General features: G+C 40.5%; 2 protein-coding genes across 4 annotated transcripts in view; one reads left to right on the top strand and one right to left on the bottom strand.

The window, feature by feature from the left end:
• Positions 1 to 13784: 13784 nt before the first annotated feature.
• On the bottom strand, positions 13785 to 62737 carry Atad2 (ATPase family AAA domain containing 2). Of its 3 annotated transcripts, XM_059247178.1 has the most exons (28): positions 62478 to 62736; positions 56381 to 56529; positions 53594 to 53640; positions 52007 to 52172; positions 51460 to 51562; positions 51148 to 51235; positions 49481 to 49645; positions 48533 to 48650; positions 43732 to 43836; positions 41625 to 41733; positions 41149 to 41264; positions 39886 to 40060; positions 38128 to 38216; positions 34545 to 34704; positions 33416 to 33506; positions 31747 to 32061; positions 31509 to 31641; positions 30381 to 30567; positions 29549 to 29734; positions 25595 to 25730; positions 23729 to 23925; positions 22930 to 23089; positions 20768 to 20890; positions 20517 to 20660; positions 19028 to 19414; positions 17265 to 17398; positions 16545 to 16673; positions 13785 to 15180 (listed from the first exon to the last, which is right to left on the bottom strand). In XM_059247178.1, the coding sequence occupies exons 1-28, from the start codon at positions 62640 to 62642 to the stop codon at positions 15136 to 15138; spliced, it is 4122 nt and encodes a 1373-aa protein (XP_059103161.1). In that variant the 5' UTR covers positions 62643 to 62736; the 3' UTR covers positions 13785 to 15135. The 3 variants fall into 3 exon arrangements, with proteins under 3 accessions (XP_059103161.1, XP_059103162.1, XP_059103163.1); XM_059247179.1 differs by lacking the exon at positions 29549 to 29734 and having other exon boundaries at positions 62478 to 62737; XM_059247180.1 differs by lacking the exons at positions 48533 to 48650; positions 49481 to 49645; positions 51148 to 51235; ... (3 more) ...; positions 56381 to 56529; positions 62478 to 62736 and adding an exon at positions 48324 to 48428.
• Positions 62738 to 68189: 5452 nt separating this feature from the next.
• Ntaq1 (N-terminal glutamine amidase 1) overlaps positions 68190 to 69073 on the top strand; it is a 19681-nt gene continuing 18797 nt past the window's right edge. The window contains exon 1 of the mRNA XM_059247825.1: positions 68190 to 68406. Within this exon, the coding sequence (XP_059103808.1) occupies positions 68303 to 68406 (104 nt within the window). The 5' untranslated portion in view covers positions 68190 to 68302. The remainder of the gene's footprint in view (positions 68407 to 69073) is intronic.

Here is a 69073-nt window from a genome sequence, read left to right as displayed (position 1 = left end):
GGGTCCCACTATTTAGCATCAGCTGGTCTAGAGCTCACCATGTAGACCTTGAACTCATAGAGGTCTGCCTGCCTCTACCTCCCAAGTACTGAGATCACAGGTGTATGACATCATGCCCAGCTTGATACATCAATTTCTGACAACTTTTTTTGTTTTTGTTGTTTAGGGTTTTTTCTGTTTTGTTTTTTATTTGTTTGTTTATTTTTTCAAGATAGAGTCTCACTATGTAGCTCTGGCTGTCCTAGAACTCACTCTGTAGACCAAGCTTTTCTCAGACCCACAGAGATCCACCTGACTCTGCCTCATCAGTGCTGAGATTAAAGGCGTGCACCATATATATATATATATATATATATATATATATATATATATATATATATATATATATATCCGGCTACAAAATATGTAGCCCAGGCTGGCCTCAAACTTGTTTTCCTCCTGCTTCTGCCTCCTTCAGCAAATCCTACTGGCGCGCTCCACCGCAACCAGCTTTCGACAACTTTTAAAAATAAATCTTACGTATGCCTATCATGTCTACATGCAAAATTTCTGTCTTCCGGTCAATGAAAATGATGTGACTGTGTTACCTCCTTGGTTACAACAGTGAGGACCACTCTTCAGCAACAAGCCCCGAATCCACAAGCCTTAGCAGATCAGCCACTTCTTATCTGTCAAGGATTCGTAGAGCAGCAAGGGACTCCAGTTCAGCGTCCTTCCAAGCATAACTCAGGCATATGGGCTGCTGCTCCTTTTTGTCCATATACAGACAACATGGTGTGGTGACGTGAATGACAAATGGCCCCCGTGGTCCGACAGTGGATACTTAGTCCCCATGTGGTTGGTGCTGTTTGGGTAGGTTGAGGAGGCGTGGCCTTGCTGGGTGAAGTATGTCAAAGCCTGGCCTACTGCCCATTGGCTCTCTCAGCTTGGTGCTTTCCGTTCAAGATGTGAAGCTCTCAGCTTCTGCTCCAGCTGCCCTGCCTCCTGCTTGCTGCCAGCTTCCCCGTCATGATGGACTCTTAGCCCTCTGGAACTGTAAGCCAAATAAACACTTAACTTCTGTAAGTTGCCTTGGATGTGGTGTTTTATCATGGCAACAGAAAAGTCATAATACGGGTAGGGGACAGATGGGCATCTGGATGAGGACTGAATGTCTGTCTGCTACCTTTCCAAAAGGAGTCTTTTTTGGAGACTGTGTCCAAGAAGAATGAAACTTGTGTTTAACACCATAGGCCTCCCCATCCAAACCACCATAGAGTAACTAACAGGCTTCATTAGACAGTCTTGAAAGACAAAGAAAGCAAAGGCAACCGAAACTCTAGTGAGGTGCAAAACAATCGGGTAGGTAAACATTTGTTTAAACTTAGATTTGGATGCAATTTGATTTATTTTCCTGTATTACAAACTTCACGGTGGTGTGATGGCTGTTCTTGGTTGTCAACTTGACTATGTCTGGAATTAATTAAAATCCAAAAATGGAGAGCACACCTGTGAGGAATTTTTGCTTAATTTGAAGTAGGTAGATCCATTTCTAATCAGATCTTTGAGGTAGGAAGACAGATGCCTTTAATCCAGATCTTGAGGCAGGAAGACACACTTTTAATTGGGGCCATGCCTTCTGCTGGAAGCCTATATAAGGACATGGAAGAAGGAAGCTTTTGCTCTTTGCTGGCACATTCATTCCTTCACCGATATTAGAGCCTACTTCTTTGGGTTTTCAGTGTCTACTGAAGACCAGCTGAGATATCCAGCCTCATGGACTGGGCAACTAGTAGATTCCTGAATTTTCCGTCCATAGCCAGCCATTGTTGGATTAGCTGGACCACAGCATGTAAATCTTTCTAATAAATCCCATTTATTCATTCTATAAGTTGTTACTCTAGAGAACCCTCATTAATCAGGGAGGTAGAGACACATCTCATTTCCCTTTATAATCCTTAAAATTATTTAAAACACCTAAAAAAGTCAGGCTGTGGTGGTGCACACCTTTAATCCCAGCACTTGGGAGGCAGAGGCAGGCTGATCTCTGTGAGCTCAAGGCCAGCCTGGTCTACAGAGTGAGAGATCCAGGACAGGCACCAAAACTACACAGAGAAACTCTGTCTTGAAAAACAACAGCAACAACAAACAAAAAACAAACAAACAAAACCCTAAAAAATAACTATGTTAATGCCTTGTCTTGTCATTTGTAAATTGATGTAGCTACCATGATCTCATCTTTCATATGAATATTACAGATTGAAAATATTAGCTTGGACCTCTCATTAACTAAAATTCTCAGTTTGTAATCTACTTATACATTACAGAGCTGGATAAGAAGTGAACTGTTTGTTAACAAGCAAGGTATTGTAAAACTATGCTATGGGACTAGAAGATGGCTTAGTGGGTAAAGGCACTTGCCACCAAGCCTGTCAACCTCTGGGACCCACGGGTGGAAGGAGAAAACCAACTCCCACAAGCTGTCTTCCAGATCAAGCGTGCTCAAGTGCTCAATTGCACACACACACACACACACACACACACACACACTGTTAAGCATTTGGTTAAACCTGTCCTGTTTGTTTTTTTGAGACAGGGTCTTCCTATGTATCTCAGATTGATCTTGAACTCATGATCCTCCAGCCCTAGCTTCCTGAATGCTGGGATTGCTAACATGCACTACCACACCAGGCTTTAATAACTTTCTTGGAAAATTCCTACCCAGAGATAGTTGAGGAAGAGGATAAAATATAAGAAATACCTAATTCTTCAATTTGGATATACAAGGATTATTTTATGATTTCTCTTTTACCATCCTTTAGATATTTCAAACTTTTTAACTGCTAAAGTCACTGAAAAATAACTTAAAATGTTATGTTTTTATTAACAAAAGCAAATAATCATAGAAACTTTAAAACACAGAGCAGGGCCTGAAGAGATGACTCAGGGGTTAAGAGCATTGGCTGTTCTTCCAGAGGTCCTGGGTTCAACTCCCAGCACCCATGTGGCAGCTCACAACTGCCTGTAACTCCAGTTTCAGGTGATCTGACACCCTCACAGATATACATGCAGGTAAATGAGCGCACATGAAATAAAAATAAATTAAAAAAAATAAAACACAGAGCAGAGGATTCGTTTGTTTTCCCTTTCTCTGAAACTACTGGTATTTCATTCTCTTTCCAGATTGACTCCTTTTCAATGAAAGAAAGTGCTAGGTTATCTGTTTCTTCTCCTGCAAGGCTATCTGGACTAAGAAGATAAGGAAAGTGTCTTTTTGGATAGAATAGCATCTTAGTGATTATATTTCATACCACAGCTGGGAGGTGAAAGTTCAGATGAAAGCAGAGAATTCATGTGAGAGCGGTAATTTACATTTTTCCTAGTGAGGTGGGAGACTGGAAAATTTGAAGGAAGAAACCGAAAAGACACATATGCTGTGGTCCTAAATATAAAGCATATTAAAGCATATTAAACTGAGTAAAAAAAAATTAATTACAGAACACGAGATTGAGGGGAACTTATTTTTCTTCCTAAATAATTAAAGCAAAAGCTTGTCTTTTTTCAAGACTCTGATTTTCCTAAATATTCACCCCAGTAAATAGCTATAATTAGGATTCATCACACGTAATCAGTTTCCAAATTATTTCATGAATACATTAGCTATTGCTACGGTCCTTTTTTTTCTCCCCCTCTTCCCACAATGGGCTTTTTAAGCCTGTCTTGTAGCTCACAATGTCCACATGTCCAGGGTATCCATATCTGGCTCCCTTTGATCCCTGGAGCATTTTCGTCCTATCTCTTTTAAATCATTTTGATTCGTCATGAGCTCTGAAGACAGAAGTCTTCCAAGGACCGTCTCGCTGCATGTTAAGTATTGTTCTCTGATTCCCAGCCAGACCTCTGATGTTGGCAAAGCCTGTTACTCAAATGTAAGCAGTTTCATTTCCAACCTTTGCACGCTAAAATTACATATCTTAAATACATTTCTTATATATATATAAGGCTACAATATATATATATATATATATATATATATATATATATATATATATCAGGCTACAAACACTGTGTAATTATAAAGTAAAACAAATTTTACAATGGGAAGAACTTTGAAAATAAAATCATGTCACCACAATGAAATATGGAAGAGATCAACGCTGTTTGGTGAAGCCCAACCGCTAAGTGTTATGGTTTGAATCTGGAGGTGCTGGCGGCTTTGGGAAATGGGGTCTAGCTGCAGGTAGTCACTAGAAGTAGGTTCTTGAGGCATGTTATCCCTGGCCACTTCCTGGATCCCTCTATCTGCTTGCCCTTTGCTGTGACATGAATAGCCACCCTCTTCCACTCTGATGCTCCACTCCAAGACACGGGACTCAGCCACCATGTACTGAACCCTTTGAAACCACGGGTCAAGATAAATCTTTTCCTAAGTTGTTTCTGTAAGGTATTTTGGTCATAGAGACACAAAAGTAGCTAATACACCAAAACCTAAAGTATATAAATAAAACAAAACAAAAACAAAAACAAAAAACAAAAAACAAAAAACAAAAAACTGTAGCTCTTATTAGGTACTTAGTAGCTTTCAACTTTTATAAATGGAGTGGCCTAGGTCAGACTCTTCCTAAAACAGCCCCTAAGCAAAGGATTGTAAAAGCAAGTGGTTTCTTTGGTAGGTGACACCATGCAGTCCTTCTAAGGGGACACAGGGAAAGGAAGTGAGGAATCAGGTAAGGGAACAGCTTCCAGTAGGGTCTGAACTGGGATGGAAAAGCTCCGGGAAAGAAGACACCTTGGACCTAGCCAAAGCTGGAGGAGAGGCTTCTCTTCCTCTGTGGTGCCAGCTCCTGTCACCCAGCCTACCTCAGGTGGCAGGGTCCCAGTGTGTGAGGAGGTTGCTACTGACCCACCCTGGGATGCTGAATGCCGAAGGGCGATGGTGTGGGTGGAGGGGAGCAATCTACAGTGTCTATTTAAGAGGTGTGATTAAAAAGGTGGGTTTTGCTGAGGATGATGTGGCTCAGTGGTAGAGCACTTACTTGGAATGTTCGAACACCAGCATGGCTGCAAAGCAAAACACTTTTTTTTAAAGGGCTGGAGCTAGGACTCAGCAGTTAACAGCACTAGCTACTCTTTCAGAGGACCTGGGTTCCATCCTCAGCACCCACAGGGTGGCTCTCAGCCATCAGTAACTCCAGTGCCAGGGAGTCTGACACCCTCTTCTGGCCTCTGGGGAGCATTGTGCACATGTGGTGTGCAGATATATGTGCAGGCGAAACATCCAAACACACGCAATAATTTAAAAAGAAAAGAGGAGGAGGAGAAGAGGAAGAGGAAGGTGGGTTCCAAGTCACACAGGCCTAGCTGGGAGTCCTTCCTCTTCCTCTTTTGTGTGACTACGCCTAAATGGCTTCAGCTAAGCCTGTTTCCTTATCTGTAACGTGAAAATGGTGTTAGAGCCTACCCACTGGTCCTTGTGAGGCCTTTTGTGAGCATCAGGCGATGGGGTGTAGGCCACAGAAGTGAGACTTCACTGTGTGTATCACGGAATGACACAATTGCACAGCAGAAATTGTGTTCGTTAACGGTGGTTTTGTTATCTGTGGCAGAAAGCCTGGGTTGGTTTCTGGGCTCACACTTTCTTATAATCTGGGCTTCACACAGAACAGACTGAATTATGCAACACTGGCCTCTCCAGAGGTTAAGTGAACATGGGCGTTTTTGGGGGGGTTGGAGGGGGGGAGCTATTGATTGATTGATTGAGACAGGATCTCATGAATCCCAGCTGACCTCAGGATTCAGAGGATGACCTTGAAATCCTATTCCTGTTTCTACCTCCCAAATGCTGGAATTACAGGTGTGTGCCAACAAGTTTCGTAGAAGCAGTTTCTGGAAGTGTAGTAAAAATGATTTGGTATCAGGGCTGGAGAAACGGCTCAGTGGTGAAGAGCACTGACTGCTCTTGCAGAGGACCAAGATTCAATTCCCAGTACCCACATGGCAGCTCACAACTGTCTGTGACTCCAGTTCCAGGGGACCTGACACCCTCAAACAGACAAATGTACACCTAAAATAAATATTTTAAAAAATGATTTGGTATCTTTTTGAAAAACTGTTAACTAGATCCCACTTGGCTTAAAAAATACAATTTAAAATTTTTTATTTTATGTGTATGAGTGTTTTGCCTTGCATGTATGAACGTGTACCACATGTTCACCTGGTACTCTTGGAGGTCAGTGAGGGAGACAGATAGATTCCCTGGAACTAGAATTATGGTTGGCTGTGAGGCACTATGTGGGTTCTGGGAACTGAACCCAGGTCCTCTGGAAGAGCAACAAATTGCTCTTAACCACTGAACCATCCCTTCAGCCTCTCTTACTCTGATCTTTAATTTTTTTCACATTTGTGTGTGTGTGTGTGGTATGTATGTGTGTGGTGTGTGTATATGTTTATGTATGTATATGTGCATGGTGTGTATATGTGCGTGGTGTGGTATGTATGTGTGTAGTGTGTGTGTATGTGTATGGTGTGTGTTTGTGTGTGGTGTGTGTGTGGTATGTATGTGTGTGGTGTGTATATGTGTGTGGTGTGTGTGTATATGTGTGTGGTGTATGTGTATATGTGTGTGGTGTGTATATGTGTGTGGTATGTATATGTGTAGTGTGTGTATGTGTATGTGTGTGGTGTGTGTGTCTGTGCGCACATGCACATGTGCATGCTAAGGTGTGCATGGGGAGGTCAGAAGATAACTTCCAGGAGTCACACCCACACATATACACACCACACACATACATACCACACACACACTACACACACCACACACAAACACACACACACATCATACACATACACACACACACTACACATACCACACACAAACACACACACACCATACACATACACACACACACACACACACACACACTTCTCGCCTTCCACTATGTGGGTTCAGGGACTTGAACTCAGGTCCTCAGGCTCAGCTCATTCAGCCTGATGGCAAGTCCCCTTACCTACCATCTTACTGGCCCCCTACTCTGATGTGTTTTGAATCAAAATCTTGTGTCACCTAGGCTGGCCTCAGGCTCATGATTCTCTTGTCCCTGACTCCTGTATGTTGGGATTGGCAGTGATCATGACCACCCGGCTCTCTTCCTCCTCCTCCAATGTCTGAGATCCCTCACGGAGCCCCCCATGCCCATGTGCTTTCATTTCCTACTAACCCCTACCTTCCTGTCCCTCATTTGTAATCCCCTCTCCTTATCTGATACTTCTTAGTGTCAGCTAAGGACCCATTGTGGTAGATGCTGGATCTATAATCAAAAACCAAAACAAAACAAACAGGGCTGCTGACCTTAAAGGACTCATGACATGAGCCAGCTCATGGTTCCCTATGCTTTCAGTCTCAACACTTGGGAGGCCGAGACCGGAGGATTGCAGGAAATTGCAGTGACTGTAGTATCAACAAGTGGGAGAGAGAACATGGTTTTCAAGCAATCCGTGGGCTGGGTGGTGTGCAGGGAAGCTAAATGACAGAGCAGAAAAAGTCAAGAGGCAGGAGGGTGGAGGAGAATGGAGAGATGGCTCAGTGGTTAAGAGCACTTGCTGCTCTTGTAGAGGACCCAGGTTCGGTTTCCAGTACCCATATGGAGGCTCACAACTGTCTGTCCATCCTGTTACAGGGAATCCAACCACCTCTCCCTGCCTCCAAGGGCATGGTGTGTACTTGCTTTACAGATATACAGGCAGGCAAAACACCTATGCACATAAAATAAAAATAACAAATCGGAGGAGATGAGAAGGAGGAGAAGCAGCAGCAGCAACAGCCTGAGACACCCTGGTCATCACCTACCCCCGTGGTAATACCAGCTTGCAGAAAGAACTTTGAAACCTGCCCTGTCCCACTCCAGTCCCGACGCTTTTCTTTCTGAAAGCCAACAGCCAACATCAAAATCGAAACCATCCTCTTGGGGCTGGGGAGATAGCTCAGCAGCTCAGAGCACCTGCTGCTCACCCAATAACGAAGATTGGAGTTTGAATCCAGCACTCACATTGGGTAGCTCACCAACACCTCCAGCTCCAAAGATTTGGTCTCTAGGGTCACTCAAACACACACACACACACACACACACACACACACACACACACACACACACACACTTTTAACTCTTCTCATTTTTCTTTGAAATGTGTAGCACTCCTATCCCAAAGCGGGCAATACTCCTTCAGAGAAACTAATGAAAAACCCATTTCATCTCGTTTCTCATCTTAAAGTCATAAGACATTCTTCCCATCTTGAGAAAGACCCACTTTAAGATGGGCTTAAAATGCTTGTCCTTTTACCATCGTTACTTCCAATCAAAACTCCTCCAGTATTCTGCTAGTACGATGCCAGTATTAATTCAGTTAACCAATATTTATTGTGCACTTTTGTTCAAGTTCTTGGGGGGGGGGGTGTATAACTTTGGAGGGAACTGTTACGATGCTCCGTGATGGGGCAAGGTACAGCCAGAAAATAAATAGGAACTACACCTCATAAGACAGGTAGAAAATTACTGATGACGACCAATGGAAATGCAGCCCACAATGAGAAGACACGTCACACCATTCCATGAACTGTTAAAAGTCTGACAAGACCTCATGGTGGAGGGCTGTGCATGCACACAGTCTGTTATTTATTACAGATGAAATGTTCTTTTTCTGGGTGAGCTACTGGGAGTCACCAAGAGGGCACAGAGAGTGAGGTCAGGGTGTTTATTTTCATTCTCTCCACGCTTTCGTGCACAGGCCGAACCCCTCATGTGAGGGGTACTGATTCTGTGACGGTAGCCAAATCACAGTGGCTGTTTTTGCTCTTTCAGTAATGACTCTCTGTTCTTGTTCTTCTGGGCTTAGGGGTAGTAGCTAGCAATTGGCACATACATTTTGAAGTGCTCACCACTGGTACTGTTCCATACCAATACAGTAATTAATATCACATATGACCCCAGGTTAAAGCAAAACAGAGCTTAAGACCAAAACTGAAATTGGGTTATTTGTGTTTTGGAATCATGTGCATCTTGAGAATGTAAAATGATATGCCCACTGAGAGAACAGCAAGGTGGTTCCTCAGGAAACAACTGGAGTACTATGTAATGCAGCAGTTCTACTACGTATATGTGCAAAACTGAAAGCAGGCTCTTAGATACTTATTCACCCCTGTTCATGTGACATGAATGTAGAGGTAACCCAGGTATTTATTGATGGATCAATTTTGGTTTTGTGTTGCTTTAATAAAACACCCGACACTTGGGCCAATGAGATGACTTAGAGGGTAAAGTCACTTGCTCCCAAACCTGACAGTCTGAATTCAATCCACAGGACTCACATGGCAGAATACCACTAACTCCCTCCCCGCACGCAAAGACAAGGTTTCTCTGCGTAGCCTTGGCTGTCCTGGAACTTGCTCTGTAGCCCAGGCTGGCTGTGATGAACTCACAGAGATCCACCTGCCTCTGCCTCCCAAGGGCTGGGATTAAAGGCATACAGCACTACCGCCCTTTTAAGTTGTCCCCTGATCTCCACTCCACACATGCGGTGGCAAAGTGTCCACACACACATAATAAATAAACACAAAATATCTGAAACTGGCATTTCATAGAGGAAATGTTTATTTTAGCTCATAGTTCTGGAGGCTACAAAATCCAAAGTTCAGGCAGCTGTGTCTACATGGCAGATGGCAGCATTTGGGAGGGGGGGGCATGTGAAATAAGAGCAGCTTGTGCCCAACAGATTAAACACATAATGTGGCTTCAATGACAACCTGCTCTTCTGAAACTCCTTAGTCTAGCAAGATTTAACCCACTCTTGAAACCCAAGTAGGCACTCCTGACCTGAAAGTTCTAATACCTCTCAATACCATTCCTGTCATTGGGGGCCAAGCTTCTAGCACGTGAACCCTTGGGGGACAGGATATCTAAATCATAATGAAAGGATCAGTAAACGTGCTGCCTAGTAGGATATTCTTCCTTTAAACGGAGGAAATTCTGATTTAGGCTATAAGAAGAATCAGCCCTTAGGATATTATTCTAAAGTGAAATATGCCATCACAAAAAGACAAATACTGTATGCTTTCAATTATAGTGGGTAGAGTAGTTAAAATCCACAGGCAGAAAGCAAGACAGCAGTGGTCAGGGACTGGGGCACCAAGAGGGGAGGTGCTCTGGTTTCATTCCTGTGGCTGTGACAGAATACCTTGATAAAAATCAACTGACGTTAGATCAAACCCAGGTCCTCAGTCATGCTTTCTTGCCAAGCACTTCTATGTTCTGAGTTATCAGTCTAGCCCTCCATGTTCTTAGCAGGCCTTTGTTGGGGAAAGAAATTTGGCATGCTGATCTTAAAATTCCTATAGAAATCTAAAGGCTATTAGAACGATCAAAATACCACACACACACACACACACACACACACACACACACACACACACACACACACATCACCAGTAGAACTAATGCTATAGCTTTCATATAGAGAGCTATGGCAATCAATACAGTGATACAGCAGCCAAGTAGATCAACAGAATACAACAGAGTCCAGAAACAGAATCTAAACTAGTTTCTGCCAAGGTCCAAGGCAGCTCAGTGGAAGAACTGTTCTCAGCACATGGGTATTCTTCAAAACACACTTCCTAGTGACCCACTGCTTGCCGGACTTCCCCTGGTGCTCAGGTCATAAGGGTTTTCTTTTGGACAAAGAATGCAGCACTCAAGGTCCTAGGGATTAGGATAAAGGTGGTGGGGAGGGGGCATTTTGAGATGACTGGAGATAAGTGTGAACTGGGAACCACGAGACTATTCACTGATGCCCCGTTAATGGAAAGTTCAAATGCTCCCAGTATTCACTTGAGACCTGAAACTGGCGGCCCTTCTGTCACTGTTAACATACCTACCGATCCTTAGGTACCTACCTACCTACCTTTACAACTCTGGAACAATCTTCACCGTGCACTGTTCCCAAAGTGGGTCTTACCAAACTTTCCTTTAGAGAAAAAGATTGCTTGCTTCCATGCAGCTCATGTGGTACAGCCTGTTACTCTGCCAGGACAGCTTTTGTCCAGTCCATCTGACCATGCTTCATCCTTCACACTCAAGGACTCAGTGACTCTGAACCTTTCCACCTTTTACTTCCTAAAAGCAGCAGATGATGAGTCATGCTTTCAGAGACTGAGCATCCAAATTATGGTCTCCAGGCTGTGTGCTCAGTTCGGTGGTAGAGTGCTCACTTAGAATGTGAGACCTTGACTTAAAAATCATAGAACACAAAGTCTTCAATTTAGTTCCTTATATGCCTTTATAGGTTGAGAATTACATTTCCCTACTGATCCAGACCCACTGGAGAATTATAAAGTAAGTCCAGTCTTTGAAGAAGTCTAGATGAAGTTAAGAATTTGAACAGTGAGATCAAGTCATTATGAGTGAGGGGCCAGTTTGACTTTCATAAATGAGAACCCAAGTTCCATTCTTAAAATCTTCTCATAATCCAGGCCAGCTTTTGGGAGCTCTGGCCATTATTCCATATGCATTCGCACTAATACCCACACCCAGAAAAGAGCTTTCCTAGAAATTGAGCACTTCCCTGTGTATTTCACTGGCTGCAATTTTGTCACTTAACATTTTGCTGCAATGGAAGAAAGAAATAGTTGTGCTTACAGCTATTAGGATCAAGATAAGGGAAGGCAGGGTTTCAGGGCACTGGCAATCTTTTCCTAATGATTAATCTAAGCGAGCTTTCACTTCCGTAAAGTATCCAGCATGTTGCTATCTTCCAGTTGTATCCAGTTGAGCGACAAAGTGTTCTGTCAGTGTGTGCTGTATTGAACAGGAATATGAGATGAGATCAATTAATCTTGAGCTACAGTGTGTTTACTGGGAATCTTGACAGAATTAACTAGAAGCAAGCATCCTCAAGATAACCCTCCCACAGAATAGCAAGAAGGAGAAAAGAATAATTTCTCAGTAAAAGTCTTGAGAAACACCCTATCAGTTAGTGATCAAGATCAGTCAACTCAGATTTGATGTAAGAACTGTCATCACGGAATTGTAGTTTTAGCTCTCTAACTCTGGCTTCCATTTCTTTTCTGCTGGTTTCTGTATGGCATGAGGCAAGGATTCAGTTTCATTCTTTTGTATTTGGACATCTTCTTTCAATCTCATAAACTTGGCCATTCTGTTAAAATCATTTTACTGGCTATTTTGACATCTGGACTTACATCACTATCTGAGGTTCTTTTGTTTCACCTCACGACTAACTAGGGTGAGCAGCTTTCCTAGAGGCCTTAAAGCAATAAAGCCAACTAAGCATTGTTTATAACCTTCAAAATGGTGAGCCAAAATAAATCTTTCCTTTTTATTCTCAGGTATTTTGTCATGAAAAATGACCAAACTGAATTACTTTCTAACTTCCTTTTTGGATTACATATTAGCAATGTATAGAAACAGCTGACTTTTACCTTTTTTTTTAGAGCGATTAATTCACTTAATGGCTCTACCAGTTTCTTTTCATTTATGATTTCCTAAATGAGATTATGTAAGTTGTAGGGTTTTTTTTCTTCCTTTCAAATTTGAATGAATTATCTTTCTTTTCCTTAATTGCTCTAAATATAGCTGGTACCTTTTTAGCAGGAAAAAAGTTAATCTACCTGGGATTTTTAACAAGTTTTTGAAACGTACTTAGGAATGTAGACTTACCACTTTCAAAATCTAATGTCACAGAAAGTGTATTCTAGTCTCTAAAGAATGAATGTAACCACATAAACATCCCCATGTCAATGGTAATTACGCTGGTCTTAAACTACAGTTTAAGTGAACCTCCTGCCTCAACCTCCTGAGTGCCCAAGCCCAGGCACTTGCCACTGCATCTGGCAGGCCAACAGCATTTTAATGTATACACTAGTATAGGAAAGAACACCTGTATTTGTTTTACATTGAGTTCTTCCATCCATCCATCCATCCATCCATCCATCCATCCATCCATCCATCCATCCATCCGTTTGATGCCTATGCAGCCTTTGTTGTCTCAAAATACTGAAGACCAGGTTGGCCTTGAACATGAGGCAATCTTCCTGCTTTAAGAGCTGGGACTGAACATGAGGCAATCTTCCTGCCTTAAGAGCTGGAATTATATAAGGAAGAACCACGATGCTTTGCTGTCCTATCTTTATTCAGTTTTTAAAAACTGAAGGAGCAGTAAGACAGCCCAGTAGATAGATGCTGTGGGATGTTCTGTATGGCAAATGTGTTGCTCTGATTGGTCAATAAATAAAACACTGATTGGCCAGTAGTCAGGCAGGAGGAAGTATAGGCGGGACAATGAGGAGAATAAAGCTGGGAAGTGGAAGGCTGAGTCAGAGACACTGCCAGCCGCCACGATGACAAACAGTATGTGAAGATGCCGGTAAGCCACGAGCCACATGGCAAGGTATAGATTTATAGAAATGGATTAATTTAAGCTGTAAGAACAGTTAGCAAGAAGCCTGCCACGGCCATACAGTTTGTAAGCAATATAAGTCTCTGTGTTTACTTGGTCGGGTCTGAGCATCTGTGGGACTGGCAGGTGAGAGAGATTTGTCCTGACTGTGGGTCAGGCAGGAAAACTCTAGCTACAGATAGAGGCACTTACCATAAAGTCAAATAACCTAGTTTGATCCCTAGAATTCATGTAAAGGTGGAAGGAAAGAAAGACTCCACAGAATTGTCTTCTGACCTCCACATATGTGTTATGATGAATACACACTCACACAATGTTTTTCTAAAGTAAGAACTAAAAACAAATTAAGTTTTCAACTTTAAAATTTATTATACAAGATGCACAATGAAAGGATACATCTGAAATAAATTATAATAAACTTCAATAAAAACTGTTAAGCATAACCCTTTTTGTTTATTTATTTATTTACTTGTTTTCAGATAGTCTCAAGTAGCCAGGCTGGCCTCAAACTTACTATGTAGCTAATGATGACCCTGAACTCCTGATCTTCCTGTCTGCCTCCAGGGCTGAGATCACAGATGTACACAATCACGCTCAACTTGTACAATATTATCTTTAGCAATATGGACATGTTCAAATGTTATTGGTGTTTGGCATTTTTAATAGGTATATAAGGCAGCATCTACTAATTAAAGTATCCAAATTACTGAATCTTAGAAATCTTTTAAATATCCACATAATACAACTATACTAAAACCTAAACTTTTGAGCTAGGCGTGTGCTTAGTGTACACTGGGCCTGGGATCTGGGCCCGGGGTTCCTTCCTTACCATTACCTCACCAACAACCATAGCCTCTCTCTCACTTTAGTTACCATTTTCTATTCCTCTCAAACAAGCTTTCCAACAGATGCTGTTCTGCAAGCAAAGGTTTTCATGTCCTACCGAATAGTGAGTGAATAGAAGCAAATGGTTTCAACTTTAAGAAAGAAATGTATTTTTGGTATCAGTAATACAAAATTTACATTTATAGTCATATATGCATATAAAAGTATTTATAGAATATAACCTAAATACAATGGTAGAAAGATCAAGAGTTGTCAAATACAAAAACTAGTCACTAATCCATTTGTTTTGTATGTAATTACAAAGCAAACGGTAAGTTTTAAACCTTTATTAACCCAAACTAGAATTATAAAAATCTGAAAACATTAATTTTTATACTCAGTACAGAATTGTATTTGAGGCCCCCTTGCAGATCACAATTTGAATTTTGGCAGATGAGAGAATGGCATTAAAGGGAAACAAAGACAGAGATGGCAAAACTACAACAGATATAATTCTGGTCTGACATAGTAATCTACTAGGAATGGTCAAGTTAAAAGTGCTTCAGCTAACAACAAATCCAATGCTGCTAAATTATTACTAAATGCGACAAAACATTAATTACCAAAATAGCTTAAGATCTGGCCAAACTTGAAATATTACTATTGTTACAGTGTTTTGCTCAAACAAACATCCAAGACTTATCAGTTATCTTACCACATGTACATAAATATCAGGAAATTTAAAATACTTTTACTATTTTAATCTTTTCTTGAAGATGCAAGATTTCATCTTATCTTGCATTAGTTATGTAGACATATCTGAAGACAATTAAATAGGAACTGAATATAAAAATACTTGAAGCAATGGCATCATGATCTGGAACAACTGAAGTTTTCTACTGCTTGCTCCATTTTCTATATAAAAGGCAGGAAAGAAAAATAGCTAAGTTTCAATATTGAAAAAAGCTAAAAACATAATTTCATTTTTTAAAAAATACCCTTAAGAATATTAATTATTCATGTAAATATCTCGTAAGTTATTGGTACACATAGACAATGTAAACAAAAGTATTCTATACATAGCATGTACATATCCTAGTATACTAAATACACACACCCCCTCCCCATATACTAGGTGGGTATATCACAGGTTAACATTTTATATTTTATAGAAATATAAAATGACTGGTAACATAAGTAGCCTCCAACATTTATTTTTAAAAATTAATATTCCTATACCTTCTATAAAGATCAAGTAAAGACAAGTTGGCTATCTTTATTTTTGAGAAAGGGTCTTACTATGTCACCAGATTGAACTAAACTTGTGATTCCAGGTGTACATCACCATACCCGCCTTAAAAATTTATCTTAGGAGTAAAAGTCTATTTTAAAAGAAGTTACTGCCAGGCAGCAGTGGTGCACGCCTTTAATCTCAGCACTTGGGAGGCAGAGCTAGGTGGATCTGTGAGTTCGAAGCCAGCCTGGTCTACAGAGCGAGATCCTGGACAGGCACCAAAACTACATGGAGAAGCTCCATCTCAAAAAAAAAAAAAAAAGTTACATATCTACATTAAAATACACAAAACATTTTTCAGTTTTATTGATACTATGGAGCTATTTGTTATTATAAAGCCAACCTAGTGAAGTTCTAGACTTATGATACACCAAGCTTGTGAATCCATAATCTTCACATAAAAATGGTCTTTGAGCCAGGCGGTGGTGGCGCATGCCTTTAATCCCAGCACTCGGGAGGCAGAGGCAGGCGGATCTCTGTGAGTTCGAGGCCAGCCTGGGCTACAGAGTGAGTTCCAGGAAAGGCGTAAAGCTACACAGAGAAACCCTGTCTTGAAAAACCAAAAAAAAAAAAAAAAAAAAAAAAAAAGAAAAAAAAGTCTTTGAGACAGTTTTTTTGTTTGTTTTTTTTTTGTTTTTTTTTGTAGCCAAGCTGGCCTTGAACATGCTATATAGCAAAAGACGATCCTTCTGTTTACACTCTAGATATTGGGATTACAAGTGTGTGTCACTGCACCTTGGTTGGTCTTTAAATTTTTATAAGTTAAAGGCTTCAGTCATTATATGGCAAAAGGAACATAAAATGTTTCAGGTTAGCCAAGCATGGGGGTACACACCTTTAATCCCACACTGGGGAGTCAGAAGTAGGTGGATCTCTGAGTTTGAGGTCAGCCTGGTCTACATAATGAGTTCCAGACAATTAGTGCTACATGGAGAGATCCTGTCTCAAAATAAACAACAAAAACAGTTTTAAGTCAAAACTTTACCTGGACAAGTGCCGTTTTGTCATAGTCCCTGCGATGCTCATAGATACACTGGCTGATTACTGCATACAAGTTTTCCAGTTGGACTATATTATACTCCTGACTTTTTTTAACAACAGTCTTCAAAAGATTCTAAAAGAAAACAAGGATTTATATGTGCCAGATTAATTCCTTGCAACAAGATTTTTAATTCTGAATGCTTAGCGAACTGTTATAAAGGCAGCATATGGGCAGACTAAGCCACTGCTGAGACATGGCAGCTTCTAGCAATGACTCTTTCACATTTCCTTCATTCTGTGACACCAGCCTTGGCCCTGGGGAACTCGTATTATCCCCAAACTACAGCATAAGTTGCTCATTTCAACTGTATACACAAACTCCTCCAGACAAAAAAACAAAACAAAACAAAAAACCCTATTTACTTAAATATTTAAGGTATGCTATGTGCATGCCTACTGCCCAGAGGCAAGGGCGCTGGATCCCAGCGGACTGAAGTTAAAGGCATTCGTTAAGCCACCATATGGGTGCAAGGATTAAAACTAGGTCCCGAAGAGCAGCCAGAGCTCTTAACCTCTGAGCCAGCTCTACAGTTCAGAAGAGCTTTTTCTGAAGGACAAGGAAGCTAAGAGGAATCTGTATGTAGCTAATCTATTAGCCTACAATCCAGTGTGTAAGGAAGAGAAAAATGCCTAGTGAAAGCATTATGATTTCAGCTTAACATACTTTTAACCGCTTATGGTCGACAACAAGTGAGGGTGTAGGCTGAGAGAGAATCGCCAGAGCCTTCTCCACGCTGATGAGCTGCTGCTGTTCCACCTGGGAACGCCTAGCTCGAGTCATTCGCAGAATACACATTTCTAAAGCGAAAAATCAAACAATTATTTGGTTCACAACCATAACGCCTAAGGCAAATAATAACTACAATAATAACAGAATATGTACTTGTGGAGGCTCACAAAGGTTTCCTAGTGAGATCTGAGCTTGCTTTACCAGCAAGGCTGCATTAGAAGACTGCTCAACCAAGTGCTTGGTTTCCAGGTGATTGAAGGGTCTACACTAGGCTGAGCTAGGGGGAGGTCTTTTGCTCCACCCTTGGCATTCCTATAAATAGTCCTTTAGAAGAGACAGAGGGGCTGGTGGATAAGGATCCGGGCCCTCCTGAGGCTATCCTGTGTTCCAGCTGTTTCTCTCCCCTCTATCCTTATATCTAAATCTCTTATCCCTCACTCCTCAAGAGTATCCTGGGGTAAAATGTGGGAGTCAGTCTCCCAGCTGGCCTCCCACATGTACTTAGGATATAAGCACTGATTCTGGGTTAATCTTTTTGTTGTAAGATTATGACATGCCGAACTGTGAATCAATAGCTGTGGAGCCCCCATGGTACTGGATTAGGCCCTCTGGATAGGCAAGACAGTTGTTTAGCTTGACCTGTTTAAGGGATCCCCAGGCAGTGGGATCAGGACCCGTCCCTGGTGCATGAGTGGGCTTTTTGGAGCCCAGTGCTTACGGTGGGGCACCTTGCACAGCCTTGGTACAGAGGGCGGGGCTTGGATCTGCCTCAATTGAATGTACCAGGCTCTGCTGACTCCCCATGGGAGACCTTGCCTTGGAGGAGGTGGGAATGGGTGGGGTTGGGGGTTGGGGGTGGGGGAGGGAGGTGAGGGGAATCTGTGGTTGGTATGTAAAATGAACAGAAAATCTCTTAATAATAATAAAAAAAATAAGATTATGACATGCCATTTACACTAAAAAAAACAAAACAAAACAAACAAAACAGCATACGGTATAAGAAATATTTAGCTGGGTGTGGTAGTGCCTGCCTTTAATCCCAGTACTCAGGAGGCAGAAGCAGATGATCTTTGAAACCATTCTGGTCTACAAAATAAGTTCTAGGCCAGTTGCAGCTACTTAGTAAAACTTTGTCTTAAAGCAAACAAACAAACCCTGCCAGAACCAAAACAATATAAGAAGTATTCTTCAAATTGAATATTCAGGGTATTCTGCAACAAGTACCTTGAAACGCATTGGATGGCATCACTCTCTCTCAACAATTAACAGGATACTGATTACTAAAAAAGTTAATAAGCTGGGCGCTGGTGGTATAATCTCTTATTTGAACAATGTCTTTTTAGGACCTTGAGCACTGAGTTTACTCATTTAGTATTCCTTTTGTAGCATAAAGCTGGGAAGAAACAGTGTATGCATCTTTGGTTCCCTCTTTCCTCATCCCCTCCCCTTTACGCACGGCTTCTCTTCTCTTTTGTGCAGTAGTTTGTTCTAACACTGTGGTTGCACTCAATTTCATAAAATTTGAGATTTTATTTGTATTATATGTATACATGGGTGTTTTGGTCTACTAGCTGAAAGGGTAAGTAAAGATAATGCTATTTTTCCACTTAGGTAACATGTTTCCTCTGAAAGACATCAAAAAACAATGAATTGGTATGTATGACTTGCTTAGGAATTTAGTTTTAAGTGAGACTTACCTTTTGATTCATTTTCATCAGCAATGTCTACAACCTGAAAACTAGAATCATCTCCATTGCAACCAACTCTTTCTTTTCTCAATTCTGTACACTCTGTAGTGTGATTAGATTCTTCATGTTCATTCTCAGTATTAGAGGTACTTGAGTTATTTTTCAAGTCCATGTTGCTTTCAGAGGCATGTTGCTTCTCCTTTTCTTCCATGGAAGACTCTCCTGCATTGCCAAGCTCAGTGGGTTCTGCACTTGTATGTTGACTTTCCTCTGTATCACTGATCTGATTATTCATAGCAGTTTGGCTATTGTCTTTCATTTGTGAAAGTTTCCTTCGCTTTATTCTGTTACCTACATGCCACTTCGACTTATTACGAACTTTCCTCTTCAACTGAGCTTTAAGGAATGTAACAAAAGAAAAAAAAGATAAAGAATATCTAACAATTTTCTAAATTTTAAGGAAGAGTTTAAAAAGAGAAAAAAAAAAAGATGAAAAGGTAAAGCAATCAAGAACCACAGTACTTTCATATGGTTGGAATACAGACAAAGTAAAGTACTGTGACAAGACAGAGAAGTGGCCTGGTGGCAGGGGCACATGCCTTTAATCCCAGCAGAGGCAGTGTGAGTTCAAAGCCAGCCAGGGACACACAGAGAAATCCTGTCTCGAAAAACAAAACAACAAAAAACTAAAACTAAAACCAAAACCAAACCAACAACATAACAGTTGAGCAGCAATATGTGATATAAACTGAATAACTAAGAGGCAACACTTAAAATAACCCACACTCACACTGCTAAGATATACTGCCCATATTTGTAAGCATGTTATGCATACTAATTCATTGGAATTTCACTTTTTTGTTTTGTTTTGTTTTTCCAAGACAGGGTTTCTCTGTGTAGCTTTGCGCCTATCCTGGAACTCACTTTGTAGAACAGGCTGGCCTTGAACTCACAGAGATCCGCCTGCCTCTGCCGCCCAAGTGCTGGGATTAAAGGTGTGCGCCACCACCGCCCAGCAGAATTTCACTTGTAAACTGATGAGGTTTGCTACCATTAGCACCTTCACTTTACAGTGAAAGAAACTAAAGTACAAAGAATTTCACTATTCTGTCTAGGTGATACAGTAAAATCATGCTTCATTTGTCTTGGGAAGAAACTCAGCAGAAGTTACAACGGGAGAATACAGGGTAAACTGTATACAGAAAATACAGGAAAGACTACTACAGAAATAGATTTAATAGGCCTTGGAAGATAGCTGAGTGTTTGGGTGGTTAAGAGCAGAACTTCAGCACGCCAAGACTTTGTAGTTGAGCAACTAACTAACTGTATTTGCCAAAATCTATATGGAAAAGAGAAAGACCTGGTTATTTTATAGTTTCATTGCTTGATATCAGCAAAATAGATGTAATTCACTGCATTAATAAAGCAAAGTGCAGACAAAGGACACGGGGAGAGGATGGAAGAACTTCACAAATGAAGATTACTTAAGAGTCCTTACCAGGGGTGCTGCAAGCCACAGGAGTACAAGGTGCCTTTAGCTTTTCATTCTGCTCTTGATCTGACCTTTTCTCACCAGCAGGAGTAGAGTTTTGCTTTGGCATGACGTGGTAATAAGATGGTGCATATTTGGAGGAGCTACAACCTTAGAAATAGACAGGATTTGGAAATTATTTCCAGAACTCAAAATCATGCAAAAAATGAAAGGATTTATCCAAAGCGTCATCTTCAGATGCTCAAGCATTTCCCTACCTCTTTTCTTCCTAGATTCCTGAATTTCTTCACAAAGCTGCTCAAAGTCTTCATCAAGCTCTTCTTTAATTATTGCATAGGCAGTGTCTCTTAAAGCACAGGCTCTATGCCTAATAAGACGATCTGAGAAATGAGGAAATATAATTCTTAGTATTTTTCCAAAAGTAAACTTGATACTTTGGGTAAAGATAGTAATCATTACAATTCCTTAACTTCTTACAATGAATAAATTTACTAGAACTTTTATATTCTGGTTTGGGTGATAACTTAAAGATTTGGCTATCTGATTCAATATAGCAGACAACACCCAAAACATTTTATTGCTGTGCTCTATTAAGATTCCCCCATAAACTGGGCGGTGGTGGTGCACCCCTTTAATCCCTGCACTCAGGAGGCAGAGGCAGGTTGATTTCTGTGAGTTCGAGACCAGCCTGGGCTACAGAGTGAGTTCCAGGAAAGGCTCCAAAGCTACAGAGAAACCCTGTCTCAAAAAACCAAAACCAACTAAACCAAACCAAACCAAACCAAACCAAACCAAACCAAACCAAAAAAAAAAAAAAAGATTCCCCCACAAGATATCAGAAAAAGGCCGGGCGGTGGTGGCGCACGCCTTTAATCCCAGCACTCGGGAGGCAGAGCCAGGTGGATCTCCGTGAGTTCGAGGCCAGCCTGGGCTACCAAGTGAGTTCCAGGAAAGGCGCAAAGCTACACAGAGAAACCCTGTCTCGAAAAAAAAAAACCAAAAAAAAAAAAAAAAAAAAGATATCAGAAAAAAAGGGAGAGGGATATATAGTTCAGTGTGCTTTCAATTATTTTAAGGAACTCTTCAAATATACCTTTAATGCCAGCATAGGAGACTGAAAAGGGGAAGCAGGTCATTCTTAACTGAAGCCAGGTCAAGGTCAACCTGAGCTACACCATATTAATATTAACATGGGGCTAGCATTCTTTAATCCCAACCCTGGGAAAGCAGAGGTAGGCAGATCTCTGAGTTTTAGGCCAACAAGGGCTACACTGTGAGACCCTGTTAGAAACAAACTACCCCCAAAAGAACAAAAGGAACTTTTAATAGTTACCTGCATAAATCACTCTAATTTGTAAGTACCACCTTTTAGAGGTCTAATGATAGTCCAATTAACTCAACACATATATATCTTTGGACACACACTTTTAATATTACTATTAATATTAGGTAAGCATTATACTCTATTATTTATGTAATATAAATGTATCCAAGCATAACAACACATGCCTGTAATCCCAGCACTTGAGAGGCAGAGACAGGATTACCCTAACTTTGAGGCCAGTCAGGGCTGTCCCAAAACAGCAAAAAGGTGTGTTTTAACTAAAAGAACATTTTGAGAGGCTTGAGATATGGCTCAGTTAAGAGCACTGGCTGCTCTTCTAAAGGACCCAGGTTCAATTCCCAGAACCTACATGGCAGTTCACAACTGTCTGTAACTCCAGTTCCAGGGGATTAGACACTCTCATACAGATATACATGCAGGCAAAATACCAATGCACATAAAATAAGGGTAAATAAACCATTAAAAAAATGCTTTTAAATCTTAAAAAGGGAATACTTTGAAATCCATTCTATTAGTGTTTATCTTTCCACTTTCAGAAAGCATAAACAAGCTATTTTGTCTCATTAGAGTAGTGGTTCTCAACTGGTGGGTCACAACCCCACAGGGGGCTGCATATCAGATATCCTGCATATCAAATATTTACATTACATTTCAATAGCAAAATTACAGTTATGAAGCAGCAACGAAATAATTTTATGGTTGGGGGGTCACAACATGAGGAACTGTATTAAAGGCTAACAACCACTACATTAAAGGATATATTATGTGGTTAATATTTGGGGACTTCAGTGAAAAAAACAAAACAAAACACAGGCATTCAAATTCTGCCCTTATCCTTTCCTGGCACTGTGACTCCAAGCAAAGTTTTAATCTTCCTAAACCATACCTTTCTCAGCTGTAGAATGGGATAAGGCTACTATGAGAATTACATGGTATTTTTTTAATGTAAAATATTAATACAACACCTAACTTGAAAAACCAACCAACCAACCAACCAACCAACCAACCATCAACCCTCATTAAATGTTGGTAGCCCCCACACCACCCCCTGAAAAGGAATTCACTAATGCTCACCTCCAGGATCTCTATCTGGATTGTATTCTAAAGCATTACTACAGATTAGATCAATATCCCTCAAATAGTCTTTCACAGTCAGATACTTATGTAAATCAATTTTACTGATTACAGATGAAAGGTCCATTGGTTGCTTTATTACAGTGACATAATCAGGCACCTAAAATTCAAGCAAATGACCAAATCACTTAGTACAGAGGAAATAGTATAAATATTTATATGAATACTTTCATTCTATTTTAACCTATTTCTGCATTATATTTACTCCTATTCTTGGTCAGTTATATTTTCCAGTAATATCCACCATTTCTTTCCTTATGTAACTGTCACCCATCCTTCAATGTTGACTTAGAACTCTGCAAACTACTGCGACACAAGCCTGTAATTCCAGCACTCAGGACACTAAAACAGGAGGATGTTGAGTTCCACAGTGGCCTAGACTACACAGCAAATTCCAGGCCAGCTTGGACTACAAAGCAAGTCCCTGTTTCAAAAACCAAAAAGCCTGACTCTAAGCTCAATTTTCATTCTATAAATAATGGTAATACCATGTGGAATTAAAACATTCTCAAATTCCTTTTGTCTAGCTGGGTATAAAAGCTAACTATTAATTCTCTGCAACAAAGGAAATATATTAGATAGTTCTTCAAGTCTATACATACTCAAGACACTAGTTCATGTGTCCATACAGAGAAAACAAGTTCAGGACAGCAGGACACCTACATGAACTACTATTCAAACTTTCTGCTTTTCTATCATTACGGCTTAAACATATCTCATCCAAAGAGGAGATCAGTACCTCATCAGGGTCAACAGGCTTGGTAAAGACTCGGAATCGCTTATCAATAGCAAGCCTATGTGTGACATTTCTTAAGAAAATCCTGAGTTCTCTAAACGTGTCTTCTTCTTGTTCCTCCAGCTGTTTAACTTCTTCTGCTGTCAGCGGTCTTGGTTCGGGTGGTGGTGCCACTGGGAGCACCTCTAAGGCCTGCAAAACTTCACAAGGACGGAAGAGTTTAGTTAACAGCCTCCCCAAAATGGAGGGAAACAAATGACTCAATGCAAATAGAACAAGGCTTTGAGGGGTTATTTTCCTTACAACTGATAGGAAACCAAAAATTTAGAAAAATACTCCCACAATCTCTATCCCTACATGCACTCCAGAAAAATTTGCAAACTTTGAAAATACATTATTCCTAAAACAAGAATATTGTAACTACAAAGTCTTTAGTTTATAGACTAATGAAAAAATATGTGATGCTCCAAATATATCAAATTTTAATTTCCTTTAAGAAAATAAGACAATGAATACACAGGATTAAAAGAAATGAGAGGGCCGGGCGGTGGTGGCGCACGCCTTTAATCCCAGCACTCAGGAGGCAGAGCCAGGCGAATCTCTGTGAGTTTGAGGCCAGCCTGGACTACCAAGTGAGTTCCAGGAAAGGCGCAAAGCTACACAGAGAAACCCTGTCTCAAAAAAAAAAAAAAAAAGAAAATGTGGGGCTGGATAGATGGCTCAGAGGTTAAAAGCAGTGGCTACTCTTCCAGAGGTCCTGAGTTCAAATCCCAGCAACCACATGGTGGCTCACAACCATCTGTAGTTAGATCTGGTGCCCTCTTCTGGCCTGCAGGCATACATGCAGACAGAACACTGTATACATAATAAATAAATCTAAAATATAAATAAATAAATAAATAAATAAATAAATAAATAAAGAAAGAAAGAAAGAAAGAAAGAAAGAAAGAAAGAAAGAAAGAAAGAAAGAAAGAAAGCCGGGTAGTGGTAGCCCATGCCTTTAATCCTAGCATGCAGGAGCAGAGGCAGGCAGATCTCCATTAGTGAGGCCAGCCTGGTCTACAGAATGAGTTCTAGGACAGTCAAGGCCACACAGATAAAGCTTGTCTTGAAAAACCAAAAGAGAAGAAAAGAAAAGAGGAGGAAGGGGAGGAGGAGGAGGAGAAATGAGGGGAGCCCTTTCTCAAGAGAGCTCAGGAGTTAAGAGCATCTGTCGATCCTGCAGAGGACCTGGATTCATTCCCAGCACCGATATCTGTAACTCTAGTCCCAAGTTAAGTAGCTCTTTAAGCAGCAATGAGGGATAAAGATAGAAGCTTTACAAGAACCAGAAGTGAAACTGCGATGCTGTGTGTATTTTAAGGATAGTTTTTGTTTTGTTTTAACAGAGAGGTGCTGGTAGTATAGGTAAGAATACAGTACCAGAGATAGAGAGGTGGCTCAGTGGTTAAGACCACATCCTGATCTCACAGAGGATCTGCACTCAGTTCCTAGAACTCAAATCAGGCAGCTCAAACTGCTTAAAACTCCAGCTCCAAGGGATTCAACCACCCTATTTTGGCCTTCACTGGCACCAGCTCTCATGTGTGTATACCTCCAGACAATTAAAAATAAATCTTTAAAAGAGAAAACATAGATAGTTCCCAAAATGAGCCTGGAAGGACAGGTTGGGGCTATTCTATGAAACATCTTATGAGCCTTAAGAAGTTTTAGTCCATTTTACCAGGAAGCAGAGGTATTTTAAATAGTAAACATGTCACCCTCATAACTGAGGGTTTGGGTTTGTGCTATCAGGTAGATGTCAACTATATTAGCTATTATTTAGTTCCATTTTCTTAAAATTATTGTCTATTAGCTGAGATAACTAACCTGCTTTCTTTTTTGACACAGGAGGCTTTGCAGCTTGTTTTAAAATTAAGTCTTCAAAAAATTTGGTCCGTTCTTCTTTATCTGGTAACTGGACATTAAAAATTTCTCCATAATCATGGGTAAACAATTCTTGTACCTTAAAAAAAAAAAGTAACACATAAAGAATATACATATATGCAAATACACAATGTACATTACTGCAGTTAATCTAACAGTATGTTAAACACATATTTCTAATAAAAAAATTAAATATTCGTCTTTTAAAGGAGACAGAGGACCGAGAGATGGCTCAGTGGTTAAGAGCACTTGCAGCTCTTCCTGAGGATCCAGGTCTGATTCCCAGCATCACCATGCAGCTAACAACCATCTGTACCTCCAGTTCCAAGGGACCAGTGCCCTCTTCTGGCCTCTACAGGCACTGCACACATGTGGCACACAAACATGCAAGCAGGCAGGGCACCCATACATACAGAATTAAGTATGGATATACGTGTGCTAGATTAGTAACTAAACATCAGATCATCTTTAGAATTCAAGAATCCAACTAGAATATAGTAACTGTTGTTATAATTTATGTAAAGGGCTTACTGAGGTTATTCAATTAACTCTCACAACCTAACGTAAGATGTTAAGACATGAAAAGGGAATCAGTGTTCTAAAAGAATACTGACTCAAAAACAAGTATTGCTGAAAAGTGGAGGAATGAAAAATGGTTCAACCATTGTGGGAAACATGGTTTTACAAAAAATTACTATGTGATCAAACAATTCCACTTCTAGGTATACATTCAAAAGAAATGAAAGGGACAATGTAAAGATATCTATACACCAATAACTGATAGCATTATTCACAAAAGCCAATATTTGTAGACAATAGAAATGTCACTAGGTGTGGTGGTATGTGTCTTTGATCCTAGTACTCTGTGAATTAGTTCAAGGACAGCTTGGTCTACATAGGAATTCCAGCCCAGCTAGGGCTACCTAGTAAGAAAACTAGAATTGTCCAAGAGTTCCTTCAAGTTCTTCTTGGCACTAATTCAGAGCACATCATTTCCATCTTTCAAATTCATGTACAAATTTAATTATTACCTTTATCAGCCTAATCCCACTGCAGTGTCATTTGGGGATTTATAAAATTTTCTATTTCACTGATGACATTATTTGCAGTCCATGATGAATTATGAGAATCCAATAGTGTTCATGTTATGACATAGCTATCCTACTTATGAGCACTTTTCTCTTTTTCAGGTCATAGGGATCGAAGCCAGGGACTTGGGTATGTTGTATTCAAGTGCTCTATCAGAGATAAGCCCAGCACTTACACCACCAAGTGTAAAAAATGAAACACTATCTTTATATACATTATGGTCTAATCAATGATTCACTAAAAACAAGAAAGTTCAAAGCTGAATGATTTATTTATACCCATACAAATTACTCATTTACAAATAAACAATTTTGCCAGGTGGTGGCATCACACACCTTCAATTCCAGCACCCAGAAGATAGGTGGTCTCTTAAGTTCCAGGCCAGCCTGATCTACAGAGCAAGTACCAGAACAGCCAGGGCTACACAGAGAAACCCTGCCTTGAAAAAAACAGCAAAAAACAAAAAGCAATTCCTCATTTTGTGCCACACCCTTACAAAATGTACTGGAATATATTTCACTGAATTTAGGTTACAAAAATGGGAGTTTGAACAGAAGTACCCTCTATGAGTGAACAATACTGCTCCCAGAAGATAAAGCAGTAAAATGAAAATCTCAGTGCCAGACACATGGTATCTCCCTACAAATTATTGGTCAGGAAGGCCTCAAAGGAACAAAAACAAAACAAACAAAACCCTACAAACCATGGCCATTGCTCTTGGTTTGGTTTGTGTACCATAACTAGATGATAAGACTCTACTGCTGAAGGCATCACTCAATTAAGTAAACATAAGACATCAATGTCAAAAGACAACAACCTGAAAACTCTTAGGAAACTCTACTTACTGGCTAGCTTACATAGTGCCAGAAGGTGCTATATAGGCAGCTAAGGGAGAAAGCATAAATAGTCTTCTTATCCAGGACTGGACCCACTACAACACTGACCTGAAGCAAGATATACCCACTGACACAATAGTGACATGATGGTTATAGGGTTAACCCAATACTATCTGACTGAATATAAGATCTGCTCTACAGAAGAGATTTAGTGTCTGGTATTGTAAACCTGATCAAAAGTCTAGAATTGAAAAAGATCATAGGCCTTAGTGGGGAACCTACTATTGTTTTGCTAAACAGCTATGTTGTCAAAATGCATTCTAAACATTCATGTCTATACCTATAGATTTATACAGCTCTCAACTTCGGTCAGAGAAGCTTTATACAGTGGGTAGAGCTTAATGCACAAATTCATAACTAGTCCAAGTGCTGAGTATAAGCAACTGAGTATTCAGCTACATATGGGGTCATCATTCAATGCTCAGGGAACTGGAAAGAAGAGGAAGTGGAAAGAGCCCGCATATAGGGAGAACTATGAAATTCTAATTTGGGGGCATGATGTAGCAGTTGCACACATCAACTCACAATAGATGTGGTCACCTGCTCATCAAAATTCCAGAATGAATGGGGGAGGTACCTCTGAGGCTCTCCCTATTGGATAAACTATTAGCATTGGATGGCTGTTGAGGGAGGTCATCTTCTTCTGAGAAGACAGACACTGGAATGCTCATGCCTTAGTGGATGGTCACACACCCACGTATACATGAACAGCAATAATTAGGCTCAGAAGGTCAAGTCATGAAATTGAGAGGTAGATGAGGTAGGTGGCAGGTAATAGTAGGTGGATATCATCAATATACATTGTATAAAAACACGAAACTTTCAAAGACTAAGAAATAGTTAAAAAAAAACAAAACATTTTTGCTAGAACTATAGCTCAGTGGTAGAGTATGTGGTTAGCATGTACTAGGCACTCTATTTGATGTCTGGCACCCCCTCCCCCAAGGGAAAAAAAACAGAACAACAACAACAAACCCAAAATTTATACTTGTTGCCAAAAGTGTAATCTCATTATCTTCAATGCTTCTCACCAAGAGACAGAAACAGGCAGATTTCTGAGTTCAAGCCCAGCCTGGTCTACAGTTCTAGGACAGCCAGGACTACAAAGGGAGACATTGACTCAAAAAAAAAAAAAAAAAAAAAAAAAAGAAAAGAAAAGCAAGAAAGAAAAAGAAAAACAGAAAAAACCAACAACCAAAATAATAGCTAACCTATCACCAGGGATTTAACTCATAAGTTATAACTCATTACAAGATAACGAACAAGAACATGCAACTCATAAAGGAAGAAGATTAGTTAAATACTGATTAATTCAGAAGACACACTGAAGGCCAGTGGTGGTGGCACATGCCTTTAATCTAAACACTTGGAAGGCAGAGGCATGTGGATCTCTGTGAGTTCCAAGCCAGCCAGGGTTATGCAAAATAACCATCTTGAAAAACAGTAACAAAAAAAGAAGACACAGAGGGGCTGGAGAGATGACTCAGAGGCTGTTCTTCCAGAGGTCCTAAGTTCAATTCCCAGCAACCACATGGTGGCTCACAGCCATCCCTAATGAGATCTGTTGCCCCCTTCTAGTTTGCAGGCATAATTGCAGACATACTTGCAGCAGACAGAACAGTGCATACATAATAAATAAATAAATCTTAAAAAAAAAAAAGGCACATTGGAAGGTAAATGTAGCAGAACAGTTTGTCATATAACACTATTTCTGTAACAGAAAAAAATATGTATCTCCTTACCAGACATGTACATTCTTAACAGTGAGCACACAACACAAACAGCTAACAATGGTGTATCTGATAAGACTATTTCTTATGTTTCATTTACTTCAGTAGCACTAGACATTTTACAGTGTTTTTATTTTGGCATAAGAAAACTTAAATAATAGCAAATCCCCCCCATAAATTACCTCTTCAGGCAAAGCAGAATATGGTTTGTCAGAAGTGGCAAGTAGTAAAACTGGAGCAAATGAAGGTATATTCTGCAATAATGTCATAAATGTGGCTTTGAGTGTTGGTCCAACTATTTCCCACCACAAGTGGATATGTGGGACATAGACTATGCTGGGTGCTGTTCTCTTAGCTTCACGAATCGTCTAATAAAACAAAAAATATTTGGTTTTAAAGTCAGCACATTAGTAATACTAGTGCCCAAACAACTTCCCAGAATTTTCACATAAAACCTTCAAATTTCTTGAATGCTTCTTTCGAAAAACCCTCACAACTCTTTTAAAATGTTTAATAAAAGCTCATTTGGGGGAAAACAATTTATTCAATCACCATGGAAACAGGCCAAGAAAACTATAAGACTATTCTGCTGTATAACCAAGGTTAAACAAGTATGCAAATATAAAATAGTTTTACATTCACCAATTAAATCAAAACATATCAACAACAGAAACATTTGATAAACAAATAGAATATTTGTGGACTAAAGAACAGTCATTGTCTAAAGAACTTCAATTCTCACAACAGCCAAATTATATCACACCTTGCAAAGAGGAAAAAATGAAGTAGAGAGAGCTAATAACTCGCCCAAGGTCATACGGATGTTAAGTGGTAGATGCGAGAAATAAAATATATACTATTTAATAACTAAGCAATTATACACTTCTATTTTGTAAGCTTTAAGTCAGGTTTTTGTTTTTTGGTTTTTTTTAGTTGAAGTTCAAAACTGGAGTCAACTCTGAACTTTGTCTCTGAATGACTACTTTATAACTCGCTGGCTGGAAAACAACTTACCTGGGAACATGTCTCTTCAGGAGTTGTAGTACTGATGCCAAAAAGAACAGGAATGTCTAATGTATATACAGTAAATTTTTCCAAAGCATGGATGACAGCTGGTGCCAAGTGAGAACTCTGTCCAAATCCTGGTTCTCCCACTATTAATAATCTTGGCCGAAAAGACATAGGTTGGTAACAGGCATTTCTGAAAAAAATTAATAAGCTGTATTTTGGGGAAAAATGTAAATGTTTCCCTTAAATTGCCAATCACAAAACTTCAGAAGCCTTGCTCATTTGACTAGCCAATTATAACATGGCTGGGTTTCTCACAATGATTGTGCCAAATTTAAGAATACTTTTACATCACAATGACAGCCACAACACATTTTGAATTTTCTTCTTTTTTAAGACAGGGTTTCACTATATAGCTCTAGCTGTCCTAGAACTCGATAATACAGGTGAGGCTGGACTCAAACTATTAAGAAATCCATCTAACCCTGTCTCCCAAGTGTGGGATTAAAGGTGTATGCCACCACACCTGGTCAAAATTTGTTATTTTAAAAAAATTTATGTGCATGAGTACTGAATGCATGTTTGCACCACTTGCATACAGTGGAGGCCAGAAGATGTTGTGTCTCCTGGAACTGGAATTACAGATGGTTATGAGCTGCCATGTGAGTGCTGGGAATTGAACCTAGGTCCTCTGGAAGAGCAGCCAGTGCTCTTAACTGCTTAGCCATCTCTTCATACCCAAACTTTGATATTCTTTAATGTGTGCACATGTGTGGTGCAGGCTAGAGGACACCCTCAGGTGCCATCCTCAGGAGCACTAACTACCTCCAGCGAGACTGAGTCTCTCTCTCTCTTACTGGTCTGGAGTTCACCAATTAGGTTAGCCTAGGTGGCTAGTGAGTCCCAGGGATCCTGGCTCCCCAGTACTGGAATTACAAGGACACACCACCATTCTCAACAGTAGGTTTTCATGTTCAAAATGTAAGCACTTCACCAATTGAACCCTCTTGCCAGCTCTGATATTTTAACTCAAATAAAAAGCTGATTGGCTAGCATCTTTTACCTTGTCAAACAAATTTCACTTATTTTTATGGAATTTACATACCAAAACATTCACTTGCAGGGAAAACATACCTATTTAAATGAAGAAAATTTAAATTTTCTTTTGCCTGATTAAAGGGTTTTTGAGAAAGTCCATTTTCATACACCGATGGTATATCATCATCACTGTATGCCAAATCACTTTCTAGCAAAGGGCAAGAAACATCTACAAAATAATAATAATAATAATAATAATAAAAAACCTGTCCATTAGTAATATTTCTTTGTCATTCATACTTTCTTTCTTTCAATGGTCAATCAAGTTTTATACCTGAATTTAAAGGTTTGCTGGTTCCAACTTCTACATGTGGAAATACTTTCTGTAGGGCTTCTAAGATCATATGAACAGTATTTTGCAGGAGTGGTTTCACAATGGCAGACAGTGCCTGTCCAGGTGATGTCACAGCTCTCTGGGAAGCTGGTATTATCTTCTGCATAGCAGTCTCAAAATCCTTAGCTGAGATATTAATTGAAGAGAGATCCAATTGTAGCTTCTCACTGGTGGTATAGATCTGTGGGTACCGTCGACGCAGGGCACATAAAGCAGCTTCAGCGCATATTGACTTAATGTCTGCACCACAGTATCCTATCCCAATCAACCAAGGGGGGAAAAAAGCAAACAAAACTCTCAAGAAAAATTTAAAAATTAAGTCTTATATTAGTAAAATATTTACAAGGAACTAAAATTTCTATAAAGTGAACTTAAATGGCTTCACCATATCAGTAACTTGTGAATGAAACATGCAAGCACTAAGTACAGGATAAAGGTTAAAAGCAAGAATTCTGTTGTTTTTCTTTGTTTGTTTTGAGACAGGATCTCACTGTAGTTCTGGTTGGCCTGGAACTCTCCATGTAGACCAAGTTGGCCTCAAACTCACAGAGATCTACCTGCCTTTGCATCCGGAATGATGGGATTAAAGATGTGTGCCACCACATCTGGCCAAAATCAGAGGAAGCTCAGATTCTAGTTTGTCATTTACTGTGTGATCTTTCAAGACTCACTTAAACTCTTCAGGGGATTCTTTATTGTCAAATGATAATACTATCTAATTCACAGGGCTATCACTATTTTCATGTCTAATCTGCTTTCAAATTCCTTCAATGATCAAATTGTTCATTTTTAAAAAGATTTATTTTAATATGTATATTTAATTATGTGGAAGGTATGTGCATATGAGTACAGATGCCCATGGAGGCCAGAAAGGGGTGTTATATTCCTTGGAGCTGGAGCTATAGAGTTGTGAGCCACCTGACTAAGGTTCTGGAAATAGAACTAGAGACCTCTGAAAGAGCAGTATGTACTTGTAACAACTGAGCTATTTCTCTAGCCCTCAATTTTCTGATCTTTATATTTTAATTTTTTGAGACAAAGTACCATTACATACACATAGCTGACCTGACACTCACTATACTTAAGATGGCCTTAAACTCATGCCAACCTTGCCTCAGTCTCCCAAGTGCTAGGGATACAGGGCTATGTTGCCACACTTGGACAACTATCTATACTTTAAGGTCTAGGATCTTGGAGGTTAACACATGCCACAAAGGAGATAAAAACAAATGAACCATGCTCTCTTCAGATCAGCTCTCCCTTCCTTCCTGTGCAGTCAAGGATGACCATAAACTTGCAGTATACCTTCATCCCCCAATGCTATCACTGCATATGTGTAAACCAGCATCTAGCTAAATCTGTTGCTTTGTTGCATGTGAATATGGATATGCAGAGGTCAGAGGATAACTTTGTGGAGCCAAGTTATTCTCTCCCATCTTCAGGTATGCTCCAGGGACTGAACCCAGGTCACCAGGCTTGAGCTGCAAGCAACTTTATCCACTAGGCCATCTCACCAGCCTTTTAAATCTAAGCTTTAAGGCAAGACCCAACTTGTTCCATCTTTGAAATGAACACAACATTTTTCACCTGTGCTCAAAACAATATTTACCAACACAGTTTTCTGCTAGTTCTTCTAAGAATATGTCCAGTGGTTTTGGATTCCAATCTCTTGTATGAATCTTCAGAATCTCTTTTCGAGCCTGGGGAGGGAAGGGAATAAAACCTTCAATTTTAATTTTTTACATCTATAATCAAGTTACTCCAATAAGAAATGCTTCAATTTAAATTACTTTTAATTATTTAAAATTTTAAAGTAACCAAAACTTAATATAAATAGAAGTATGAGGCCATGAAAATGAGGAAAAAGATGCACCTGTAGGCATTTAACAAAATTAAGCAGATTTCCATTTAATGTGCCCAAGTTATATTCATCACTTTATATAAATTTAAAAATTAAGAAATATGTTCATCCTGGAGTACATTAAGAATTAGGAGTACTGACAGCTCTACTCAGTTTCTTTGTTAATACATATTTTTTAATTTAATTATGTCTGTGAGTGGGTATGTGCACCTGAGTACAGTTGCTTTCGGATTCAGAAGAGGGTGTTGGATTCCCCAGCTGGAGTTACAGGTGGTCCTGAGCTACCTGATGTGGGTGCTGGGGACCTAACTTGGGTCCTCTGACAAAGATGTAAGCAAGCTCTCTTAACCCTGAGCCATCCCTCCAGCCAGCTCTATTCATATTTTATTACATACTTCTCAAACGCAGTAAGTGCCTTTACCCTAACTGCAATACAATGGTGTTCAGGAAGAAGCCAAAGCTAATGGGACTCATTAAGCTACTGAAGTGTAAGTGACAACATCAAGGATATGTTTAACTTATAACAGTTTTAAGAACAGTTGGGAAGGGAGACATGCTTAAAGATAATAGATTACCTCTATTGACTTTTGAACAATCGCGATACAAAACTAAAGTCTTCAACTTTTTATTCTATCAGAACTGTTACTGGGAGTGGAAAACAGCTCAGCGGATCAAGGCACTTGTAATCAAACTTGATGAGCTGAGTTCTACCCACCAGACCCACAAAGCACAGGGAAAAAACTGGCTAAGTTGTTTTCTGACCTCTACACCTGCACTGTGGCACAAACACTCCTTGACTATCCCCTCACCCCTGCCATATAAAGGGATGTAATTGTACAAAACTGTTAAAAATAAAAAGTATTTAAAATTTTCTTACATCTTTGTCAGGTAGACTGAAAAGGAATTCTCTGTCAAATCGACCAGGCCTTCGTAAAGCAGGGTCTATGGAATCTAGTCTGTTGGTAGCGCCAATGACCACAATTTCTCCTCTGCTGTCCAAACCATCCATAAGGGCTAACAGTGTTGAAACAATAGAACTAAACATAAAAATAAGAAAATAAATTAGTAGTACTATGAACAAAGAGTCTCACTCAGTAATATTTTTTTTTGAAAAGGTTTAATGTATAAATGTGCAAACGAATTTTCTTATGGAACCTAGCTACTTTTCAATGGAAAAAAAAAAAAAATCAAAACACAGGGTGTGTGGAGGTCCACAAAAGTTTCCTAGTGAGATCTGAGCTTGCTTTACCCAGCAGAGCTGCACTAGAGGATTGCTTGACCACGTGTGGGTTACCAGGTATTTGGAAGGGTCTGCACTTGGATGTATGGTATGCTTTGATCTAGCAAGGAGAGGTCTTTTGCCCTGCCCCTTGGCATTCCTTAAAAAAAAAAAAAAAACCCGTTAGAAGAGACAGAAGGGGCCGGTGGATAAGGATCCAGGCCCTCCCGAGGCTCTCCTGTGTTTCTATCTGTTTCTCTCCCCTCTATCCTATCTAAATCTCTTATCCCTCACTCCTCAGGAGCACCCTGGGGAGAAAGTACCACAACAGGGAAATTGGAGAGATGGCTCAAAGGGTTAAGAGCCCTTGCTGAGAAAGAGGATCTGAGTTCCAATTCCCCAGCACCCATATAAAAGCCAGGTACCACTGAGTATGTTTACCACCTCAGCATGGTGAAGCAAAAGACAAGTGAATCACCAAAGCTCACTGGCTCACCAGTCAGCCTAACCAAGCAGTGAGCTTCAGGTTCAGTGAGAGAACCTGTCTCAAAACTGATGTGGGGTGAGGAGATAGCTCAGTAGTTAAAGTGCTTGCTTTGCAAGAACAAGAGCTGGAGTTTAGATCCCCAGAACACACTTAATTGCCAGGTTGAGTGTGGTAAACTTGCCTGTAATTTCTGTCTCATAAGGTTAAGATGAGATCTCCACAAATTGGTTAGTAACTAGCCAAACTGGTGAGATCTAGGTTAAAATGACCTTGCTTCAATAAGTAAGGTGAAAGGAAGAGCATTCAAGATGATTTGCAACATTAACTTCAAACTTCTATATGCATCCCCAAACAGCTTGTCTACACACATGCACACACTTGAGCACACGCGTGCAAACACGAAAAACAAAATATAGAAACTGTGAAATGGAAAGTGAAAGGGGAATAACTCAACATGGGTGTACACAAGCATCCATGTGCTCATATACACCAATTTTAAAAATAAAAACAAATACACTGAAATCAAGGGATGGGGTGTGTGCTGTTCAGGTGTGCAGTGTTTACCAAATATGTGCAAAGCTGTGTTCAATCCCCAGGACAGGGGTGTGGGGGGTATGGGGGTGGGATGGACGGACGGATGGACACGAGGACTGAAATCAACTGACAATATAAATAATCTTCAGAGCCACAAATGGACCCCAGATGTAATTTTATACAGCATATTTCACAGGGAAACTTGAAAGTTCCAAATCAAACACTATAACATGAAAAAAATATAGGGCAAATTACCTAAAAATTATAAAACATACTCACGTGTACACTGGCAAACCAAGCAGAATACACACACACACACACACACACACACACACACACACACACACAAATATACATGAAACACTTGAAAATTATTTAAAATAATCATCAAGAATTTGGGTGGTGGTAGCACATGCCTTTAATTCTAACACTCAGGAGGCAGAGGCAAGCCAATCTCTGTGAGTTTGAGGCCAGCCTGGTCTACAGAGCGAGTTCCAGGACAGCTAGGACTGTTAAACAGAGAAACCAGGTCTCAAACCCTCCCCCTGCTAAAAAACCCAAAAGAAAAACAAAACCCAGATAATTTGATATTCAAGACAGTTTAAAGCATTATTAATACAGATTGGTTCTAACAAGGAATTGATTATTGAAAAGCATAGGAAGCTGTTGGTGTAGCTCAGTGGTAGTATGTTCTAAAAGCGCAGGCAATACAGAATAAGTGCAGCCTCTGACACATCATTCCATTTAAGTACTTCATGAAAGTGACTTCCACTTTACCCCAAAGTGAATAACAATACTCCTGCATTATCTAATACCCAATGTTTTTCAGTTCCCCCACATCTTTTGCAGTAGTGAGAATCAAGCCTCTTACCTTGTGAATGTTAGGCAAGCTCCACATCGCTGAGCTATACCCCAAACCCCTAAAAGTGTATTTCATGCTTGATTTGTTCAACCTAAGATCTGTAAGATCCACACACCTCATCTGTACCTCAAATCCATACATAACAGTTCCCATTGTACGTTCTCCTCCCCCACACCATTTACTTGTTGAAAAATGAAGTCATTTGTGACCTAAAATTTGCTTCCTATGTTCTGGATTGGGCTGATTGCTTGCTGATGGTGTCATTTCACCTTAGTCTTCTATTTTTCATATTCTCTTGTAAACCAATACCGAGACCCCAGTAGCCCTGGCTGTCCTGGAACTCACTCTGTAGACCAGGCTGGCCTCGAAATCAGAGGTCCACCTGTCTCTGCCTCTTGAGTGCTGGGATTAAAGGTGTACACCACCAAATGCAGCTCAGTTTTTTTCCCCTATCTTTAAAATGAGGTTTGGTATTCTTATCTTCAAGCAGTAGAATTACTCTAGAAGGTATTCTTATTTGGTCCAGGTGTCCCCTTAAAAGCACCTGTGGTGGTTTGAATTCTGAGTGGCCTCCAGAGCCTCGTACATTTGAATGCTTAAGTCACCAGGGAGTAGAACTCCGAAAGGGTTAGAAGGAGGAGGTGTGGCCTTGTTGGAAGAAGTGTGTCACTGGGGGTGAGCTTTGGCGTTTCAAAAGCCCATCCACCCAAGACCCAGTCACTCTCGCTGCCTGTGGATCAGGATGTAAAGTTCTTAGCTACTTCTCCAGTGCCTGACTGCATACCACCATGCTCTCTGCCATAACAGACTAGCCTCTGAAACTATAAGCAAGCTTCCAATTAAATGCTTCCCTTTATAAGAGTTGCCTTGGTCATGTTGTCTCTTCACAGCAATAGTCAGTGACTAAGACACCTGGGGTGGGAATATAGCTATCTCAGTGGTAAAAGCACTTGCACATCAAGCTGAAGGCCCTGGAACATTCCCCAGTACTGAAGGAAGTTTAAAAGGGGGAAAGCATCTGAATTAGTTGGCAACATTTAAGATATATTTAACTACTGAGCATAAAATTTGAGAAAGAAAATCTAATTCTTAGACCTCAGTTATAGACAAGCTAGAACTACAGATAACTGGTTATGTCAGCCACATTCTATACCACAGCCTTGTTCTCATCAATGGCCTGTGAATATATGTTTGGATCATGAGTTAAATCTTCTGTAACCAAGATCTTAAAATCATTGATAATAACCTGATTCTCAGAACAAGTCCACTTTTAAAAACACATATATATGTATTTGGGTTTCTTTCACCATTTAATACTTATTTTTGTATAACATCAACACAACTCAATCAAGTTTTACCTGTGAATCTGATCTTGCCTGCTAGATCGTACTGGAGCCAGACCATCGATTTCATCAAAGAAAATAATTGCTGGGCGCATTTGATAAGCCTGAAAGAGGGTTCAGTAGTCCTGTGTTATCACAAAGAGCTTCGAATAGATTTAATACAAAGCATTTTAATATATTTTCATTCAAATTTATTATGAATATAGTTTATAAATTGGAATATATACCTTTTCAATCTATTTTCATTCAATCTTGCTTACCACAATTTGCCATTTATAACTATTTATAAGACAAACATAAATTCCAAAAACTGTTTTTAGAACTATACATACATACATTCATTATTAATTAACATAATTTTATTTGCATTTTCAACTGAAAACATTCAAAATATTCCAGTAGTTACGTATCTTGGATTTCATATGGTTATAGTTACTGGACACAGAGAAAAATTTCATTATTGACCATGGAAACAAATAATAGAGGACAGTGACACTCTCCCTCCATGTTAAATAGAAAAATATTACTCAATAAAATACCAAACTTAAAGAAAAAAATAATCTATTTTGCCAGGCGTTGGTGTCGCACACCTTTAATCCCAGCACTCGGGAGGCAGAGGCAGGCAGATCTTTGTGAGTTCGAGGCCAGCCTGGTCTACAGAACGAGATCCAGGAAAGGTGCAGCGCTACACAGAGAAACCCTGTCTCGAAAAAACAAAAAAAAAACAACTATTTTAGTGAAACACAATAAAGACTCTTAGTTCTAAAAAGGTGTTTAGTGTTCAGTTGTCAGTGTCAGGCATGGTGTTGAGCACCTCCCAGCACTCAGGAGGTAGAGTTCTGATTTCAAGACTAGCCTGGTCTATATAATGAGTTTCAGGACAGTCAGAGCTACACAGATCTTGCCTAAAAAGCAAAAACAAAAACAAAAAAATCCCTCCAAAACCACAAAATATCCTTTAGCAGTACATCTAGAAGAGCAGAATGTATTATTTCACAATGTACTGTCAATACAATCTGGCATATGAAACTGAAAGCTATTCTAGGGAAGAATTACATTCAGTTTCCATATTGAGAAATAATTTACTACTATTAAACTCTAAGAGCTCTACTATTTCTAAGAACTCAGATTCAATTATTCCTATCTCTAACTATATAAAGTTGTTTGCTGTAGGTTAGCATTAAAAAAAATTGACACAATAAATAAATAAATAGATAGATAGATAGATAGATAGATAGATAGATAGATGCATTGCTGCTAATGTGATTCAAGGTGGCTAGGCCCACCCCAAGTTGGCAGCTAAATTTCGCAGGATTGTCCATGTGGTGCTAGCTTTAGGGGCAAGAAGGGTGTAAGACTAGAGGGAGGGGTCAAGGGTTCTTCCTCTACAATGTCAGAGAACTGTTGAGGCCAGAAAACATGTGGCAGGGGAGTTCCTACATGAAGGTCCTCGGAGGGCAAGAGGCTAAAAGACCATTTTGTGAACTGTGAAAGTGAAGCCTAGGTTGCAACAGATACCCCAAGACGTTAGAGATGCCAGAGCTGTGACATCTGACAAGCAGTACTGCATACAAGGAGCAGGATCAGTCCAAGAGAGAACTTTCAAGATGTGAACTCCCAGCTTCCTGTTTCTGCCTCCCCACCATGATGGACTCCTATCCCTTGAGAAGGGTAAGCCCAAATAAACTTTCATCCATTAAAAAAAATAAAATTAATCCTCATACATTTGAATCTGCAGATTAAAATCTGTATAGGTAAATTTTAATATCATACCTGATCAAATAGCAATCGTAGCTGCCTTTCAGACTCTCCAACCCATTTACTCAGACAATCAGCACCTTTCCTCATGAAAAACACTACTCTTTTATCCCCTTGACTGCACTCATTGGCAAGTGCTCTAGCAACCAATGTTTTTCCAGTTCCAGGTGGACCATAAAACAAACAACCTCTGTAAAACATGTTAAACATTTTTAGTATTAAATTAAAAGGTAGACTACTGAAACGAAAATTAAGAACCAATCTCATAACCACTTTAATTAGTTAATTAAAAATATTAAACCACTGAAATAGTTTCATTATACAAAGTAGAGGTTTAAACTCTGGGGGTTAATACCAATACAATATAATTAATACAGAAACTAAATAAACTCCTTTATTTGAAACATTGTCCTTCACTACCAGATCATACATACATATATATTACATTACCTTGAATATGTAATCATACAATAAAATCATATAATTCTCTCTTGATTTTTATGTGGAGGGGATAGTATTTCAAGGAGGAATATACAGAAAACTAGTGTGTATTGGCTTAAAAAAATTACTAGTAATTACATGTGTGACTAGAGGACAACTCTATGGAGCTGGTTCTCTCCTTCCACCTTTACAATGGTTTTAGGGATCAAACTTAGGTTGTCAGGCTTGTGATTAAGGGCACTTGATGCTCTTCCAGAAGACCAGAGTTTGGTTCCCCACATCCAAGTCTGGTGGCTCACAACCAGTCTGTAACTCCAGCTCCAGTGATTTCTAGCCTCCACAGACACCCCCACACAGGTGGCACACATTCATACATGCACATAAAGAGAGAATAATTTTAATAAAGGAACCAGCAACTAGTACTTTAAAAGGAGTTAATCAGCAAAAAGTTTAAGAGGACAGGGGAAATGGCTTAGCAAGTAAAAGCACTGGCTACATAAGCTTGAGCATCTTAGTTCAAATTCCCAGAACACCTGCAATCCCAGTGCTGTGGGGATGGGATAAAAGGATTGCTGGAGCTTGCTGGCTGGCAGCCTAGCTCCTAGCTCCAGATTTAGTGAGAGGTAGTCTCAAGAGAATAAGGTGGCAAGTATGACAGCAGACACCTGCCTCTGGCCTCCACATGCTTGCATGTGCACCTGCACCCACACACCCACTCGCTCACATACATCTCTCACACATACATAATTTAAGTAAAAATGTAAAGCTCTAAGAAGCCAGAGAAGCAACAGCAGCACAGCACACATTATGGCTACAGTAAAGACAGATTTATTTTACCTTGGGGGTTGAATTTTAAACTTTTCAAAGACTTCTGGATAAAGTAAGGGAAACACTACCATCTCTTTTAGTGCTGCAATATGACTGGAGAGGCCACCAACACTATCAAATCGTACCTGGAATGAAATAGGACACAGATCTGAGTTAAAATTAAAACACTGCCCTATATCTTCATAACATTATCCCACAATCAACTGATTAATAGTTATAGTATTCCCAAGATTTTTTTTTAATGTTTATTTTCTATGAGTCACCATGTAGATTCTGGGAATCAAATTCAGGTACTCTGCAAGAGCAACAATGCTCTAAAGGCTGAGCCATCTCTCAAACTCCCCAAAGATTTTTGTTTTTTAAAATGTATACAAAGATTTAAGTTTCCGATTAAAAAAAAAAAATCAGTTTTTTTTTTAACTTAAGACAAAAGTAAAGTGAACGAAATTACATTTTAGGTCAAGCACAAACTTTAAAATACTCACTGAAGAATCTAGTTGCATTGGATCAACATCAGCAAGGTTTGCTCCAATTTTCATTCGATCTTTATAAATCCCTCTTATTTCATCTTTCCGAAAATTTAGTGGAAGGCATCTATTAAAAAAAACACGTGTGCGCGCACACACACAAATATATAAAGCCACACATCAAATCACCCTCCTCCCTAAATTCTATATTACAATATTATTTTTCTTATTAAAAAATGTTTGGCCGGGTGTCGGTGGCCCACATCTTTAATCCCAGGAGTTGGGAGGCCGAGCCAGGCAGACCTCTGTGAGTTCGAGGCCAGCCTGGTCTACAGAGCGAGATCCAGGACAGGCACCAAAACTACACAGAGAAACCCTGTCTCGAAAACCAAAAAAATAAACAAATAAATAAATAAAAGGTTTGGGGTTGGGGGAAATGGCTCAGTGGGTAAAGTGCTTGCTGCCAAAGTGGAGGACAGGAGTTAGCAATCTCCCAAATACATTAAAATCTGGGTAGAAATAGCAGGAAAAACGTAATCTTGGGGTCCTAGAAGTAGAGATAAGGAATCCCCGGGGCTAGATAGTTAGCCAGACTAGTCTCACGACTGAGCCCCAGTTCAGTGAGAGACCCTGCCTCAAAAGTGGAGAGTAACTAGGGAACACACCCAGTGTCAACCTTCAGATTCTAATGAACACATGGAACTGGAGTTACAGACCACTCACTTGTGAGCCATCATGTGGTTGCTACAAGGCTTGGTGGTAGGTGCCTGCAATCCCAGCACTTGGAAAACTAGGAGTTCAAGATCCTAAACTACACAGAGCAAGTTCTACGCCAGCCTGAGCTATGTCAGGCCTTGTCTCAAGAACAATAATCAACCAACTAACCTAACCTTCCTGTTTCAAACATTATTTTCTGCTCTGAAAATACTTTATTATTAGAATCCAATATTGTATTCATTCTTACCCACCTAGCTATAAATGAGAACAATCTTGAATTGGCTAACATGTAGACTTAAACTACAACTGAAAATAACCAAATATTTCAATTTCAATGTAGAATTTTCCAATAAGTTAAAAAAAATTTAAAATGAAAAAAAAAAAAAAAAGTCATTCCCTCAAGCCAATGTTCACCAAGCCAACATTAAATAAAGTCTATTACAATCCCTTTTACCATCTTGGTGTCTGTAGAGGCCTGCTAGGAACAGGACTTCTAAAAGGCTGTGGTACAAGACCATTTTGGTTGGTTCTAAGCAAGGGCTCCAGAACCAAAAAGAACACACGGCTCTTTTGAAAACTGAAGGTGTTTATGCTTCAGATGAAACTGAATTTCTACTTAGGCAAGAGATGTGCTAATGTGTATAAAGCAAAAAACACAGCAAGTCCTGGAGTCAAATCTTGGGTAAGGTAACTTGGGCTTATGTAAACACAGTGGCATGATTCCTGCCAAATTCTGAAGCAACCTTCTTACAAAGGCCAGTGGACACAGCATCTGTGTGGTGCTGTACCCTCACAGATTTAAACTAATGAAAAGTATGTAAATAAACGTGAATTTGTGCTTTTGGGGCAAAAAAATAAAAAAGCCTAATATACTGGTCCAGAAAAAAACTATAACCATATGTTCTAGCCTACCATTTGTTTCAACTATAGAGATTTCTAATAAGGCAAAAGTTTGCTTTGTATTAATCTCTGGTGCAACCCTTTAATCAGTTAAACTGTACTTATTCCTAACTTATTGTTCTTTCTCATCAACCATAAAAAGGTATCTGAGGACTGGCAACATGGCTTATGAGTTATGTCAAGCCTGACAACTTGTGTTTAATTTCTGGAACCCACACAAGTGGAAGGAGAAACCAACTACATCAACTCCTTTGACCTCCACAGGCACACCAGGGCATGCAGGTGTCCTGCCAATGATAAAAGCATAATTGTAAGGAAAAATTATTTTCAAAATGTATTTGGTAGTTTTAAAACTCATCCATTACACCTCTTCTCCCCCCAATTTTTTGTTTGTTTGTTTTTTTGTTGAGATCAGGCTTACCACATAACCCAGGCTGGCCCTAGAACTCTTAAGCCCCAAAGTGCTGAAATTAAAGGTGTGAGCCACCACACCAGGGTCAGAGCTCACCTGTTAATAGCTCTATTTCGGTTCCTTTTTCTTCTCCTCTCGAAGTGCTCATCTTCAGAAGAGGAAGAGGAAGTAGAGTCACTGCTGTGGATTGCATGCCTTCGCCTAAACAGGGAAATGGAAATCATGATGAGGGAAACAGAAAAAGGGCAGAGGACATAAGGATCAGAAATACCTAATGATCTAAAAGACTTATATAAACTTAACATATTCTAAAACAATGAAGTAAGCTTTGTTGGCTGAATCTTTAAGAGGTAAAAGATACAGCCAAGAGAAAGGGAAGAAAAACAAGAAGTTGTTAGAGCTGACTGTCAAATGTTCATTAAGATTAGAGATAATGTAGACAGTGACTTTTTAAGTCTTGAGACCGGGTCTCTGTGCAGTCCTGACTGAGATGAAGCTCACTATGTGGACCACGTGAGCCAGAAAGGCAGAGATCAACCTGCCTACGTTTCCCAAGTGCTGAGAGTAAAGGCATGTGGCAACATGCCTGGATGAACATGCATATTCAATATTATATAAAGTTTTACATGAGAAATTACCTATTTTTGAAATGACAAGTAATTTTTTTTAAGAAAAGATAATCTGTAATGAAAGAAAAAGCTACCAAGAAAGAAGGGTAAGTAAGATTGCGCACTGGGTAAGGGTGCCCATCACCAAGGCTGACTCCCTGAGTTTTAATTCTTGGGACTCATAAAATGAGAGAATTGACTTCCTCAAATTGTCCCGACCTTCATATGTGCATAAACATACACTGGCACATACTAAATAAATATACTAAATGTTTTTAAATGCTGTGAGGTCTAAGAGTATACCTTAGTAGTAGGATATTTACTTTTCTCACATGAAGCCCTGAGAAATAGTGAAGAATAAGACGGTGCCAGGCATAGTGGAGCACACCTTTAACCCAGGCACTTGGGAGACAGAGGAAGGCTGATATTTGTGAGTTCAAGGCCAGCCTGGTCTACATAGTGAGTTCCAGGACAATCAGAGCCACACAGTGAGACCCTGTCTTCAAAACATAAAAAACAAAAAAGAATTAAGGTGACCTTTTATTTATGGTGCATTGTCAACTTTATCAACTGCTAAGCATAGTATGAAACTCCAGTTACTTACAAAATAATAAGAATGTGATTAAGTTCTTAGTCAATAACAACGTGTCAAGACTACAAATACACAGGAAGAATGCCTTTGGACAGTTGCAAAAACTCACAGAAAGAAAAACAATAACAAAGAAAATCTGGCTGAGAAAACTTTAACGATTCTATTGGCTTAGGATCTACAATGTTCTCTGAGTTAGAATATAATCACTAAGCAAGTATTTTCAAAGACACAAAAGGTTCACAATCTTTTATAAAAGTATCTATACATCTGGGTGGCAGTGGCACATGCCTTTAGTCCCAGAACTTGGGAGGCAGAGCCAGGCGGATCTCTGAGTTAGAGGCCAGCCTGGTCTACAGAGCAAGATCCAGGACAGGCACCAAAACTACACAGAGAAACCCTGTCTCGAAAAACCAAAAAAGTATCTATACAATCCAGATCTAGACTTTATCTTTAAAAACTTGGGCTGGCTCGGAAGGCAGAGGCAGGCGGATCTCTCTGAGTTCGAGGCCAGCCTGGGCTACAGAGTGAGTTCCAGGAAAGGCACAAAGCTACACAGAGAAACCCTGTCTTGAAAAACCAACCAACCAACCAACCAACCAACCAAACAAACAAACAAACAAAAACAACAACAAAAAACTTGGGCTGGAGAAATGCCTTAAGAGGTTAAGAGCACTTGTTGCTCTTCCAGAGGACCTGGGGTCAATTCTCAGTGCTCACATAGTGGCTCAAAACTGTCTGTAAAAGTCCCAGGGGATCTGACACCCTGTTTTCCACAGGCACTGCACAAAAGGTGAACAGATATCCGTTCAGGCAAAACACCCACACACATCAAATAAATAAACCTCTATGAACTAGTTATAACTACTCAGCAAAGGAAACGCGACCTGAAATAGCACAGAGCAATTTATGTTCTCTACACCACTCACTATGATTGTTCATAGATTTTATAAGAGAAATGCTAACATCTTTGACTACTCGGTGCTGGCTCAGGTAGCTGGAGATGGTTGCATGAAAACTCTTGCAAACAGCTCCAAATAAAATCTGAAATTTCAAACACAAATGGTTTCTAGGGTTTTGAGTAAGGGTTGGTAAAGCCAGAATAAACGAGAAAACAACCCTCTATTGATCTATATACCCAAGATCATTTCTATGATCATCCTGCAGCCAAAATTACCTAGTACAAGCCTGCATACTTAGTATTACCATCAACACTCTAAAATATTCCCACTATATGTAAACTTACTATATAGTAATAGAATCAAGACACATTTCACAATTTGAAGAAATGTCTATTTACTGACTGTTTCCCATATACCCAACATGACATATTATTTATTTCCTACCACCTACTGCCCCAACTAGTGAGTGCTGAACCCAGAGCCTTACATGTGTTAAGCAAATGCGCTACCACTGAGATACACCAACCAGCCTTCTCATTTATTCTTTTTTTTTTTTTTTTTTTCTTTCGATACAGGGTTTCTCCGTATAGTTTTGGTGCCTGTCCTGGATCTCGCTCTGTAGACTAGGCAGGCCTCGAACTCACAGATACGCCTGCCTCTGCCTCCCAAGTGCTGGGATTAAAGGCGTGCACCACCACCGCCCTCTCATTTATTCTTAATTAAAATTCTGGACAACATACATTATTAATAGGCTCATTTTACAGTCAGGGTCAATGAAGTTCAATTGGCTCAAAATATCAGAATAAGTCAATGATGTTCAAATTTAAACCTAGATCTATTCCAAAAAGTCAAATACTACTGTACTGGTAGTTTCTAGTTTATTTCACAAATCAGTAAAAGTTATTAGCAAATAACAAAGCCAAGTGGATAAACATGAAGTATTACATTTTGTAAATAAAAGAACCCTCTGACCCCAAAGGCTTATCTATTAAGACTTTGTCACCAGATGGTGAACCCTATTGAGAGGTAATGAGACCATAATAATGCTGACCTCATCAATGGATTAGTCCATTTATGAGTTGATAAATGGTTGGGCCATTAGAAGGTGGAGCCTAGGGGGCCGGAGAGATGGCTATGAGGTTAAGAGCACTGACTGCTCTTCCAGAGGTCCTGAGTTCAATTCCCAGCAACCACATAGTGGCTCACAACCATCTGTAATGAGATATGATACCTTCTTCTGGCCTGCAGTCATACATGCTGCACACAAAATAAATAAATCTTTGGAGGGGGTGGAGCCTAGATTGAGGAAATAGGGATGTGTCTTTGAAGAATGTATCTTTTTTTTTTTTTTTTGGAAACAGAGTCTTCGCTGAGCGGTGGTAGAGCATGCCTTTAATCACAGCACTTGGGAGGCAGAGGGAAGTGGTGGATCTCTGTGAATTCGAGGCCAACCTGATCTAGAGAGAGTTCCAGGACAGGCTCCCCCGCAACCAAAAAAAGAGAGAAAGAAACATGGTCTTGCTAAGTTGACTAGGCTAGCCTTGAACTTGCTCTGTAGCCCAGACAGGTCTTAAACTGTCAGTCTTCATGCATCAATTTCAAGCTGGGATTAGAGGACCAAACCACCAGGCCCAGCTTTTAACAACACTCTAAAGAGTTCATGAGAATACTGAAAATTGGGATGATATAAGAAGAACCTCAGAGGGGCTGGAGAGATGGCTCAGAGGTTAAGAGCACTGATTGTTCTTCCAGAGGTCCTGAGTTCAATTCCCAGCAACCACGTGGTGGCTCACAACCATCTGTAATGAGATCTGGTGCCCTCTTCTGGCATGCAGTCACATATGCTGTATACATAATAAATAAATAAATCTTTAAAAAAAAAAAAAAAAAAAAGAAGAACCTCAGAATGTCTACTTGTGATTCTGACAAATAAGAAGGCCTAAGGACATAGGTATACTTATTTTTCCTAAAAGAAATGACTCTTCAACACTTAGAAGTTTCTGCTTTCCATGACCAATGCATGACCAGATCCTTTACAGATTCTCTGAGAACTGTTTAAATAGCTGAAAACTTTGATTTCAGTCTTATTTCCGAAAAATAATATTTTCAAGTTATTTCACATACCCGTATCATTCTTGTCTTTCCTATTTACCAGTCACATAACACTGCCCAAACTTTGGTTATCCAATTTATCAGAAAACCTTATTACTACTAGGATGGGAAAAGAAGTGTAAGTTACTTCTGTAAACTTCAATCTGAAAGAAAACAACTGTTGGGATATAGAAAGAAAGAAATCCTCTAGTAAAAATAAATAACTTTTTTCCCTCTAAAACATAAGAGAAACAAATTATAAAACATCTAGAAAAAGGTGGCCAGTATCATGATTCAGTCTAGAAGTTATATAACTTAGAATATTTAACGTGGTGGGAGATTATGCTTGTGGCAGTATATAAAGAAAGGCTACAATCTAAATGTGAAATTTAAATGAAATAATCTTTGTAAAATACTTAACAGAGCCTAAACTACAATATATACTAAGTCAAAGTACATCTATTATTCAATGTGGTACAATGGAATAAACTATCTTACCAAGTAGTTACTAATACTTTCTATTAATGAAAGCAAAATCAAAAACAGTCACTGGCAATGGGAACTAGAGCACTAAATGCAGAGCAGAGCTCTCCCATGTATGGAATTCTAGAATTCCATCCTAACACACTCAATCCAAAGACTCTAGAATCTTGTCATAACACATCCAATTATGTTATCACAGATCAATCACTATTTCAGAACCTAACCTGTTCATTCGTTTACAATAGGGACTTCTTGGTCCTGTAGAAGATAATCGGTATCTTGGTCTTGCAGGAGAAGCTGGGCCACTATAAAATATGTTGGGCTTTCTTTGGTGTCGAGGTTCTAGAAAAAGAAATGAGCATATATAATGTAAAATATATATAAAAAAATTTTGTCCTTTAAATACTTACAAAGGTGCTGCCTTCCATGAAAGTGCTAGTAAGCATCTAAAGAATACTTTACTAATGTCATTTATCTATAGGGTTAATATTAAAAATATGTAGTGGGGGCTAGGGACAGCTCAGCAGAGCACTTGCTTTGAGAAGACCTGAGTTCCATTCCCAGTACCCACACTGAGTGACATAACCCACCACCTGTAACTTCAATTACAGGGGATCCAACACCCTTTTTGGCCTTCGTGAACACTTGCGTGCAGGTGCTGCACACAAACAAGTATAAAGTATGTATAGGACAATCAACTAAAATACACACTAACTACATACAATCATTATGATTATACATGTATAACAGGTATTGTCTCCCTGAGCATAAAAGCTCACAAGCTATTGAGGTATGGTGTTAACAGAAATCATCCTATCTTTATAAACAGAAGATTTAGAAAGATAAGACAAAAATCTCAAAATAGCTGTTATTTGTTTTGTTCAAGGCAACATTTAACTCTCTTTATAAATGGCAATGGGATAAACTACCCTTTCACATCTAATTTAGAATAGGTAACAACAAAAAACCAGGGATAGTGAAATGAATCAGCAGGTAAGGGCACTTGTTACAAAGACTGATGACGTATGATCCCCAAGATCCACATAGTAGAGATAACTGATTGCACCCCCGTGTGCCATGTGGCGCACGCGCGCGCACACACACACACACACACACACACACATACACACACCTACAAATCTTTCTCCTGAAAGACCATTTGTAGTACTTACTTTCCAAAGGTGCTTGGTAGTGCACAGTTGCTTTTCTCTGCCTAAGATAGTATCGTTTTGGATTATCTTCCTCTCCATCTTCATCATCTTCATCTTCATCATCTTCTTCATCTTCACCATCATCATCCTCATCATCCTCTTGCTCTTCACCCTCTTCAGATGACTCTACAATTAAGACTATACAGGTAAGGGTAACTGCCACCAAACTGACAAACTGAGTTCCATGCCCGGGACCCACAAAGAGAACCGAGTCCTGCAAATTGTCCTCTGACCTCCACTCCACATACACTCACCACCTCCACCCAAAATAAATATAATAAAAATTTAAAAAAGAGATACACCCAATACACTCACCAAAAGGCTAACATTTTTTTTAAACACAAGGAGTTGGTAGAGAAAGGGATCTTTTAAAACTTTATCTACTTTTCCATTATTCATAGAAAGAATTTGCAATATTAAGAATTTTCCAAAATTGAAGTAAAAATTATAGAATTAAAACTTAGAAGCTCAGTGTGGAAGCACATGCCTTTAATTCCAGCATTCAGGAGGCAGAGGCCAGCAGTTCTGTATGAGTCTGAGGCACTCCATCCTGGTCTACACAGCAAGTACCAAGCTAGCCAAGGCACAAAGTGAGACATTCTCTCAAAAAAAAAAAAAAAAAAAAAAAAAAAAAAAAACTCGTAAATACCACATTAAAGTTTACAATGCTTTTAGAAATCTCAACATAAGCCAATTTTAACTAAAACTTTCAAGTTAATGTCGAACACTGATAGGTTTTAATATCCCCAGAAACAAAAGTTTGCCCTTTTACATTAAGTCTAACAAATACATTTATGATAAGGGTAAGATAGCTTCCACCAATTTTTAAAATATATTTCTGAAAACTGTTTTAATCATGAAAAAAAAAAAAAAAAAAAAAAAAAAAAAAAAAAAAAGTTATTAAATCTCAAATGTAGTAGTAAAATTAACTTTAATTGCTGGATGATAATGGTGCGCGAGTTTAATCCCAGCACTCTGGAGGCAGAGGCAGGAACATCTTTGAGTCTAAGGAGAGTGAGTTCCAGGACAGCCAGGGTTACAGAGAGAAACCCTGTCTCAAAAAGCCAAAACCAGGGGCTGGAGAGATGGCTCAGAGGTTAAGAGCACTGATTGCTCTTCCAGAGGTCCTGAGTTCAATTCCCAGCAACCACGTGGTGGCTCACAACCATCTGTAATGAGATCTGGTGCCCTCTTCTGGCATGCAGTCACATATGCTGTATACATAATAAATAAATAAATCTTTAAAAAAAAAAAAAAAAAAAAAAAAAAAAAAAAAAAAAAAAAAAAAAAAAAAGCCAAAACCAAACCAAACCAAAATCAAACAACAAAAAGAATAAATTAATAACTTTAGTCATTTTAATTAAAATATAGTGATATATGATAAACTATCTATAATTTTATTATATAAACAAACCAATTTTTTTACCTTAACACTGTTGATTTCAGTTACTTTCTCTAACAAAACACACTACCCTGTTTTGAACTTTCCCTGGTCTATACTTCTCTTAAATTATAACCACTGCAAATTACAATAAATGCCACAGAGACTGAATAAGAAAGCTATTTCTTAGTAAGTTAAAAATGCTTACATTTGAAGCCAGAAAACAGAAGATTGAAAACACACTAACCCACACTGCCATCTTGGTTATCAGTTGTTTCTTCATCAGCTTGTTGAATAGCCTTTCGTTTTCCTCTTGTGTACATACTAAGATTGCTCTACAAATGTTTAAACAAAAGCCATTAACATTTAGTGTATGTTCACACCAAAATGAAAACCCTCTAATTATTCTTAAAATGAAGACATAACTATAAATTTATAATTCTAGTAGTAACTTGTAAATAATCTAACAAATGCTGGACAAAATGATTAATTACTACCCATAAATGGATTATGCATTAAATGGGAGATTGAGTCACCACCTAACGAAAAATATTTTTACCTCTTCTGTTTCATTAAACACTCCCAAACCTTCAAGTTTTTTCATTCGCTGTCTACGCATCTTTTTCATGTCGTCCATCTTTTGAAGTACAGCTTCAGCAGTGCTTTAAAAATATTAATAAAAATATTTCACTAAGAAGCACTGACTTACTTGGTAAAATATTCAAACACTTCTCTCCATTAATTTAAACACACACATATAGACTAAAGGTCACCAATAGCCATTCTCCTGTATGTTTCACATAAATCAAATAGATTACAATGTTTAGGATAGAGTCAGGGGTGTAGCTCAATGGTAGTGCACTTCCCTGGCATACACAAAATAGATATTCAATCCCTAAAATCTAGAGACAGAAAGGGGAGGAGGGGGCCATGGTGCTGGCACACACCTTTGGTCCTAGTACTTAGGAGGCAGATCTCTGAGTTCAAGGTCAGCCAGCTACATAGTTGTGTTTGTGTGTGTATATGGTAATAGTAAAAATTCACAATCTTTCTCTAGTAGAGTTTGTTCCAGATACATAGTTTTGATCTTAAGCATTTTCACTTACTTTGTTATAAGCTTGTCAAACAGCACAGACTGGTTCACGGTACTGTAACGACTTCTAATCCTACAACTTCTTCGAACTTCAACATCTCCATTCTGTTCATGCAAATGTTCTGTACTTTCAGCAATGTTTCTATTCCTCAATGAGTGAGTAATTGGAATAGCTTTGTCTTCACAGATATGTACAGGAAAAGATTTCAAATAACTATTAGCAAAACAACTTGAAAATGCACAGGACAGCTACTTTCATGTAACAAAATTATACCATCTTAAACTTGTTCTTCTAGAAAAAATTTTAAGTTATAACATATACCTATAGTATGATTTACCCCACTTCAGAGAAGATGTCATACAAAGACTTGTATCAGAAAGTTTAAAGTAGTTTGTAATAGCTCCAAACTGAGAACAACTCACATCTATTAAGAGGATGAGGTACAGCCAGGTGTAGCAGAGCATACCGGCAATCCCCACCATCAAGAAACTCAGGTAGGTCCTGAGTTTTTAAAAGATCAGCCTGGGGAATAAATCATGGCATAGTCATACAATAGAATCCTACCTAGCTACAAAAGTAGCAACATGGACAAATACTTAAAATTAATTTTGCTGAGTGAAAGAAATGATATAAAATATTTTGTATTTCACTTACATAAACCTCTGGGTAATGCAAACTAATCTACAGCAACAGAAAACAAGCCTGCTGGTGGTGGCACACACTTTTAATCCTAGCACTTAGGAGGCAGAGGAAGGCGGATCTGTGAGTTCCAGGCCAGCCCGGTCTACAGAGAGTACCAGGACATCCAGGACTATACAGAGAAACCCTGTCTTGGGGTTTAGGGGTGGGGTGGGAAGAAGACTGGTGATTACTTGGGAATCTAAGGGCAAGGCAGGAACTTTAAGAGCCAAGATAGATTACGTGAGTGTCCTAGTCACTGTTCTATTGCTGTGAAGAGACACCACAACCAAGGCAACTCATACCATCATCATCATTGCCTGGAGCACAATGGCATGCAGGTAGTTGCTGAAGCAGTAGCTAAGAGCGACATCCCGTTCAGTAGGCGGAGAGAGGGAGACACTAGGCAGGCTTGGGCTTCTGAAACCTCAAAGCCTCGTGTCACACCTCCTTCAATAAGGCTACACCTCCTAATCCTATCAGAGTTCCACCCACTGGTGATTTAGCATGATATGAGCCTATAGGGGCCACTCTTATTCAAACCACCACAGTATTTTGAAGAAACTTTTAGAGGTAAAGGTTATTTTTACTCTATTAGTACATGATGGCTTCTTTTACATACTACACCAAATCTAACAAAGTATATATTTTATGTACAGGTAATATATGTGCTTCAATAAACCTATAAACATTATGAATCACATGTTTTAAAAAGCTGAGATGCTTGAGCTGGGTGGTGGTGGTGTACAATTTTAATGCCAGCACTTGGGAGGCAGGTGGATCTCTGTGAGTTCGAGGCTAGCCTGGTCTACAGGATAGCTAGGGCTACACAGAGAAACCCCCTCTTGAAAAACCAAAAATAAATAAATAAATAAATAAATAAATTTTAAAAAAAGCTGAAGCGCTGTTAGCATAACTCACCTTCTTTGCACTCTTCTTTTTTATCAGCCTGCTGTCGAGCCAATTGCCTATATGAAAAATATATTAAAGGAACTGAAAATAAAATTGACAAGACATTTAAAAGCCTACATTCTATACAACAAACTAATGTGGAAAGTCAAGAAAGTAAGAAACTCAGACACTTGAAAATGAAACAAAAGTCTGTTTTAAATTCAATGACTAATCCATTTATTTTTGTTCTTTTTAAGACGGGGTCTCATATTGTAGCCCAGGCTAGATGTGAAATAATGGCAATACTCCGGCCTTAGCCTTCATTTTTATTTATTTAATTACGTGTCTGTGCATGTGGAGTCCAGAAGGTGTCGGATACTCTGGAGGTGAAGATACTGACTACTGTGAGACACCTTACAGAGCTGCTGGGAACTGAATTTGGGTCCTCTGGAAGAGCAGGAAGCACTATTAGCGCTGAGCAATCTCTCCAGCCCCATCCTGACTCAGTGTTCTAAGTGCTGGGGTTATAGCTGTGAACTATCACACCAGCTACTACCTCTTGGCCAAGCAGAAAAATCAAGGCAAAGTATCTCACTTGAAACGAGAAGTGAAATTCTGGGACTAAGTATTTAAGTACAGTTGAAAGAAACATAGCAATCTCATAACCTTGAGGAATTTGGAATTCTAAAGAGAATTAATGGCCCTTAGAGATATGTTAATTGTTTTCTATGAACAGTTGCTTGCTTGAAACTAATCCCAGCACTTGAGAAACTGGGCCAAGAGGATCACCATGGAGTAATCAAAAACTAAGCAAAGACACACAGATCCCTGGGTTCAAGGTCAGCCTGGTCTATGTATGAAGTTGCAGGTCAGCCAGGTTTTTACAAGGAGACTTTGTCTCAATAAGTAAACAAACAAACAAAGTAAATAAATACAAAGGGCTAACCATGAGTCCAAGGCCAGCATGCACAAAGAATTCAAGACTAGGCTCAGGTAAAGAATTATCCGAAACTAAACATCCCCTCCACACCCAAAAATGATATAGAGAATCTACTGAATTGGAGAAAAAAAAAAAAAAAATCCAAGCCTGAAAAACAGGACTTCATCATCTCTCAAAACATATATATTATTAACTTAAATTTATTGACACTATTCTCAATAAGTACAGATATTACTCTTTAAAATGAAACAAGGACTAGGAATACAGTTCAGTGGTAAAGCACTTCCTAGTTGTGTCTTATATCTTGGGATCTATTTTCAGTATCAAAATAAATAAATAAATAAATAAATTAGAAAAATTTTCCATTTGACACAGTGCCTGCTGCACGAGCATCCTGAGTTTGGATTCCCAGTACCCATCTAAAAAGTGGGAGTAGCAGCACAGCTCTAATAATACCAGCACTGGGGGATGGGATGTGGGGGCAAGAAATGTGGGTGGAGGTAGGCTGAAACAGGCAGATCTCCAGAGGTTACTGGCCAGCTAGACTAGCTGAAATGATGAGCTTCAGGCTCACTGAGAATTCCTACCTGAAAATAAGGTAGACAGTTACGGAAGGAGACACCTGATATGGACCTTGGGCCTACAAAAATGCACGCACACTCCTACACACATGTGCATATACCCAAACCTGAACTCATACCACACAAACATAAAAGTTAAAAAAATAAAAGGAAACTTTCCAAAATGATTCACCCATATGTCCTTTGAAAATTGTTAAGTAGCATCAATTCCTTACCTTTCTTGGGACACAGGTAAGAACTAAAGGGAAAATAAAGGCTTTTAATTTAAAGCAGGGCCAGCAAGATGGCTCAGTGGGGAAAAGCACCTGCCACCGAGGCTGTTGACCTCATTTTTACCCCTGGAATCAACATAGCAGAAGGAAAAATTCATGACAGTTGTCCTCTGCATGTACACACCCTCACTCAATCAATAAGCATAAAGAGCCAGGCAGTGGTGGCGCACGCCTTTAATCCCAGCACTTGGGAGGCAGAGCCAGGCGGATCTCTGTGAGTTCGAGGCCAGCCTGGGCTACCAAGTGAGTTCCAGGAAAGGTGCAAAGCTACACAGAGAAACCCTGTCTTGAAAAAACCAAAAAAAAAAAAAAAAAAAAAAAAAAAAGCATAAAGAAAAAAGGTTTGAGCAATTCATTGAAGAGTTCGTTTTTAGGCTCATATTTTTTTCTTTTCAAGGAGCTCTACCCATCAAACTATGTAAAATACTTCAAATAAAGTAATTAAAGTAGTAGTTTTCTTTTTTGTTGTTATTGTACTAGACCAGATGGGCTTTTAATTTTACAGAAATTACTAACTTTTTGTGAAGTTGCTAGATAGCCAATATATTATTATCAGCCATTCTGTGCCTATCAAAACTACTGGACACTGTAGCATGAAAGCAGCCATAGACAGTATGAATGTTTATAGTTGTGTGCCAATGAATTTGTAAAACCAGGTGGCTAGACTTCAACTCCTGTGAATCTGAGTAAAGCCATTTATCTTTTCTGCCTAGAAAACTGCACATACAAGTTAAAACATTATTTCACAAGTCTCATGTATTCTCTGCAGATCACTGGTGTGAACTCTGGACCCTAATCAAGAGCATCATGATCAAAGAAATATATAGATCCACCATTATTGGATGGCTACTCAAACTTTCTACATTTTCCAACAACATTGATTATTTGATCTTTCAGATGCAAGTACAACACATGTAAAGCACTAAATACACATAGAAAGTAAAGTGAAAAATAAAGCAAACTTTTTAAAAAAAATTACTATTTTAAAGCCATTTTGAATTAGTGGTCACACATCTTGTATTACCTTGTGAAATGTCTGCCATTAGTATGTTTCTCTGTTCTTTCCATATTCTTATCAAAACTAGAATCGGAAGAAATCTGTGCTTTTTTCCTCAAAGATCTTAAAGAATGCGTATGGTGGTAGATTTCAACTCCTTTAACTGAGGATCCATCCTTTAAAAAAAAGTAAGAATGCCGTTATAAATTTTACTTTAGTTAAGACCAACTTTAAGTCCTAAGAATTTTCTCTGATTACAAGTTAATAACGATTGCTTCTAGTGCAGGGTGATTTTTACACTTCCCCAAGAAACAATAAGTCAAAATAAACAATGTTTTCATTCCAAGAACAGTAAAGGCTATGAAACTGCAAATGCAGGATTTACTGCCAGGCATGGTGGGTGGAGAATGCCTGTAATCCCAGTACTTGGGATGATGGGAGATGGGAGGCAGTAGGATCAGAAGTTCAGTCATCCTCAGTTACAGAGTGTGAGGCTAAGTGGGGATACCCATACAAAAGAATATATAAGGTCAGCTAGATGGTTCAGTGTTAAAGGAATTTGCTTCCAAGCCTGAAGACCTGAATTAAAAATCCTAGGACCCATATTGTGGAAGGAGAGAACAGACTCTTGCAAGTTGTCCTGATTTCCTCACGCGCGCGCCCACACACACACACACACACACACACACACACACACACACACACACGAAAAAAAACTAAATTAAAATGTATATGTATATATCAAAAGATACTACCAATAGAGTGAAGAGGCAACCCACTGAATGGGAGGAAATACATCTACTATATACAAACAACTAATATTTCTTCTTATAAGATTTATTGAGCTGGGCAGTGATGGCACACATTTCTAATCCCAGCACTTGAGAGGCAGAAGCCAGCCTGGTCTATATGCCAGTCAGGGCTGTTACATAGAGAAACCCTGTCTCGAAAAACCAAAAATAAATAAAATAAATTTATTACTCTTGCCTGCATGAGCCTGGTACCTGTGGAGGTCAGAAGAAGGGATGAGATCTCCTGGAACTAGATTTACAGACAGTTGTGAGCCATCATGTGGGTGCTGGGAATTTAACCCAGGTCCTCTACAAGAGCAACAACTGCTCTAAATCACTGACCTAAACTACTAATATTTCAACAATAATTTTTTTTTTTTTTTTTTTTTTTTTTTTTTTTTTTTTTTTTTGGTTTTTCACAGGGTTTCTCTGTGTAGCTTTGGAGCCTGTCCTAGAACTCACTCTGTATCCTAGGCTGGCCTCGAACTCACAGAGATCCACCTGCCTCTGCCTCCCGAGTGCTGGGATTAAAGGTGTGAACCACCACCGCCCGGCTAACAATAAAATTTTTATGAGCAAAGGAATGCAGTAGATATTTCTCCAAAGGAAATACAGAAGATGGCCAATATATGGAAATATGGTTAACATGAATTAAATTAAAGCCATGATGATATATCATCTTACTCTTATTAGAATATTTATATCTCCCCCTACCCCTCCAAAGCTAGGTATGGTGGTGGTGCACATCTTTAATCCCAACACACTGGAGACAGAAACAAGCATATCCCCAAGTTCAAGGTCAGCTTGGTCCAGGACAGCCAGGGGTATACAAAAAAACCCTGTCAAGAAAAACAAACAAAAAAGAATTTGAAAAATGATATCAAAACAGGAACATATACATATTGCTTGCGAGACTAAAATGGTATGGTGGCTCAGAGAATTACTACACAACCCAGGTTTTGAAAGATACCACTTCTGGATAGACATCCAAGAAAATGAAAGCAGGGGCCCAGGCAGATCCTACACATCCATGTTCACAACACAATATTACAGCAGCCAAGAAGTGGGGTCCAGCCAACCATCCATTCGCAGAAGAGTAGATGAATGCAGTGTGGGGCTGTCAAGATGGCTTAGGAAGGCATTTGCCATGAAACCTGATTACCTGAGTTCAGTCCTCAGGGCCCTCACAGTAAAAGATGAAAAGTGACTGACCTGCCCCCCCAACAAAAAAATAACGTAACATTTTAAGTTGTTAAAAATAGAATATTATCATGCCTTTAAAAAAAATGAAAGTTTAGAGAGACAGCTCAACAATTAAGAGCAACTGTTCACTCTTCCTCAGGACCCGGATTGATTCCCAACACCCATATGGTGGCTCACAGCTGTGTTAACTCCAGTTCCAGGAGATCTGATACTCTCTTCTTTCAACAGACAACAGGCATACATGTGGTACACAGACACACAAGCAAGCTATTAGTACTATAACCTTTAACTGGTCATCCAAATTCTGGATTTGCTGACTATAATCTAACTTATCTCATCGAATCCCTATTCTAACTCTCTAGGGCTTCCTAATGTTGTAACTTCTAAACCTAAAATTAAGAACCCTTTCTAGCTCATACTCCATGAAGACTTGTATCATGTTACCCAACTTCACAAAGTGCCACTCACCATTCCATGTCAAAATCTCCCTACTCACACTTTTAGCACCTCATTAAAACTATATGCTTTTTACTCTTATTTACTAAAAAAAAAGTCTCAAGTAACCCAGGATGGCCTTGATATGGAGCAGAGGATGAATTTGAACTTTTCATCTTCTGGCCTCTACCTGTTAGGTATAGGTATACACCACTACACTAGGCTCTTAATATAATTAAAAACAAATTTTCCATATGTATTGAGTATGGAGTGTTTTCCCAGATGTTTAAATAAACAAAATTTTTAAAAAATAACACACACACACACACACACACCTCTACATACTGCAGTATCAATAAAACCCTGTCTCAAAAAACAAACAGCTGGGTGTGGGTAGCACATGCCTTTAATCCTAGCGCTTGGGAGGCAGGGGCAGGTGAACATCTATGAGTTCCAGGCCAGCCTGGTCTACATAGGGAACTCTTAGCTAGACAAGGCTACATAGTAAGACCCTGTCTCAAAACAAACATACGGACCGTGAGATTGAGTTTGGTGCTGGAGTGCTTGCCTAGCTTACTCAAAACCCTACAAAAGTGTAGGTGAACACAATCCAAACTTCATGTACAACCACCCTCATACACACACGTACATGTTCTACTACCCATCCTTAACTGACTCTTCAGAATAAAAAACCCCAAGTTTACAGAAATCAAAGAGTTACAGACTTGTCAAAGTTCAGAAATAGATAATGGCTAGTCTGACTCTAAGAGGAAAAGGAAACCACAGAAAATGCATCCAACTCATAAGGTTGGTGAATGAAAATAAAGGTTAAAAGAATCCAGTTAAACAGTACCATACTACTCAGTGAACTCACACAAGTTAAGAAAAAACAAAACACAAATCTTAACAGAGATAACACTCAAAATGTCCAAGTAGCTGGGCATGGAGGGCTGCAGTAATGCCATCTCAAAAACAAACCTATTTCTAGCTTGGGCTGGGCAGAATGGATCTCAAGAAGCGTATCCCCCAGGCACTCAAATTTGGCATGAAGGAGATGGGGACTCCAGACGTGCACACTGATAACAGATTCAAAAATAAGGAATGTGCCAGGGGGTAGGTTGGGGTAGGGGGTTGGCCCATGCCTTTAGTCCCAGCACTCGGGAGGCAGAGGCAGGTGGATCTCTGTGAGTTCAAGGCCAGCCTGGTCTAAAGAGCGAGTTCCTGAACAGGCTCCAAAACTACACAGAGAAACCCTGTCTCGAAGAAAACAAAAACCAAAAACCAAACAAGCAAACAAACAAAAAACCCAAAAAAAGGGAAAAGCTCCATATCGTATCCATATTTGTCCAGAAAATGTAATGAGGGTAAGGACTCAAACTCTACACATTGATAACTTAAATGTCTGCTACCACACTAAAAAAAATCTACAGTCAATGCAGACGAGAACTAACCTGCTAAAAGTCAAATAGAATTACAGAACTGCCTAAAAAAAAAAAATACGATGTAGTTATGGGTCACTCTCAGTACCTTCAGAATTTAAAGGTCAGTCTCCAATATTAAAACAGGAAAAAAAATCAAATTAGTGAATTCTAATGAATCAATTTAACCACCTGAAGTATCATCTCTACCATCTGTTGTTAAATATAAGACTAGGAATTAGGAAATTTTCAAATACCAGGGTACTAGGGAGTTAAGTCTTTGAAACACACATTTGATTTAAAAGGAGGGACTGTACATAAAGCCCCCATATTAGAAAACTTTTCAAATACAAAGCTACTTTATCCTTGGTATTGACGGGGTTTTGTAATATGAATCTGTTATCCTCAAGGACTACTCATTTCTTTAAGTCCAATATAACACTTCCTAATTAACCTCTAATTAGAAGAGCTACAAAAGTGCCTTGATTTACAGAAGGAATACTTTACTTCAAAAAGATAAAATGTGGCCAGGTGGTGGTGGTGGTGGTGGTGGTGGTGGTGGTGGTGGTGGTGCACACCTTTAATCCCAGCACTCCGCAGGCATATCTCTGAGTTCAAGGACAGCCTAGTCTACATGAGTTCCAAGATAGCCAGAGCTACACAAAGAAATCCTGTCTCAAATAAACAAGATAAGATGTGTACTGTAAACTCTGGCCCAGAGACTATCCTCTCCCCCTACAACAGGCTGCTGTATGTACTTCAAGGGCTCAACCTCCATATGGTATGTATGGCATGTACATCATGCCTAGCTAACTTCTTTATAAATAATGACAACCAAAACCAAATGCTGCACCTACTATGTGCCATGTTCTGTCCTAGAATACAGTGCTAACAGAAAAACAAAAAAAAAATATAAGCCCCTATGGAGTTACATTTGATTTAGGGAGAAATATAAATAAGAAAAGTTGCAAGATGATAGATATCCTAGAAGGTTGTAATCGCTAGAATAGGGGACAGAATAAAAGATCACGTAAGGAGGATTGCTTTGTAATTTTGAGTAAGAAATGTTTACCCTACCCAAATCTCCACCCATTCCTGCACCTGAGAAACAAATCCTGAAGTCAAGGTTTCCAATTTAGAAGCAACAATTTCAGAGCTAAAAAAAAAAAAAAAAAAAAAGACTATAGTTTCATCCCAGTCCCCACACAAATCACAGAAATCTACGAGGACACGAATACAAGATTAACATTGTCTCAACTAAACGGAAACTTCTGTGTCACTCTCGCCCCAGCACTTCCTCTCAGCCTTTCTGACTTCCAGGCTCCTGACCAGCTCTCCCGTCCGATTTTTCCTTCGCCCATACCGATCCTCACAGCAACCAGACCATCACGACCTGCGGGCTAACTTTAGTGTGGCTTCCTTCACCTCAACCTTCCTGGGGAAGGCTGTTCCCTTCCACCACTGCCCAAGTGGGGAGCTGTCTTTCCCTCTGGACACTGTCCTTCCAAAATCGCACTGGTCCTTGAGACGGGCAAGAGGCATTTGTTGCGAGCTCTCTGTCCTTTGCAACATCCCCTGTAGATACTGTAACTCCAGCATGAAGTGCCAGAGCAGGAAAAGATCCGGGAGGCAGAAATCTCTAAGTGCCAACTTCACAACTTTTTCTACCACTTTTCTGTTTCTCTTTCAGGAGTCCACTCCTTTATCTGTCACACGGATGTCACTCACTACCGACCCTCTAAGGCATGCCAGGAGACTGGAGGGAAGTCTTCCCGAGATGTTGGTGTTCGGCCCTCCACATTATGCAACCTGATGTTTTACTTCGCCGAGGTCTTAGGATGGAACCTCCCTGGACCGTAAATGGAGGTCAATGGAGCCTGAGTTACCGTTCTGTGCTCGCACTCCCTATAAAACGTTCCCGTGCACGCGCTGCGGCAGTCAGCACCCTCCCTCGGGGGTCGCACTCCCCTGACGGACGCGACCCCGGGGACGGAGAAATGGGGGGGGGGGGGAGCGGCCCCAAACCACCTCGGCTCAGCCCGGCGCGGCGCTTCAGCTCCGCCGGGCCTCGGCTTCCTCTAGCGTAGACAAGAGGTGGCGACCAACTGCTCAGCCCGCTTCCAGCCCGATCTGTCTCTCCGGAACCTCGGCCGGTCCGCGACACCCCCACCACCCCTGCGCGGTGCGCGGGTCCCCCCCCCCTCAGGCCGCCGGTCCCCTCAGCGCGGCTCCTACCCCAAGGGCCCCCAAGGGTGCCCGGCCCAGGCCGGTACTCACGCCCGCCGCCGCCGCCGCCGCCGTGGGGACCAGAGATTTCTCCGCGCCTCGGGTCGAGCCGGACCGCCTCCGGCCGCTGTCCTGCAGGCTGAGGAACTCGCTGGACAGGTCCAAAGAGTCGGTGGAGCGACTGTGCAGCTCCAGGCTGCTGCGGAGAACCACCATCGTGTCGCGCTGCAGGCGCCGGAACCCGTTGTGAGGGGAGAGCGGCCCGGAGCCCCGGAGGTTTGCCTCGCAGGCGCTGCCGCGCTCTGAATTCTGGCGCCACAAACTGCGCGCCCAGCGGCCTCAGCGTGCGCGCGCGGGATCCCTCCGCCGCCGCCGCCGGCCCCGCCCCCGCCGCCGCCGGCCCCGCCCCTCGGCCGCCGGCCCCGCCCCCGCCGCCACCCCAGACCGACAAACCGGAGACTCTTCCCCTCCCATCTGAAGAGCGCGGGAGCCTATGCCGACGTGAGCTGGGACTCCAGCGAACCGTGGCCAGGACCTAACAGGAACTGGCGACTTCTTTCTTCCTTCTATAGTTCCGGCTCACCGCCTTCGGTGGAGGGAGACGGAGCGAGCGGTGCAGCGTCTTGTTTGGAATTTTGGCGCGTGATGCGGAGGGCCCCCCTTTGGCCACCTGCCGGCTGCTTCCCGCCATCCAGGCTTCAAACGCGCACACACACACACACACACACACACACACACACACACACACACACACACACACACACACACACACACACACACACACACACACACACACACACACACACACACACACACACAAAGTCCTTAAACCGCTTCAAGCGTCTTGTTTGGAATTTTGGCGCGTGATGCGGAGGGCCCCCCTTTGGCCACCTGCCGGCTGCTTCCCGCCATCCAGGCTTCAAACGCACACACACACACACACACACACACACACACACACACACACAAAGTCCTTAAACCGCTTCAAGCACTTTGCCTTTGACAGGTTTGACTTGGGACTGAAGAGGTTTTTGTTGATGAACGAAGGAAAATAAATTAACTACCGGAAAGAAAAAAAAAAACCTAAGGGTCCTTAAAGAGTTAAAAGTGCTGGCAATAGCTATTGGGATAAGCCGGAGTCATACAATACATACCAGGGATAGAACTGAAAAATCCTAATCTTATATTTTTGGTTGTGAAAGCTACACAGAGAAACCCTGTCTCGAAAAAAAAAAAAAAAAAACCAAAAAAAGAAAAAATCCTAATCTTATAAAAAACTTGTTGTAAACTGTTAAAGATAAGACATGTAAGTTAATGGTCAGTCACCTTATAAATGACCGAATTCTTTAATGTTTGTAGCCTAAGTACCATTGTAATTCATTTAAAGAGACAAACTTTAGCCTTCTGTATATGTCAAGGTTAAACCTAAAGCAAGTAACTGAAAACAAGTTTTGTTTTAATTTTAAAATCAGGTATCCTTAAGAGATTAGATAACGGCCCTCACAGAGATCTGCTGAATATGGCATTTAAGGTGTTTAATGAAAAATGCTTCCTCCGACTGACAAAAATACCAGCTTCTGGTAGCAGCCCTGAGGCTATCCCCGAAGAAGATAGGCAGCAACGGACTCCACCGGAACCTGCTTCAAGTGTAGTTACTCTGACCACCTGGCAAAAACTGCCCCATGCTTCACCTGGCACCGCTGTCCAAACGGTGGACACTGGTTGACTGCTCTGCTCTGCCTGGAAAAAGTAGTTCTGCTCCCCAAAATTCCTCTGAAAGACTTAACGCTGCCGCTCTGAGTGGTGAAAGACAGAGGATCCGCCGCAAACTAAGTCATCAAGATCACCTTGGAGTAGCCCAGGATAGCTGTCCAGGTAGCAGATAAATCTTTGACATTCTTGATTGACACAAAGGCCATTTGGCATTAAAAAAAAAAAAAAAAAAAAAGCCTTTCAAAACAAGTGCTGTATAAATATCCCACTTTGATAGGAACAGATATCATTGAGCTTCTGACCTTTCCAGCTCTGGCCCATTTTGATCAGAAGTACTCTCTTTCTTCCTTCCTTCCTTCCTTCCTTCCTTCCTTCCTTCCTTCCTTCCTTTCTTTCTTTCTTTCTTTTTTTTTTTTTTCTGATTTTTGTGTTTCAAGACAGGGTTTCTCTGTGTAGCCCTGGCTTTCCTGGATCTTGCTCTGTAGACTAGGCTGGCCTCGAACTCTCAGATCTGCCTGCCTCTGCCTCCAAAGTGCTGGGATTAAATGTGTGCACCACTAAGGCCCAGTCTTAATAAACATTTTGTTTTCTGTTTCTACCGTTATCCCCATGTCCCTGGCCCAATTCTTTGTTCTGAGACAGAAGAAACTGGAAATCCTAGTGGGCATCTGTTGGACCCTGATACCCATCTATGACACTGCTGTTTTCCATCCCTTGACTGCTACATCTCTCGCCACCTGCATCCTAATTAAAAAGGATTTATGCCAGTCATAATGCTTAGCAAGAGATATGAGAATGATGATATGATGATAATTTCAAAGTGATGCAGTGTTTTGTATTCAGTGTAGGGTACTCAGTCACATGATACCAACATAGAAACCCTAGCTTTAAGAGACTTAACAAAACATTAACAGTTCCTAAAAGCTGTGTCAGTAGGATGGACTTCCCCTCCCCCCTCTTTTCCCCCATTTAAATGATGGCTTGGGAAAGCTAAACACTGCTAGGAAGTTTTACTGTTTGTTCTTGCCAATACTTAGGATAGGCCCTGACTTTCCCCCTACCAGAACATTTACTAAAAAGATCTTAAGCCAGGCGGTGGTGGCGCACGCCTTTGATCCCAGCATGCAAAAGGTGGATCTCTGTGAATTCGAAGCCAGTCTGGTCTACAGAGCAAGTTCCAGGAAAGGCTCCAAAGCTACATAGAGAAGCTATGTCTTGAAAAAAACAAAAAATAAAAATAAAAAATAAAAATAAAAATAAATAAATCTTATAATTGTCAATTTGTATCTTTGGCAATTCAGAATTCTCTCTGAAGGACCCGAGAAGTATTCCTTTGAAATGGAACCACCAGGAAGGGATATGGTTAAGTCTTGAAGTCTCTATGGGAGGACTATACTTCAAATAACTGATTTATGTGATTACGTGCCAGTAACTACTTATAGCGGGGAAAATTGGTAAAGCCGTTGTATCTGGCATGAACATCAGAGTGTCGGGATTGTTTTTAGGGGCACCTAAGCCCTGAGGATTCAGTGTAACCAATAATTACTAAGTGCTTTATATACCCACACTCAATCCTTGTAGCAGACCTATTTAGATAATAGCATTGTTAACTTGATTTTACAGATGTGAAACTGAGGCACAGGGAGTAGGGTGGTGGAGAAGTAACTCTGCTCAAGGGCACACACCTATTAACTGGTGGAGCCTGCTGGTTAAATTAAAAAATCTAGGTATGGTGATGTACGCCTGTAATTCTAACGCTCGGGTGGTAGCCAGTGTGGGCTATGTGAGACCGTGTCTCAGCACCCCCTTTGTACACACAGCCCCAAATAATCAGGAGACAATCACAGATTAGGCAGCAGTTGAATGGAAAGTAGTAACTACAAAAGAGAGACATACTCTGTATGCATCGAAGGCTGGAAGAGAGTACCCAAGGAAGTACAAACTTGTAATTGGTCCCTATCTGTCTCTTTGAGGAAGGCTGTTCTTGTCTATGAGAAGGCAGATCTGTTTGCTGGTATGGCAAGTGTGGGATGGTGTGCAGTCGCTGGGCAGACAGGCAACCCCCAGAACATGGTGTGTGTGTGTGTGTGTCTGTGGGTGGGTGGTGGGTGGGGCAGTCACCACATCGTGAGGGCACACTAGGGTGGAGGCTGAGAAGTAGGGGTGATTCCCACAGCACCTAGGAAAAGAGCACTAGGAAGGGAGGAAAGAGGCGAGAAGGTCACTGTGTGACCCCCCCTGGCCACCCACAACTGTATGCAGGCCTCCCTAAGCTCTGGTTTCTCAATCCAGGGGGTTGAAAAAAGGCTAAACCTTCAGGATCACAGCAGGTCCAAATTCTGGGCCTATGTTCAGAGCTGACTCCATTCCATAGTTAAGATGACCGTACAACAAGCCATGGTGCCTTCCTGGAGACTGCAGGGAGCCTCTTTCTGAGAAAGCTTAACTAACTCCATGCTCACTTTTTACTAAACAAGAACAGTTTCATGACTTTTTTTTTTTTTTTTTTTTGCACAGAGCCCCTTTTGAAGCGAATATTCAAGCTGAAGCAATAAATTGGTAACAGACACAAACACATGTTTAGTTTTTTTGGTTGTTTTGTTTTGTTTAGGATTTATGGGTTTTGGAAGGCAGCTGCATTCACCAGTATATCACCAGCACAGCACTTTATGGGTTTGGGGACTGTGAGGTTGAGTCTGTGGGTGGCCTATAAACCAGTCTTAAGAATTACAGTTTTTTTTTTTTTTTTTTTTTTTTTGGTAGGGAAGTTCCTTGAGCAGTTACATATGTTCATTGCAAACATAGGAAACTAGGAAGTAGAGAGGCAGTTTTCTATGTCCTTAATTCACTATGCATAAACACTGTTTTGGCAATTTGGTGTCTTCCCTTCTGCAAATAAGTACAATTAATACAGAATGCTATCCAGATTCTTTAATTCTTTTTTTTTTTTTTTTTTTTCCTAAGAAAAATTCTTATGTAGCTCTGGCTGGTCTGGTACTATGTAGTCCAGGCTGGTTTTGCACTCAAAGCAATCCTCCTGCTTCAGTCTCCTGCATGCAGGGATTATAGGTGCCCAGCACCACACCTGCTTAAAACGTTTTTACTTACTAGATCAGTCTGTCTATATATACAAATACATATATAAATATCTAAAATTAAAAGAAATTAAATAACAATATGGTGAGATTAGTTTTTTTTTTTCTTTTTTCTGGGTTCCTGTTTAGAGTTCTAAAGCTTCAGCTTTCACGCCCAAGCGTCTCTTATTTTAGAGACGCTTCTGGTTCCACACAGCTGTGTAGCGAGAGCTCCTGCAGATTCCCGCAGTGGGTTTGATTCCAGAGTGTTAGACCTGGCTTTGATCTGCCGTTTGTGACTGCTACCTCTTGTGTTGTACCTTCTGTTTGAAGTATGTCAATCTTATCTGAGAGTGTCCTTGTTCAAAGCCTACGCAAAACTTGGTTATGGGAGGACTTTGGGAGCTTCAGATAAAAGAGTTTTTGGTGTACGGAAATTAACTTGCTAAAAGGTGTAACAATCAAGGAGCCCTTGGCTAAGCCACAGACAGTCAGTTCACCAGAGGTTGATTCTCCTGCGGGCGCAGAAGGCTAAAATTCATCCTAGAATGCCCGTTTCTTCTTTCCAAGGACCCTCTTGAACCCAACACCCGACACAACACAGCTGGCACCCTCAGCTGGGGTTGAAGGGGTGTCGGGAAGCTCATACCTAACACTTCAGCAACACCAAGCATTCCCCACCTGATGGCGACTAGGTCCACGCAGCACAGCCTAAGTCCGGGGGTGGGGGGACCCTCTCAGTGGAGCCCACTCTGCCACTGGCTCCGCCCATCATGTAAGGCCTGGCAAGAACCACACTTATCTTGGTATCCTAGGTGCCTCCTAGCACCCGCTCCACCAAGCCCGTCCCACCCCCCAGCCCGGGCTCCACCCACTCTCCGAGGTCCCGCCCATCCGGAACCACGCAGTCTTCTACATCCCGGGCTCCGCCCTCACGCTGCACTGGGTCCCGCCCACCCGGCTCTCAGCTCTTCCCCGCCCCCGGAAACTGCCCTGGTCGGTCCTGGCCGGGTCGACTCTTCCTGGGGAGCTGGTTGCAACTGCTGCAAGCGGGTTGTTTGCTTGTTCTGTGAGCCACAGCTTCGGGCCATGGAGGGGGACGGCCCCGCCGCCGCCGCCGCCGCCGCCACGGCCCCGCAGTACCAGCCGGCTTGCCCTAAGCGGGACGCGTGTGTCTACAGCAGCTGCTATTGGTGAGAGAACGCGGGCGCGGTGGCCCGGGATCTGCGCGATGTCGCGCACCGCTACCGAATGCTTCTTCTTCCTGGCCCTCACCCGAGCGCTGCAGGCCTACACTGCCGGGTTCTGGCGCCGAGATGAGAAGGGTGGGGAGCGCACCCCTGGTCTCCTTAGCTGAGCCTGGGCAGTGGGGTGGAGTTGAGGAGGTGCCGGATGTCTGCGCGTCTTAGAGCCCGGGGACAAGAAAAGGGAGTTAGGCTGGAGACCCAGAGGTAACTGTAGAAGTCCGTGTGGTTTCAGATTGAAGTTCGGGGCATTTTTAATCTTAAAGACAATGGAGACACAGTTTGAGGTCGCGGGAAATCCAGTCAGGCAGCAGATACCCCTATCCTGATCGTTGTACTAGGGTGATGATAACGGTTGCGTTTGCACTGCCCTTGCCATATGCCAAGCGTTGTCTTGGGTGCTTTATGTAAATTAACTCAGTTGAACTCCACAGTAACCCCAAGAGGCAGGTGCTGTTGTGATCGCAGTTTTTAAGAACTCGGAGGCACAGAAGGGTTTTTACTCAAGGCCTCAGATTGTGAGGCTAGTGCCCTAGGCTGCCTGTGCAGCTCAAACACTGTTCACCTTGGCTTTTTCATCTCCACCCCTCCCCTTCCTTTTCTTGTGTAGGGACTT

The sequence above is a fragment of the Peromyscus eremicus genome, chromosome 20 (genome assembly GCF_949786415.1).
Source record: "Peromyscus eremicus chromosome 20, PerEre_H2_v1, whole genome shotgun sequence".
Lineage (NCBI taxonomy): Eukaryota > Metazoa > Chordata > Mammalia > Rodentia > Cricetidae > Peromyscus > Peromyscus eremicus.
The sequence above is the reverse complement of the archived record's forward strand: the minus strand, read 5'-3'. Positions and strand labels throughout refer to the sequence as shown.

What these genes read in the sequence shown, in the direction of transcription:
- Atad2 (XM_059247178.1), bottom strand. Translation starts at nt 62,642, where the DNA reads ATGGTGGTTCTCCGCAGCAGCCTGGAGCTGCACAGTCGCTCCACCGAC. An exon ending in AAAAGAAGAGTGCAAAGAAG is followed by an intron (nt 52,173 to 53,593) that starts GTGAGTTATGCT and finishes ATATCTGTGAAG; the next exon opens with ACAAAGCTATTCCAATTACT. An exon ending in GGAATCTAGGAAGAAAAGAG is followed by an intron (nt 20,661 to 20,767) that starts GTAGGGAAATGC and finishes TCTATTTCTAAG; the next exon opens with GTTGTAGCTCCTCCAAATAT.